At 40.2% G+C, this 68472-nt stretch overlaps 10 protein-coding genes and 1 non-coding gene across 24 annotated transcripts in view; 4 read left to right on the top strand and 7 right to left on the bottom strand.

Moving 5' to 3' along the window:
- Positions 1 to 22086, bottom strand: part of LOC105697841 — a 61289-nt gene extending 39203 nt beyond the window's left edge. The window contains exon 1 of the mRNA XM_012421535.1: positions 21698 to 22086. Coding sequence (XP_012276958.1) covers positions 21698 to 21779 — 82 coding nt within the window. The 5' untranslated portion in view covers positions 21780 to 22086. The remainder of the gene's footprint in view (positions 1 to 21697) is intronic.
- A 5245-nt stretch (positions 22087 to 27331) lies between these two features.
- Positions 27332 to 32272, bottom strand: LOC105697861 (serine/threonine-protein kinase VRK1). Of its 2 annotated transcripts, none has more exons than XM_012421592.2 (10): positions 32019 to 32272; positions 31263 to 31443; positions 31027 to 31152; positions 30753 to 30949; positions 30425 to 30668; positions 30066 to 30266; positions 29780 to 29997; positions 29446 to 29714; positions 28946 to 29094; positions 27332 to 28874 (listed from the first exon to the last, which is right to left on the bottom strand). In XM_012421592.2, exons 2-10 carry the CDS (start codon positions 31426 to 31428, stop codon positions 28789 to 28791), a joined length of 1656 nt encoding a protein of 551 aa, XP_012277015.1. In that variant the 5' UTR covers positions 31429 to 31443; positions 32019 to 32272; the 3' UTR covers positions 27332 to 28788. The 2 variants fall into 2 exon arrangements, with proteins under 2 accessions (XP_012277015.1, XP_012277014.1); XM_012421591.2 differs by having other exon boundaries at positions 32064 to 32271.
- A 324-nt stretch (positions 32273 to 32596) lies between these two features.
- On the top strand, positions 32597 to 34983 carry LOC105697828 (GPN-loop GTPase 2). Of its 3 annotated transcripts, none has more exons than XM_012421509.2 (7): positions 32597 to 32839; positions 33081 to 33188; positions 33249 to 33549; positions 33698 to 33903; positions 33991 to 34105; positions 34188 to 34383; positions 34495 to 34983. In XM_012421509.2, exons 3-7 carry the CDS (start codon positions 33429 to 33431, stop codon positions 34733 to 34735), a joined length of 879 nt encoding a protein of 292 aa, XP_012276932.1. In that variant the 5' UTR covers positions 32597 to 32839; positions 33081 to 33188; positions 33249 to 33428; the 3' UTR covers positions 34736 to 34983. The 3 variants fall into 3 exon arrangements, with proteins under 3 accessions (XP_012276932.1, XP_012276931.1, XP_012276933.1); XM_012421508.2 differs by having other exon boundaries at positions 32597 to 33005; XM_012421510.2 differs by lacking the exon at positions 33081 to 33188.
- Positions 34749 to 37443, bottom strand: LOC105697827 (trafficking protein particle complex subunit 13). The gene is made up of 10 exons (XM_012421507.2): positions 36990 to 37443; positions 36701 to 36869; positions 36475 to 36559; positions 36271 to 36398; positions 36078 to 36201; positions 35739 to 35835; positions 35428 to 35654; positions 35241 to 35341; positions 35021 to 35168; positions 34749 to 34926 (listed from the first exon to the last, which is right to left on the bottom strand). Exons 1-10 carry the CDS (start codon positions 37030 to 37032, stop codon positions 34837 to 34839), a joined length of 1212 nt encoding a protein of 403 aa, XP_012276930.1. The 5' UTR covers positions 37033 to 37443; the 3' UTR covers positions 34749 to 34836.
- Positions 37444 to 38933: 1490 nt separating this feature from the next.
- On the bottom strand, positions 38934 to 50113 carry LOC105697826 (death-associated inhibitor of apoptosis 1). Of its 4 annotated transcripts, none has more exons than XM_012421505.1 (3): positions 49986 to 50113; positions 41231 to 42129; positions 38934 to 41153 (listed from the first exon to the last, which is right to left on the bottom strand). In XM_012421505.1, exons 2-3 carry the CDS (start codon positions 42068 to 42070, stop codon positions 40758 to 40760), a joined length of 1236 nt encoding a protein of 411 aa, XP_012276928.1. In that variant the 5' UTR covers positions 42071 to 42129; positions 49986 to 50113; the 3' UTR covers positions 38934 to 40757. The 4 variants fall into 4 exon arrangements, with proteins under 4 accessions (XP_012276928.1, XP_012276927.1, XP_012276925.1 ...); XM_012421504.2 differs by lacking the exon at positions 49986 to 50113 and adding an exon at positions 48098 to 48395; XM_012421502.2 differs by lacking the exon at positions 49986 to 50113 and adding an exon at positions 44506 to 45746.
- Positions 50114 to 50341: 228 nt separating this feature from the next.
- Positions 50342 to 56106, bottom strand: LOC105697825 (putative inhibitor of apoptosis). Of its 4 annotated transcripts, none has more exons than XM_012421500.1 (9): positions 55344 to 56106; positions 55092 to 55280; positions 54683 to 54803; positions 53837 to 54046; positions 53529 to 53707; positions 53177 to 53317; positions 52738 to 52880; positions 52407 to 52654; positions 50342 to 52247 (listed from the first exon to the last, which is right to left on the bottom strand). In XM_012421500.1, exons 1-9 carry the CDS (start codon positions 55530 to 55532, stop codon positions 52057 to 52059), a joined length of 1611 nt encoding a protein of 536 aa, XP_012276923.1. In that variant the 5' UTR covers positions 55533 to 56106; the 3' UTR covers positions 50342 to 52056. The 4 variants fall into 4 exon arrangements, with proteins under 4 accessions (XP_012276923.1, XP_023287877.1, XP_012276922.1 ...); XM_023432109.1 differs by having other exon boundaries at positions 55092 to 55512; positions 55985 to 56106; XM_012421499.1 differs by having other exon boundaries at positions 55092 to 56106.
- A 188-nt stretch (positions 56107 to 56294) lies between these two features.
- LOC105697818 (LYR motif-containing protein 2) lies at positions 56295 to 58471 on the top strand. Of its 3 annotated transcripts, none has more exons than XM_012421489.2 (4): positions 56295 to 56354; positions 56438 to 56537; positions 56610 to 56750; positions 56955 to 57044. In XM_012421489.2, exons 2-4 carry the CDS (start codon positions 56496 to 56498, stop codon positions 57030 to 57032), a joined length of 261 nt encoding a protein of 86 aa, XP_012276912.1. In that variant the 5' UTR covers positions 56295 to 56354; positions 56438 to 56495; the 3' UTR covers positions 57033 to 57044. The 3 variants fall into 3 exon arrangements, with proteins under 3 accessions (XP_012276912.1, XP_012276915.1, XP_012276914.1); XM_012421491.2 differs by having other exon boundaries at positions 56316 to 56349; XM_012421492.1 differs by lacking the exon at positions 56955 to 57044 and adding an exon at positions 58370 to 58471 and having other exon boundaries at positions 56302 to 56537.
- On the bottom strand, positions 57068 to 59510 carry LOC105697817 (membrane-bound transcription factor site-2 protease). The gene is made up of 6 exons (XM_012421488.1): positions 59337 to 59510; positions 58980 to 59258; positions 58479 to 58829; positions 57959 to 58117; positions 57604 to 57861; positions 57068 to 57522 (listed from the first exon to the last, which is right to left on the bottom strand). Exons 1-6 carry the CDS (start codon positions 59409 to 59411, stop codon positions 57154 to 57156), a joined length of 1491 nt encoding a protein of 496 aa, XP_012276911.1. The 5' UTR covers positions 59412 to 59510; the 3' UTR covers positions 57068 to 57153.
- A 514-nt stretch (positions 59511 to 60024) lies between these two features.
- Positions 60025 to 60096, top strand: Trnae-uuc. The gene has a single exon. It is a non-coding gene; the product is annotated as a tRNA-Glu (tRNA).
- Positions 60097 to 61546: 1450 nt separating this feature from the next.
- LOC105697850 (transmembrane protein 39A) lies at positions 61547 to 65332 on the top strand. Its single transcript, XM_012421560.1, has 8 exons — positions 61547 to 62325; positions 63131 to 63484; positions 63602 to 63741; positions 63812 to 63910; positions 64091 to 64200; positions 64284 to 64536; positions 64668 to 64875; positions 65001 to 65332. The coding sequence occupies exons 1-8, from the start codon at positions 61987 to 61989 to the stop codon at positions 65253 to 65255; spliced, it is 1758 nt and encodes a 585-aa protein (XP_012276983.1). The 5' UTR covers positions 61547 to 61986; the 3' UTR covers positions 65256 to 65332.
- An 82-nt stretch (positions 65333 to 65414) lies between these two features.
- On the bottom strand, positions 65415 to 67820 carry LOC105697851 (8-oxo-dGDP phosphatase NUDT18). Of its 3 annotated transcripts, none has more exons than XM_012421565.1 (5): positions 67751 to 67820; positions 67461 to 67594; positions 66671 to 67214; positions 66424 to 66529; positions 65415 to 66273 (listed from the first exon to the last, which is right to left on the bottom strand). In XM_012421565.1, the coding sequence occupies exons 2-5, from the start codon at positions 67564 to 67566 to the stop codon at positions 66034 to 66036; spliced, it is 996 nt and encodes a 331-aa protein (XP_012276988.1). In that variant the 5' UTR covers positions 67567 to 67594; positions 67751 to 67820; the 3' UTR covers positions 65415 to 66033. The 3 variants fall into 3 exon arrangements, with proteins under 3 accessions (XP_012276988.1, XP_012276989.1, XP_012276987.1); XM_012421566.2 differs by lacking the exon at positions 67751 to 67820 and adding an exon at positions 67697 to 67718; XM_012421564.1 differs by lacking the exon at positions 67751 to 67820 and having other exon boundaries at positions 67461 to 67690.
- Positions 67821 to 68472: the final 652 nt, after the last annotated feature.

The raw sequence follows: 68472 nt of genomic DNA, 5'->3' as shown, positions 1-68472 counted from the left end.
ACCCTTAAAAAAAAGTGTTGTATTCGAATCGACTGATTTGAAGGGAGTTTCACTTCACCTTAAGCTGTACGAGGGTAAGCTTTGGAAAGTTTATTTCAGTTAATTTTAAAAATGGTGTAAGTTCACTTAATAATAAAGTTACGTTAGAAAATTTTTTCAAAAGCTAGGGGACACGTGAAATGTCAGGAGGCCGGGACAAGGGACGGCAGTTAACGAAGCGGACTTTCCAGCGAGTGATTTTATCGGGTAAACTTAAAAGTTGAGACTTAATCTCTAAATTGACCAATCAACGTTTAAGGCCTTTGCCGTTGATTGGACGTACTCCCCGGTACAGGGTTCAATTCCGGGCGTCAATTAGCCGTACTACGTGTACCGACCGTTACTTGTCCTTCCGACTCCACCCTTAATGTTTTTTTCGCTACTCCGCGTTTTGTCGGAGCAACTCAAATCCGCCGAGGGTGAAAAATGTTGAATAAAATATTTGTTATTAAAAAAAGAGTACTCAGCCTCGCTCTGATTCTGACCATTCAAACGTATCGAAAGCTTCATCAATTTTAACCCCCAACTAGTGGAGCGCTCCAGAGGTGAAGCTATCCCCGCAGGACATAAATGGCATTGACAATCTTAAATAGTTATACCTGAAACAATTTAATGTCGAAACTGTTGATGTAGGACACTTCGGTGCGGGGGCCGTGCATTGTGGGCAGCGCATACGATGCTGCCAGCAACGCGTGCAACCGACGTTACCGAACCCGGGTCCCCGTTTCGCAATGCAGCGAGTGAAGGTGATCGCGGATTGATAAGACAGTCCGAGGGACAGAAGGAGAACAGGGTTGCGAACAGTCGTTATTTAAAAAGAAAGGAAAGGAAACGATAATTCCTACCGTTAAATTTTCCCTTGACAATTTTATTCGAATAAAAATTATTCATATTCACTCGAGATTAATATTTTAAACAAGGTCACGATAAACACCCGATCGGTCAGGAAGTGTTTAACCACAATTTGTACCCGTTTTGCCCTGATTGTACGCACGCCTCCAAACTGCCAAATTAATACAATGAACGGAGCCACTCGAGCAAAACGAAACGATCGATCCGGCCAAGACTATTCTTATCAAGATCGACATCGATTACTCGGTCGATAAAAATCCCCTTAATTTCTGGTATCGCCCATCGCCTTAGGACGTGAGTAATTCCAGTGAGACCGGAACTCACGATGCGTTAAACGAGCGATTGACTTTCAGCACTTAGTCACCGAATGGCATTGGCTCGTTCATCGGAGAACATTGGCAATGAATAAATGCAGCCCACGCGCGAAATCCTTGCCCGGCTAGGTGGGTCCTTCCGCGATGATAAATTAGCGCGTTTTACGTTCATCCTAGAATTGCGAAATTTGCATAAAAACTCAGCCCTGGCCGATTCCGCGAACGGTCCACGGAGGTTGGCTTTATCGAAGCTCCGAGGCCCTCGGATTTCATTGTTAAATGGGACTTCAAAGGCCCTGCTGAAATAGGATTCTAGGCAGGAGGGGTTCCACGAATGGCCACGCAATTTGCCCGACATTAGAGCCGAGAAGACGCGTGGTCACGTTTTCGTAGATGCGATTTTCACGGTCCGCCATTGTCGCCCTTTGAGGGTTGCAGGTGCAGCCAAGAGGGTGCAGTTTTACGAGCGCACGTGATTTAAGACACCAGGGCGGGACAGTTTTCGACATTTCGGAGCTCTTTCGGCAACCCAGGTCGTCAAACTAGAAAAAGCCGTGATAACGTTTAACGGTTAAGTCGCGTTACTTAATCTTCAATCGATGCCACGTACGCGCGTAAATGGTTATCGATGTCTCTAAGCGGATGAAGTTTCGAAATGTTAGGGCAGTTTTATCGTACCCCTAAATGTACTTCTTATTATAAAGCACCGACCTATGTCACAACGACTGTATTACCCCACATAGGTAGAGACTACGAACAGGTGGCAGATGGAGCTGCCTTTTACAGCGTTGCATCCCGCGATCGTTTAGGAAATTACGCCTCACCGGGGAAATTGTTTTGATAGTTTTATGGGAAAATGTGGAGCCCGCGAGTGCGAAATTATATGCGAATATCGGCCTTAATGCATGCGCATGCATTTAAATTGTTCAAGATTAATACCTGGAGTAACGCGTGCACGGAGATTGCCGAGGTATTAAGTAATTTTTAATGTATACAGAATTAAGCTTCGCGTGTGCTTTTGTACGTTTTGCATATAATCATTCTTACGCACAATATAATAAGATAATTTCTCAATTCTCTTTTACTTTTTAATTTAATTGCCACGTGTTTTGTGTCTGCCTTGTTAAAAACATTTGTCAATTTTATAGATTTTTAGTATTCAAAGTTATGCCGCAGTTACAAATTTGATCTGACAATTTCAATTAGTACGCGATGTTAGTACATTTATGAACGAACTTCAAAGTTTGTGATACGTTGTCGGGCACTTTTGAAACAGGTTTGTATAATTATAATACCTGTACATTAAATACACAGTTGAGGGTATATTATAAATTTACTGTACCGTGTCCGAATAAAATTACCGAGATACGGTTCTTAAGTTTACTACAGCTTTTTTTTTTATTAACAGCGTGACAGAAGAGGTGAAAGAACTCATCTTGTTTCTCGGACTATTTTGACTGCAGTGTCTGATGTATGTCATGCAACTTCACGGAAGTGCCGTGTATCTTCGGAGCGACTGGTAACTATGAAAATAGCGGCAGATTCAAGGGAAAAGACCAATCGTACTGCATGCGTCATGAACTCTGACAGGCCGTTGGCTCTTTCTCCTGGATTCGCGGTTATTTTCGCCATTCCACTCGCGGGGGAAACACGCGACCCGCGTAAAATTTTCATAATTAACTTAATCTCAGACCCCATAAATATGAGATGGACTTTAAATACCCTTCTCTTCTAAAAATGTCCCACAAAAATACCCGAAGCGGCGTAATTCACGGATTTATGCGTTTAAAAAGTGCGCGACAAGAATGTTCATTAAACACGAGTGCTCACCCAACGTAACGATCTTCCAAACATTCCACCATGGTCGAAAAAAAATATTACGAGATACGTAAATTTTGCAAACATATTTTTCATCGTGAACTTCATCGATCTCTTTCGTTTGGCCCAACAAAAAAGCTCCTTGCCTTCGGCAGGAACGAATTACGTAAATTTTGCAAACATATTTTTCATCGTGAACTTCATCGATCTCTTTCGTTTGGCCCAACAAAAAAGCTCCTTGTCTTCGGCAGGAAAGAGTTGCCGCCAATAACGGAGGATCGCAGCCGATTAGCTCACGCATTTCTGCAACTCGGGCGCATTAATTGCCTGCGTCGGTGCAATTTAAAAATTGCGTACAACGGCGAAAGATGATTTCCACACTCCCGAGCACGCGACGCGACGCGTCGCGCCGCGCCGATTTCGGAGGCGCCTTTAACGCAATAAAATCCGCTTTGAGATCGAGGCCACGCCGCAAAGCGCAACCGAGCTCGATCTTAATATAATTAATGAGCTATGCGCATAATTGATTCCGACTTTATTTTTCATTTACAGCCTTGCGTACTCGGGGACGTCAGGCTGGCGTACAGAAAGCCGCCGCATGCGTAATACACGCATAACGCACCGAGGCCGCGTACGGCGATTCATAAAGTGCGCTCACTACCGCTGAGCCTTGCAGGGTGGGATATTAAACTCGTTAAATAAGCCTGTTTATAGACACCGCGTGGTCGTACACTAGATGGAAAATTTTTCAGTCCCGAGAACCTCGCGGTGCAACGCGAATGCTTTCGGATGGCAACGTACTCGCCGTTTATCGGACGCGCCTCGTCGACGGAAGTTTCATCGAGCGTTGATTAACTTGTATCATGTGCGAGGTAATCGCGCGATTCAACATGGTGTTCATAATATGAACGTGCCTTGACCTATGAGAATCTATTTAACATGGAAATTTTAACACTTAACGTTCACACTTTGGGACTTAGATTTAGTAATCTGCGTTTGCCCTTAGCTTAAAGAAGTGCAACGCTACAGCTTAAAGATGAAGTCTCGAGGATCGAGCAGATTGCAAAGTCACGCCGATGCCGCTTCTCGCTCGAAGGCCACTAAAGTACGTAAGAATATAATATGCATTAAGTAAGAAACTGTTCGGGCACAACTAGCGCGAAGACCTTGGATGGTACAATGCGAATCGGCTCCGTAGGGATGCTGGCATTGAACCGCTTCTTGCGAGTTGCACGTTTACAGTTATACCATTTCATCCTACTACAAATTGCGGCCTTCGGTCGCAATAAAAAATACTCTTGAATGCGCTCTAAGAGTATTAAGATCGTCGGATCTCTCAACGTCTCAAGCGATGCGATCCTATTTCGTTGTTCATCGGATCCTTTTAAGTTACATCTTTTTCCAGTACCATCTATGAATAAATTTGAAAGTATGTTTCATTGAATATAATGTTATTCGAGTATAACATTTTATCGGAATTTATTTAAACGTGCTTGTAAAGTTCTGAAGCACGAGTATTAAATATATCTACGAGTGTCCTACAAATTTAGTATACCGTATCGCAATGAAACCTCCAATAGTTACATGTTTCATGAATTTATTAGACTTCTTTCCAACGGAGCAACACGTTTTCATCCGTCCGCATAATTTTGAACTCCCTCGTTTATGCGCCATTTCAGTCAGTCATTATCACGAAGAAAGTAGGATTTTCATTCGGCCGGCGATTAGTGTCGGAACGACGCGAGTTTGCACTTATCGAGAGATTTGCAATTAGGGGGGTCCATCCATAAAGAAACGAGGCCGCAAAGGCTTTCGATGACTTTCGCGGATTAAATTGCTCTCGGACTTGGGTGACGTTAAGCGATACTCGGAATGTTAAACTTCGTAAATAAACCCCAGTGGACGCGGATTAATCGGCACCGATCGCTCTTCGGTTCGTGATAGGATATCACCAATCCCTGGATTCAGAGAGGCTCGCGCGGCAACGGGAAATCGCTCGGACTTCACTTAATCCACACGAGCGCGAATCCATTAAACATTATTCCGAAATTAGAACTCCGACCGTGTAACCCAACATTAATAATCTGCCGATAAAACCCGTAACGCGTCCACGTTCCAAACTCCGCATTAAAAATAAAAAAAAGAACGCCCACGAGCGACGATCAAAAGTATAAGAAATTAACTTCCCATATGAACACATTTACCAACACGTCACTCTTCGATCACCTCGAGACAGCCCCGGATACCGTCTCCCACGCGCCAGCTTTCTTCCACTTTATTTTGACAGGGAAATCAAAGGATTATAGGTACATTAAGGAAGTCGATGCAGATAAAGGCAAGTACTTAATGACCGCGCCACCGATACGGAACCACGTATATCCATACCACGTGCAGCAAATCCATCACCTTCATTTCCATGAGCACGTTCTCCCTTCTCTCCCCGGCCAGCCCACCTAACCGCTCGTAGGACGGAATAAAGAAGGCTTTGAAAAAATGCAAACACCTCCTTACCTACATATCGGGTTACCTGAAATATAAAAGAAAGATACGGTACCGATGGTTTCCGGGGTCGCGAGCCTCGCATCCTCGATAAGGGGAGGCACAATCGCGGAGGGGGTCGAAAAAAGCTTCACGGGCACGAAACCCGGTGGCCGCCAACTTGACCATTCGCTCGAATCCAGCATGGCCGCGATAAACCGGATCTCATGAGAGAGTGCCGTGGCCGGGAGCACCGGGAGCAAGGGGGCCAATGCCTAGTGTCGTTACTCGTTACGTTTCCCTTATACGTAACGCCGCGTGCCCTCGTGTCCGGGGGGGATCGCGATAAAGGTTCGTTTACACTTCTTCGTGCCGAGCCCGCGAGGGCAATGTTAGGGCCACCGCGACACTAGGATCCTGCGATTTCGCTAATGAGAGAAGAGAATCCCGATCGGGGAGAGCCCCAAGGTCCTCCCCTTTCCCTCTTTGTCGCTCCCTCGCAATCGCGCGAGTCGCGATATCCCACCGCGAATGATAAGCCCGATAAGGGTTCACAGGCGCGAGAAGACGCGGGGGAACCTTTTCCTTTTTGAGGGGGAGCAAGATTATCTCGAGGCGATGCGTGCCTCCGACGAGTTTCCTCCCCTCGCCCCCGAGGGGAGGGAAATAATAAGCCGTTGCACCGACGGGCGCGGGGATAAGAGCAAGTGGCGGGACGTCGCGATGATGGGTTTTACAAAAACAAAACGGTTCGTTTAAGCGGACAACTTTCTTGCAAGTTTAGGTAATAAGGACATCGCGCCGAGCGCTCTCGATGCACCTGCCCCCGATGCAAGCCGAATTCGGCATTGTCCGCCCCCGCTTCTGGGAACAAATCGGCCCCCCCCAGTGGGGATATCACTCCCCCAGGAGCAGCCGGAACAATCCCGGCACACACAATGCCGAACTCGTTGACGGAGTGCACGTAGGGCGTGGGCGCGGGAGTGCACTCGCGACAGCCGGGACGACACATGTAAAAATCGAATACGTATGCGTGCACGGGAGAGAACAAAGGCCGCCAGCTCGCCAGGGGGAGCGAGCGGTGTCCCGCCAGGACACAAGATAGCGGGAGGAGAAGGATGAGACTCGATTCTTTCCGATCCCTATCGCGGTGATACGATGACTTCGGCGCTCGAGCGGAATAATACAGTTCGTAGACCGTAATTAACATAAAACCCAAAGACGGACGTCCCCGTGACTCGCTGGTGCGCTCCCCGAGGGTGCGTCCTTTTATTTCGTACTCTCCGTCCGCGGCTTTAACTTTATTTACTCTCCCCTTTTATTTCGTCCCCTTCGTTCTCGTTTTTAATTTTATTTACTCTCCCCGAGCAAGTGCGCGCGGTTTCCACGTCAGGGCATTCCTTGGGACCGCGACTCGGCTTACGGCCAACGTCTGCAGATTTTTCATTCCCGAGTCTTCGATCGCGCGTACATACGCTCGGCCGTGCAAAGTGCGTGCATTCGGCATTCCTTGCGAAATCCGAGTGACCCCCGAGTATTATTGCCTTCGTCGACGAAACCGAGGCGATACGTGACGACGTTTCCAAACCGACCCGCGGCGCTGCTCGAGTCGAAATGTTTCGTCTGTACCGGGTCCTGAGTTCTCGATACTAGATAATTTTCCGATTGCACGTTTTTTGGAAGGACAAACAAAGATATTAAGTACCGAGGCAGGAGGAATTAACATCGACTTTAACCGATCCGATTCGTCCACCCTATAGGACTCTTATCAACCGTTCCAGCTATTCCCAAAATTTTGTATCCTACTTAGAAACCCTGCTTCTAGGCTTTAACCGTGTTCACAGTTAATACAAAGAACGGTCATGTCTCTAGAACCGAGGTCCTATTTTAGACCTTAAAATGGCAGTTATCTCCATTTTTTCTACTTGCAGGCCTAAAGTAGAAATTAATTCATGTTAAATGTGGCAAGATCGAAACTAGGATTTTAATGATGAAATAGGACCGAAAGAAATCTTACTTAAGTGGCGCAGGTCCAAAGCAGTTTTAGAATTCAGCTCGGGTCGTTTCTGGATTAAGTCGCTCAATGGCCTGCTATCGACGCCCAATTAAATCCCAATTAAAACCTAATTAAATCCCAATTAAATCGATATGCTTTCGTAGCCACGACCGTCCTTTTTTCCGCGAATAGAAAGACCTCCCTCGTTACCATTCAGCCCCTGGTCCCGGTGCTCGGAACGGCAGTCGTGGGTACCCCGTCGAGGTGCTCCGCGAATCCTTTTAAGCATTCCGCGGTTGCCGACCTACGTGACGATGCGCCTTGGGTACCGTGGGTACGATCTCTTTGGAATTGGTACACATGCCCGTGCCGCCGAGGAGGGAAATCAAGTTCAATGGCGATTCGCCTGGGAATGGACGTTTCCCGGGTCGGACGAGTCGACGTCCCGACGGCACGTTTTCTCCTATTCATGATTACGGCCAGTAAACTATCCAGAATTTGACACGACTTCTCACATTGTGCACCGTTAAAAAAAGTGTCCGTAAATTTCTTGCATTTCTCATATACCCCACAAATTTTTCCGTGGCTATTATATAGATTAGTATGCAACATTTCTAGGCATACTCGCGAGTTTCGAATTCTACATTTCACCCGGAACCTTTAAACCAGCTTGTGAATATTATACAGCCTTTAAATTCAATGAACCTTTTTGTTTCTTTTATAGAGTGGAATATAAAAATGAAGTAGATAGCGGAGAACACGATGCAAGTTACACGCGTTACCTTCGTGAAAATTATCACAAATTTGAAATTATATCCGAAATTTACCCATTGTATGGGTTTTAAAGTCTGAGGAAAATAATTTCCTTTCGCGATTCACCTCTTTTGAGTACCCGAGTTATCACTTCACGGGAAAGCGGCGGCTGTTCTTCGGGGGTGGATTTTCACCCGAGCGACGAAGAAACACGGGACGGAGAAGGCACGTGCTTGATATATTTTGACCCGCTTTACAAATTGCAGAGTCCCGTCAAAATCGACGACGTACGCGAGTTGGTTTCCTTCTGACGAGCCAACCTGCCTCGCGCGACCGCTTTCACGTCGCGAGTCTCTTCTGCCAAGACGCGACGCGCATGCCGTCAAGGATACGCGCCCACGAAGTCGCTGAAACGACGAGACACGCAATGCGTACCGAGAGTCGCGAGTAATGGTTCCGCTTACGGGGTGAGAACGAAAGGGGAACCCCAAAGTGCACGAGGGATGCTCGTTCCCATAAGTTCGTCCGATTTAAATCTTAAAAAAATATATATATATCATTTTTCTCAAGGGAGGAATCGAAGAACTGCCCGAGCCTTAAGGCGAACTCACGAACGAAGAATATATTAGTACTTAAGATTGTTAAATTTTACAACTTTCGATGCATTTTTTCAATCTAAAAGAACGGCACGAATTTATGGGACAACCCAATAAATGCATGTATACGGATGGGTGGAGTCGACACGAACGAATCTACCGTCCACTGCCCAACCGATTCAACAAAAACGAAGTACCCTCGGTCGAAATGCGAATTCACTTATCAAAACGAGGTACCGCTGTCCGCGAGGCCGCCAATTTATCGCGGGTCGCATTTCCCTTTTTTATCAACAGAAAAAATGGTTCCATTAAATTTTGCGGCAGTCGGCATTTATTCCAATTAATTATTTCATCCAATAACATTCCACGTTTGGCTGTATATACGTCCACGTGGTGTTAAATCTCTTCGTTTATAATCGTTAACCCCAATTCCCGTGCACTTGCCACGACTGAGACGAGTTCCGATGGCCCAAAAAACTCGTTCCGAATATATAAATAATATCGATATGTATGTATTACTCGACCGGAAGTCCCTAGTGATAAGCACCGTTGCTACATTTTCCGATATCTCTCGGAGTCTCCGCGTGAAATATCATCATCCGAGGCGCCTGCTCGGCCGGAGAAAGGCGCCGCTCGCGATAACGATATATTAATATTACCAGCGCGGCGGCGAGATATTAATAAGTGGAGAAGTAGCGGTAAAAAACGATAACTAGCCAGGGGGAACATGTAGGTGTGACGTGGGTCGACGGTGTATACGGTGTTTCCCTGTGAACGGTGGCACAGAGGTATGCAGAGCAGTGTTTCCATTTCGTAGGATGGAAGTAAGTAGTGCAACACGAAATGCACCGGAGAACCCTTTTATCAAGACGGTACAATGTAGTCCCACGCACCCTTCCGTTGCCTAGAGTGACATGTTATCGAATTGTGCAAGATACACCGTTAAAACAAAATTATGTACCGAGATATCTCAATCAAATACGGTATACTAAATTTACAACGCACTCTTAGTTGTACTTAACATACATGCTCTATAATTTTACAAGCCAGTTTAAAGGATTCCCACAGAATGTCTAAAAATTCCACATCTGTACGCTTACATACATCGCAGGATAATTCTCAAGTGTAATATTAAATTAACAAATTTGGTATAATTTTATATACTAAGAAAGTATGATTTATGAACAAAAGCTTTCAACGGTTAATACGGAACAGAATTTCCTTTCATAGGACGGAGGTACGTGGTGCAACGAGTAATGCACCGGCGAGCGCTTTTCCCGTGACGGTGCAGGGTGGTTTTATGCATCTCTCTGTCATCCGAATTGACACGTTATCGCGCCTGAGAGCGCCCGTTGCATCCGAATGATGGCTAATCACGAGCGAGTAAACGTTTGATTTACAAAGCCGGCGAACCCGAGAATGGATCCCGCCGGTGAATCCGGGTGAGAAAGTGAAATTTCCATGAAGGATGTACGAAAGAACCGGTTCCCTCGACAAAGGCGGAATGCACCTAGCGGTAATACGTTGTTGGGGGGGGGGAGCGTTTTCTCCAAAAATTTCATGCATTTACGCAAAGTTCGAGACCGAGACGCCCATTACGCGCGAGTACCTTCCTCGCATGTACGATCGGCGACAAGGTGCAACGTGATGTCCGGTTTCGAAACGGGTCACCCAGGAGCCGACTGATCTCCATTCGTCTCTTCCCGTTCATCGTATTGTTTCTCTTCACCCAATTCAGGTGGTTACGCGTCCGCCGTAAACCCCTCGTCTTCGCATAATTACGGGTCTTAAATCCCCACCATCCGCCAAACGCGTTTTCGGGGACACAAATTAAACCAAAAAATACGGCTGTGTGAACCTGAAACCCAGTTTGAGGCACAAGCAAAGTTAACAGGCTTATTGGAATGTTTCTGTGATGTAGACGTTTGTGCCTTTTTTTTTTACAAAAACCAGAGCTCTTAAAAAAATAAACAAATTCGGAAAATTACAATTTTAACGTTTTCGAGGTTTTGGGAGGCTCTGAATTTTGGTAACATCGGAAAACCCATTAGTGTACAAAAATCCAAATTTCCACGACTTCGGAATTTGTTTATCTTTTTGATCAGCTCTGGTTTTTGTAAAAAAAAAAAGAAAAATGCCACAAACAAAACAACATGACACAAACGTCTACATCACAGAAACATTCCAATAATCCTGTTAATTTTGATTGTGCCTCAAATTGGATTCCAGGTTCACACGGCCAAAACATACTGAGCAATTAAGACGTAAAAACAAAAAGAAAAAAAAAATGCTGAAGTTACTCGCTCGTTTATACCGCGGAAGTACCTAAACCTATTTGAAGCGTATATTCCCCGACGCCGAGAGGATTAGGGAAATTAAGGCGCGCATGTTACCCCGATATCGCGTTTTACACCGACTTTCTCCATATCGAGGATAAAGTACCTCCCCGTCCTAATCAAACTAATACCCATCGATATTAACGTAGATTTCTAATCTAACGCACGAAAGCGCGCGCCTTCGAGGATCGCGTAGAATTAAAGGATTTAACGTAAATTCAGACATAGATACCGCGAGGAAACCGAGATACCAAATCGGAAGATCCTCGGTAAAATGACTTTACACGGACCCTTGAGTAAGACACACAAATTTATGCATTACTTAATACCTATCGAGATTCTCGATTCTCGGCTTTACCGATTCTATCGTTTCGATTCCCTACCGATCAACGAAGTGCAGTCCAATGCGGCGGAATCTCCTTTCTCGAATTTTTTATATCATCGATTCGAAATGTCCTAATGCTCTTTTTATATTAAAAATGTTCACGTCACGTGGAAACAATGAAAACTCAAGTGTTTCACGTTATTCCTAATTCACGGTCGTGTCGTTTGAACGAGACGTTCTCGCTACTTGGCCTACCTACTTGGAATTTCGACGACTCGTTGGTGCAGGACGCGTGCAGCGCGTACTCCGAAGTGCAACTATAGAGTCCTCAGAGGGCTCGACGATTTTCGGGCGTGCACACCCTCCGATGCCCTCTCGCGTGCACGCATGCGCCCGCGCGCCCGAGTTCCCGCAAGCAGTCGCGCGTCCACCCGCGCGCGCGCACGAATGGCCGAAAGACGCACCCGGGCCTCTCTACGGTACATCCGGCAAGGCGCCTGTTTTTTGCGCCCGACGCGGTGCATCCTTGAGTTCTGCACTTGCCTCGAACGGTGCAGCGAGTGGAAGACTGGAAGACCGCGAAGGGCTTCCGTTCCTCGAATACGGGGACCCTCGGCAGTCCTCGTCGTTCGAAGATATTCTTTATCCGTAGATATATAAAAGATGCATTTACACGTACACATGAGTAAATATTTATGCACGTATGCGTACACATTGGACGATCATCCGCGGCTCGTGCATCTCCAGGGACGCGTTAAGAGGCGTGTCGAGTACACGTTCGGCGCATGGAGGACCATTTTCCACGAGTCCTCAAATGCATTTTACATGCGGCAGGGCGCGGAATACAAGATGTCGATTTTTTATGCATTTCAATGGCACTTTCATGAATCATCCCCAAGATCGAGCCCTCGGGATGGTTTTCGAGAAAGAGATTCGCGTTCGAATGTTAATCGAGCGCATTCGTCTCTTCCGGCAAACCATGGTAACCATTGGAAGGATCTCATCCGAAGGACGAGTATTTTGTGATTTATTCTAATCGCAGAACCGAGAGGCTATAAACCGATCATGGGTTCTCTAGCGAGGTTATAAAGATAAGATAAAGTTACGAGTAAGTCGAAGATAAAGTAAAATAATAATTGAATAAAGTGAAGCGTGAGCAGGGGAGAAAGTGGGATAAATAGAAATAAATGATAGCGAGTCGATGGAAACGAACCGCTGGCCTTTAACGTGTCAATTATCAAATTTGCGGCTAAGTACCCGAATCCTCGTGGACGGCCCCTGAACATAAAGTAGCATCAAGCTATGCTAAATTTGAAGTAACTCGGTGCCATATGGCACCGTCACGCGGCAAGCGACGCGCTATGTCAGCTCTCTCCTCCTTGATGAAGAAAACTGACAAATATTCATCGCTCGAGCCGCTCGAGCCCCTCGAGCCTCGCTTACGCCAGAAGCGACGGATTGCTAATCCAAGTTTCTGGCCCATCAAGACCCAGTCGTCGAGACGAGAGCCGCAGATGCTGTCGGATCTCTCTCAGCTACTCGCGCCGATCTTTCGCGCCTTGGAGGACCGGAAATTGATACGCACCCCCACTTTTAAACGAATCGACTCTTAATTACAGCCCATGCCTTACCATTGAAAGGAAATTTTTAATACAATGTAAATTTAGCGCGACGATGCGAAAACGACGTGGATACAAAGATGGGAACGCACCTCGTAAATGTGCAACTCTACGAATAAAAAAGAATGTATCTAATATTTTGACCCCCTTTATAATGCATATAAATTTCGTTGCCATTGGCAAGGGACAAATCCGAGTGGTTTCCTTCGCATCGGTTATTCAGGATGCGAAATCCCATTGAAGTGAGGGTTATCTTACATCTTTGCCTCTTTTGGCCGATGCGTATCGATAGGCTTATCAACCCTTTACCTCGCGACTGCACCCCATGGGGGGTTTTGTGCACCGCCAAGTCGAGAAGTGCCATGTTAGCTTTATCCCTGGAGCAAACGATCCCGCGCGTTAATTTCGATCTAATCGAAGACCCGGCATCTTTCCTCTATACCCGGTATCGATCGAATGGGTAATTGGACTCGGATTTCTTTTCGAAGTTACTTGCGCAACCTGGCAGAAACTCCCGTTAACGAGGTAGCCGCAATGATTGCAAGTCGTGAGAATAAAACAAAAGAGAGTGAAAAAGTCTCTCACGAAGTTTAAGAGAAAATCTCAACGAGGAGCTCCCACTTTCGTTATCGGTTGCTCAGGATTTTTCTGGATCCTTTAACCCTTTCTTTACCTTGGACGAGATATTTCGCGACCCAATACTGGCAGATTAACGCTTTTGACGAGATATCTCGCGACTCAGTAGCAGCCGATCAACGCTTTTGACGAGATATCTCGTGACCCGGTAGTAGCCGATCAACGCTTTTGACGAGATATCTCGCGATCTGGTAGTAGCTGTATTTATTTCTTCCTTTTAGCTATACGAATAGAATTAGTTATAAAATATATTCATCTAGAATGTCAAAATATTGGTGCTAGAAAGCTAGATTATCGTCAAAAGCGTTAATCCGCTACTACCGGATCGCGAGATATCTCGTCAAAAGCGTTAATCGGACAGTATTGGGTCGCGAGATATCTCGTCCAAGGTAACGAAAGGGTTAAGCAGAAATTCAGGTAAAACCGACGACAAGTGGGAGTCAAAAAAGTCTGAATGACGGTCCTGCATTGTTTAATTATTGACATTATCAAAATTTCGCGCATAGATTTTGTCGTACCACTCTCTTTCCATTCGAGTGTACTCAGTGAATCTCGTCACGAAATATTTCGAGCTGTACGGAATAGCAAATTTCCTGTGAACCGTGTAGGAATACCCAGATCCAAAAAGATTCAGAAGAAAAAAAAAGAGAGAAGAGAAGTTACTTCGCGAAACGTTCCAACTTACGGCTAAGTGGAATTTAAATGATAAAAGTAAGTTGGCCCAAGCAAGGTGCGACGAGTTTCAAGAAGAGATCCCTCGTTTCGTCGTCATTGTTGCACCGCTACAAAGCGTTTCCATTGAATTAAGTAGGGAAATTGTGGATAAATGAGGAGACTAAAAATGAGGTCTAGGAACATTTATGGTCCAATAACACGCCCGATCGTCCCTTCCTAGCCACAAATTATTGAACCCCTGTCCAAGAATAAATCAAATTAACCCTTTCGTTACCTTGGACGAGATATCTCGCGACCCAGTACTGGCCGATTAACCCTTTCGTTACCTTGGACGAGATATCTCGCGACCCAATACTAGCCGATTAACGCTTTTGACGAGATATCTCGCGACCCGATACTGGCCGATCAACGCTTTTGACGAGATATCTCGCGGCCCGATACTGGCCGATTAACGCTTTTGACGAGATATCTCGCGACCCGATACTGGCCGGCCGATCAACGCTTTTGACGAGATATCTCGCGACCCGATAGTAGCCGATCAACGCTTTTGACGAGATATCTCGTGATCCGGTAGTAGCGGATTAACTCTTTTGACGATAATCTAGCTTTCTAGCACCAATATTTTGACATTCTAAATGAATATATTTTATAACTAATTCTATTCGTATAGCTAAAAGGAAGAAATAAATACAGCTACTACCGGATCGCGAGATATCTCGTCAAAAGCGTTGATCGGCTACTACCGGGTCTCGAGATATCTCGTCAAAAGCGTTGATCGGCCAGTATCGAGTCGCGAGATATCTCGTCAAAAGCGTTAATCGGCCAGTATTGGGTCGCGAGATATCTCGTCCAAGGTAACGAAAGGGTTAATCGGCCAGTACTGGGTCGCGAGATATCTCGTCCAAGGTAACGAAAGGGTTAATACGTACTCCAATTCAACACATAATTCCTTGTACCGCAAACAGTTCAAACCTTACAACACTACGAAAATATCCACCAGATTATAATTACCCGTAAAACCGATGCTTAGATCTTACGTAAACGTTTAGGAGGCACTTAACTGGCCCTTCGATCATTAACTCGAATATCAATTTTTGTCAAACCATTCCCTGCTCGAGCTCGTTATCCCGTCTGATTAATACCGGCGCCTCTTCCCTGACAAGCCGCGAATAATCGTACGGATAATTAGGATCACGTCGTCGAATGAAGTTAAATACGCCGATCGATAAGAGGCCAGTCGTTAACCCGTTAAGTGCCTAGCTATAAAAGATAAAGGAGATACGAGGGCGTCTCCTTCCTTCGACGCGAAGGCGAGTTTTTAATGCTCATCGCGGCGATGTCATCGGCGTCGGATTTAAGGACCGATAAGAGCGATATCCTTCCCTCATTTCGCGCTGCCGATTCGATTGTCGAGGTCGAGTAAAAGTAAGCCCCCTCCCCCCGAGGACCCATCAATGGAATACCGACGACGCGTACCGCGTATCGCGTGCGAGAGGCGCGACTTATCGTCCTTCCGATCTTCGTATCGGAGAGGAACGAGTACCTTACGGGCGCGAGTCGCATTCACACCCGGCCGATTTACGTCGGTGTTTTCGGCTGTTTACGATATTTATATCGAGCCCATCGACCCTGTCGGATAAGACGGAGCATGCCTCCCGCGCTATTCACGAACGTGTCTTATTACCGAAGTAGAATGTTCGACCCTCGACGAATGATCGACCTCTACGAGAAAGTAATATACCAAAGAGGGCTGTAAAAGATAGGCACTCGTGGATAGAGAACAAGGTTTAAACAAGTTGATAGTGGAGCCGTTATGATCCCGTTATTATAAAAATAAACCGGTAATTTAATCAGGCGCCAGGTCATTAAATTGTTGGTATTCAAAAAGGAACAAGTGCGTCCCTCTTTTCGCGCACCCTCTCAATTGCATTCCGCGCGTGACTTCTTTTTTCTACGACGAATACGTAGCGATACGCCGTAGAGATAATTGCTGAATTGACTTATCACCCAGAATGAGTAAAAAAGGAATCAATTAAAACGAGTGCATCTCAATGAACTGCAACGATGCGCCGTCGTGACATAAGGGGCATGGGCCAATTTTTTATCGCCCTCATATCGCCTCGTTCGGATTTTATTAGGGGCTATGAAATTAATCGTTTCCCCTCCGCGCCATTCATTTATTTGTTAAACTCGAATTAAACTAAGCCACTTGATAGCCGATCGATCGGCGACAACGCGCCACAGGATACCGTTACACCGGATGTAATGGTCAACGTGGACCGCTTTATACCGCATCCATTCAAACGTAATCGATTTTCCTTCATTTTCCGACTCATCGACCTCCTCGTTTAATTTGAATTAGATCAAATCGTTTGAAATCGACTATTGTAATGCAACAACCATTATGACGCTCGCCCTAGCGATTTATCATTCACGAAAAAATGGCAATTTCCCGTGGGTCTCGTTACACCAAACTAACCCAAAGTTTGCTTCAAAGCAGCCACAAAATTTCTCATTGCACCGTTAAAATCTCTACCAAAACAACATAGGTCACAGTCTCCCAATTTCTAAACCAACTACGTAATGCAGTTCCTATTAACATAAGAATTTTTGCAATTTTATAAACCCCGATTATCATATACATCCATTCTACGTTACGAAACCTTCGCCGGTTCGCGTAATCCCGAAGTGGCAATTTTGAAGCGCTATCAGCTGACGCGGTCGGATTTAAGACAAACACGATATCGAGAAAAACTGCCGATTCGTCCAAGCGAAGCAGTTAACCGACCATAGTCGCGAGTCGCGGATTGCAAATTGCAAGTTGCACGCAATACCGCGCCACGATTGGTTACGCGTCGCGCTAAATAAATGCATTTGCAGTCGGCCATTCCGCGATGCATCTCGTAAAAAAGACGATAGCGTCGGTAATGTTTAGGCGCGCAATGTCGGCAGGATATCTCTAAATCTGCTATCAGGGCGGTCTTTAGCTTTGCCGGGGCCCCGAGGCCGCCGACTCCGATTTGAGCGCTCAGCTGCGTATACACGAACGGTCTCTCCCTTTTTTATTTTCCCCCTTTCCACGTGAACCAGAGGCCACGAGTCTGCGAATTTACGAGTGCAAATTTATTATTATCCGTGACTCCCGGAGATATCCCGGGCCTGGGCCTTACGGGCCCCTCGGGATACTCCGGAACCCGTCATCATGCATATCGGGAGATTAGGGTCGGATGCAGGGCCTCGGCTCAAACTTCGCGATTAAGTCGGGATCTCGCTTCGAATTCCCGTAGGGGCTCTTCCGTGTCTATTAATAACGCACGGTCGGATAAGCCAAATTGAATCCCGAAGTCTCAAACGACCAACGGCAGTCTGACGGATGCGTCAAGGAAGCTGGCTGAATTATGGATTAGCTTTTTACCGATACCACCCGGTGCGGTGACCTATCACTTTTATACAGATTATACGTGAACTGGGAACATATGGATATAACGAATAAAAGTAGAAAAATCGGTGGTAAATAATTTATGAACGAATTTCATCGCGATTTGACAAACTGAGGGAATTTGGGGTAAATTCTCGATTTTATCTAAATATCTGCATTCTGTGTGGTAATGACAATCTCGGGGGAATTTCTCAAACGAGTATTGCGAAAAATCGATGTCCTGACGATTTTACCACCTAAACGAGCCTGACCAAGTAGCAGTAAATTCCTTTTCACCGCCAAAAGCTGTTCGCCATTCGCGTCGTTACCCCAGGGATAATGTTCTTCTCATCGTTGCAAGTAACGTTAACAACCCTTCCTCCCTGGTGTAAGCAGTGCACCGTCGTTTCGCTTTACCACTCGCCGACGTTAAACGCAAATATTGCTATCCCTAACGTGCTGCCAATGAACTCTTAACTGGCCTTCGCGGTACTCCGACGTCTCGTTGAAAAAGACGAGCCCCGATGTTCCCTTTAACATCCTGGTCCGTCAGACCATCGAATTAAATCCTTACAAGTGCACCGCGCACTTTATACGGTTTTACAAATTAGTTCCCGGCACGAGTCAATTTTATCATTAGTCCGGCCACCTCGATTGAAGAAAAACTCACAAATTGTCGGAATTTCATCGGGCCCACAGTGTTACATTTCCCGACGAAGTTTTATCATCCGACCTGCGGATAGTACGACTAAATATTATCATTAAAATTGTTATTACTTTCCGGAACAATTTTCAAGACACTTTTCGACTGGATAAAATGTTGCTAACAGTAGGATCCTGTTACCTCTCAACCTGATTTTCTCTAACAGAATGGGGCATCTCGGGTCGCATCGCGTAAATCGGTAAAAGCGCTTTCCTGGGCGCTTAGGAACTGATTCTCATGGCTACTGGCCAATTTATGCTCTCTAGTTACTCGCGATTGTCTTGCCACAATGTGATTTCCCGGGGCATACAATTGCACGTCGATTCATTATAAAGGCCGGATCTATCCTTCATACAGACGCGACATACAGATGCCAGTCATGATCGAGCACCATTTGAGTAACATCATCGGTAAAAATGGAAAAAAAAAAGTGTTAAAAAGATCATAGACTATTAATGCCTGCCTTGCGGACACACATTTGTGGTATCTTACCACTCCTTCCTTTCCCAACATTTTCACGTATCGATTGTCGATCAATTTGGCAGCGCTATATTTTAACAACATTTTAGCATTTATTTTCCTCGTAATCGTATATAACATGTATATATTAGGGTGGTTCAAACGTTTTTTTCGTCCTTCTTTTTTAATTTTAGTAATAAAAAAAAATCATCTCTTGGGATATTCAGTACGGTACTAAAAAAAGAATGAAAATGCAGTCCCGCCCACAAAGAAAGGGGACTTTGGAAAAAAAGTGCCAAAGTTTTGTTGTACCGCGTGGGCCCTTGTCCTTGAAGTATGCGAAGATCTGTCTTACAAGGAACTCGCATTCCAGGGACTTGATTCACCGAATAATAGTTTGCAGATACCGAATGTGTGATTCAAGGCTGAAAGCCGTCACTTTCGTTATCTCCATGAAGTACGAGCGGCTAATGATCGCGATTTCTAATTTTTTCCCAGATTACGCCAGCGAGACGTGATTTCAAGTTATCAGCACATGCGACAAAAGGAACACGACCAACCTCGGCACAAGAGTCATTATTCTCGAGTCGACAAACTTCTCACGTAGAACGAAACTCGCCGATTTATTTTCCCGCAATACGCAATGTACCATTTTTCGGAATACCTTAAGAAATGACTCAAGGATGCACGAGTAAATCAAATTGAAGCGAATCTGACATTAATAGCGACGTCAATAGACGAAAAACGACGAAACCACGCACAGTAGTAAGCAAGTTTCCTCTGAAGCGTGAAATGTCATTAGCACCGTGAAATAACGATTTTCTGCATGACGGCACACGTGTTAACATATTGGCTAATGTTGAATACGAAGTAGAGTATATCACCTCATTGTAAAACGCCAAAAGTTGTCGCACGGGTAATTATTCAATCGAGATAAGAATCAATCATCAGAGATCATTCTATAAATGCATATCGGCCTTAGAATTGAACATTTTTATTAATTCACGTCACGCACTTCACATAACCCGTTCCTTGTTCTGTTAACCTTGTAAACAACTAAAATGCCGTGTGCATTGCAACCACTAAGTATATCCCGGTTAGGGCAAAAATGGGTTAAAGTGCGTCGTAACGACCGGTTAGAAGTTCGCAAACGAGGCGAGCTTCGACGAAAAAATGATTTTTGCATCTTCCACGACTTTAAGACCGGAGTAGTAAAAAATTAAGCGGCAGTAGCTTCACCTCTTAAAACCCATTTACCGCGTTAAAAAAACGGGATTTTACGTACACCCGACCTGCCCTAATACCAGGGGAGGTTCGTTAAAATCGCATTTTTAGCGTTAGAAGACATGCATCATCGGCAACATAAATCTTCGGTCGACCGTATAACGACATTTTTCTTGAATCGGCCGAGGTCCTAGGTGTAACATTCTCGTGCAATCAAAGAGCACAAGTAAACGCGCTATAATGGAGAATCCATTTTCGGAATTACAGGCGCTTATACGAGGGGTTTGAACGTAGGAGGCTATTAACCCCGAAATAACCAAACCGCGGAATAGGCGATGGTCGTCTGTGACCCTGAACCAGAACCAACCGAACCTTTGCAAGAAATCCTTGGACCGAAAATTTGAGAGCTAACTAAGAGAAATGTCGTTTCAAACCATACTACAAATTATTAAATAAAAAGAGACAATATAAATCTAAATAACCGAAATGGTACCATTTCGTCCAATTTATCAAGTATCCACCGGAATTAAATGTAATTTACTTGATCGCAATAAAAAATGTAAAGTTAACACGGTAAGCCCTTTTTAAAACGAAGCATTATTGGTGGGATAGGTTTATTCATTAAATCAAGTATCACTGTATTATATGGTTTAAATTAGAATTCTATCTCGCCCCGTTTTTATGGAAGTACTCACTTACGGAACAACCCATGGACAGAGGGAGAGAGAAAAAAAATGAAAACATTTCCCTCCGTATGAGCGGCAATGGGCCAAAGGAGTGTCCGATACGATCTTCCAGAACTTATGTTTGAATTCCTAAATCATTTCCCCCAGACGTTAATTCCCAAACCTGGCAACAATTCGTTCATTCATAAATTCGAATGCATCCTCGCCCACCCGCGTTCCATGAAAAGTGCAGTTAACCAGCGACGCGCTCTTTCGGAATACAGTTGAATACGGAATGATATACCTATATATAGAGTCGTTAAGTCACCGTTTCCGAAACTCATAAATTCGGACTTTGTGAGGCGTCTCTGTTTCCAACGAGCCTTCCGTATGAGCATCGTAAGCAGGTCCGGCGACTTAGGCGTTTCCGAGGTACGAAGATTTACAGACCCTAATGCCAACCTAACCTCACCCGAAGATCCTCGACTCGAGCATCCGAATAATTTCCGAGCTTTCCACTCGCATAAACCCAATTAACCGATCACGTTTCGATAGAGCAATAGTGATTATTTAAACTCGATTCCGAAGACACCGAAACCCTCGTCGAAGGACAGAAATTTCGTCTTAAAACGCAACGCGCTTTCGAAAGACCTTCCCGGGTTCTGGCCCGAGGAAACCGGCACGACGCCAAGAATATCGGTGTCGCATCCCGCGCGCCTACGTCGGTCGTCGATCTCTCGGTGAATTACAAACCAGATGCATAGATAGTGGAGAAAGACGTGACCACTCACCGAAGAAGTCTTCCCAGCTGACGGAGCCGTCGGAGTCGACGGGGCTGGTCCCGGCGGCCTCGGCGTCCGCCTCGCTGCCCATTGCGCCGGCCTTCTGCCCGAGCGTGTCCTCTCACGCGGCGTCCTCCGCGGCGGCTTCCGCGTGCTCTGGATTCACCCTGCGCCCCGCGAGCATCGCCGCCGCCGGCCGGATCCCTCGCGAGGAACGACCGGATCGAGAACCACCGTAGCCGCGACGGAACGTGGGGACGTGCCCCGGAAAAGCGAAAATCGCGAAATTTCGCGTTGATCGCAAAGACACGGGAGAAAGGGAGGAAGAGAGAGATGGCAATCGAGGCGGCGCGTGGCTGCGCGATCCCGACGCTACCCGGCACCCCTCGCGCCGTGAGGTCGCGAGACCGACTGAGGCCGCCGGCCGCCGCGCGGCGAGCTTCTCTCCGCGCGCCGTGCTCCCTCGAAACTCGGGCGCGCGGGGTCCGAGAGCCCTGACCGGACCGCTCCGACCCCTGAAACCTTCTGCGAGCGCGCGCGTGCGCGCTCACCCAACGGTACCCCCTGCGAACCGATTCGCGTCGACACTCCCGCCGGATTAATCGTTTCCTCGAATCCCCTCGCTCTTTTGTTCTCGACATATGGCCCGCGAAGCGTCCAAAGACTAGACGAAAAATCGACGTGACCGATCGTCGCGTTCGAGGTTCCAGGTTAAAAAGAATTATTGGATATTATTAGTCATTTTTATTATTCTTAATCGTTCACAAAATTCCATTACCTGTTCGGGACTACAGTGTTAATTTTAATTTTTATTTGCATCGTTCTTTTTTAACTTTAAAGGTGAATAATTGTTTGAAAAACCAACGCTGGGAAAATGTTTATACAAATTGTATTAATACTGAAACACATAGATGAATGTAAATAGTAGTTAACTGTAAAAGAACATTTTATTCTCTGAAACGGGCTTCTTTTATGGCATCCGAACTTACGCGTATTATAGTATTTGAAAGTTCACTTCAAAAATTAAACTACGCGACGCAGATATGTAGATTAAAAATTGACCGGAGATGGTTCCGTGGGAGAGGAACTGATAGGAAATTCTATGGAGTTTTTTTAGAAATTGATTGGCGATAAATTCAATATCAAGAGCGATTGACGAGGATTGAAAACGGTCGTCACCCCTTGTAAATTGATTCAATACTTTCGCCGAAGTGATCGTTTCCCCGAACTCCAATGTAATGATTTGTATATGATTTGTAAGTTGGTTCTTGACCTCGAAATAAAACTTTATTCACTCCCTTGTAAAGTGGGTGTTAAGAAAAATGAGTTATAGGGTGCAAAATCTTTGTTGTCCCATTCCCGTCTATGAAGAACTAAACGAGTAGACGGTTGAGAAATTCGTCTGCTAACGGCTTGTGATAAAATGTAATATTTAATGATCAGCAATAAACAGGTCCCGCAAAATAGTTTGTTATACGATATTTGGTGAGTTATTTAATTTCTGATTATAAGGCTCGTGAACAGGAAAATGTGTTATTTTGGATTGTCAAGGCTACGCTGGATGAGCCGCTGCCATCTTTCCCATTCATTTTTCAAGCCGTCGCGTAGGTCGGACGTTTAGTTTAAACAATTTACGAGATCCGGGTGCCAACAAAATCAACTCAATTATAGAAGAACGCCTCGCTTTTGGCTGGCGTCGAGTGTCGCAGGACGAATGCTGTCCGTCGCGCCGTTGTGGCACTTTCAAGATTTATTTGACAGCAACGCGAAAGGGAGATATTCGTGGAATAGCAGAACCCCTAGTAGTTTTGTACCTCTTACTAACGCTTCCTAGCGAAGAAACGAAAAATGAATTTCGGAGGATAACCAGTCCGATCCCGGTCTCCTCTTACGAGACATTCGAAAATATCATTTTAAAAATGATTTTCCCTTTATCACTTATAAGTACGTAAAACGATTTTTGGCATCTTCACTCTTCTGACGACATATATATCTAAACGAATGGTTTGTTCGGACCGATTCGTGGAAGCTCCAAGGTACGCAAAAGACACAAGGACATACTTCCACGAGTGCGCTAGGAAGAGGTGGAGCTTCCGTTTACATCATTCATGCTAATTAGATTCGGCGACTTTTATTTGCTCCTCGAAAGTAAGAAAGTCGCTTTGAATCCCAGAGAAAAAGCCGAACGGGGTTCGCCGTAGATGTCATTAGAGGAATGGTTTCAGGAGAATCTGGAAAGAGATCGGTGCCCCACTATAGGTGAACACGATCGGATAAATGTTAACGAACCGAGTGATTTCAGGTGCTCTGTCTGAGAAACATACCGAATATACGAGAAGCCGTAAGCGACAAATATAGTTGCTAACAGTTTTAACAATTTTATGCGTATGCACAGGTGCCCATAATTTAAGATGTTAATATCTAGGATCAATAAAGGGCTGATAACGTGTTTGGTAAAATTACTCTGTGTTTGGACCCTAGAAATAATACTCAAATGGTGTTAAATGCAGGAAATAAAAAAAAGAGTTAATTGTAAATATACGAAAAGCTATTTTTATGTGACTCAACTTTCCGTCGGACGTTATCACCGTAAACTGCTTCACCAAAATTTAAACGGACTCGTAGATTCCCAGATACCTTCGTCAGTAAAGCTAGCTAACCACGTAACAAATTTATCAACTGTCAGACCGCATCTACAAGAAGCATTGGACCTGGGCCCTAATAAATGCACTCTAGAACTTCTCAGCTGTTAGTCCGACAGAAGTCAATGAACCGAGTGTCCTCGAATTCGTTATCTGTGTTCGGAAGCAAAGGAGTGCATCCGTGACGCATTTTAGCATGAAACGTGAACGTCCTTACCAGGTCGCAACGATTCAACTGGTGTGAACGGGACCTACACTTTTCTCTCGACTTCCCGAGAGACGTTTATTTAACTCACCTGTCGGTGCCTAACAATGATTTCAAGTGCCGATGGGCTGATCTAATTAGAAATTTCTTGGCCAACCACGGCACTAATTTACTACCTCTTCTTTATTTCACCAAGCTCCAAAAAAATTGCATTGCACGATTCGACATAATTCATTGGGTACCTCCATACGTAGAGGTTCACGAGAAAATAGGATTATTATACTTCTACAATTTTCATTGAAATTGCCCTCGAAAACCGGATTTATATAATAAACCATTACATTGGTTTGGAACGATTCCTTGGATCCGTGCTCTGGCATACTTCACTGCAGTCCGACAGAAGTCGACGAACCGGACGTTCCCAAACATGCTATTTGCACTCTAAAATATAGCGACAAATATATATATATATACATATATGTGTATATATATGTATATAATGTGTATATATATATACACACACATAATTTGATATATCATTTTCTAGTAATAATTTAAGAGACAGTTTTAATTAAAAATAATTTTGAAAAGCTAGCTCCCGAAACAGCATATTTAAAATAAAAAAAGTATGACTGCCGATTTAGTAGGCAGCTTCCATTAAAAATGAGTTTCAAACGTTGGTTTATGATTTGAAACGGATCCTGAAAGTGTGTGCTCTGGCATCCGACAGAAGTCAATGAACCGGGCGTTCCCAAACATGCTATTTGCACTCTAAAATATAACGACAAAAAAATATAATTTTCTAGTAATAATTTGATGCACAATTTTAATTAAAAGTAATTTAAGAAAGCTAGTTTCCGAAGACGCGTATTTAAAATAAGAAAGTATGACTTTCGATTTAGTAGACAGCTTCCATTGAAAATGAATTTGAAAAGTTGGCTTGCGAAACAAACGAATGATTTCGAACGGATTTTTAAAAGCATTCTGGTATCCGACGGAAGTCGACGAACCGGACGTTCTCAAATGTGCTGTCTGCCTTCCGAAACTCAACGCATTTTGGATCTCGCACCCTCCCGATCCGTGCCGATAGAAGTTTAGCGTGAACCTGCTTAATGCTCTCCTTTCGACCCCTCGAGCGAAATGTATTTTTTTTTCGACCCGTTTGTAGGGAACACGCAAGGATGGCCGCGTATTAGGCAGCCCGCACACCGAAGCGAGGCGAAGCGCCCGTGCCCCGACGGAATCGCCTCGCTATTATTAGACGGCTGCACCCAACCTCGGGGCTCGGGATGAATGGAGCATGTTTTCTCTTTCCGAACATCGGGACGTTGCCCGCGCTTACCATTTATTTACCGATCCGAGCCGGCGACAGGTCATCCGCTAAACGTGAGATCATTGTTGTCCCAGGGTGCAACGTTAAATTGAATTTACGCACGCACAACTACGTTTTGTAAAGCGCGTACGTGGGGCGCGGTTATCTCGTAAGCGTATCAAGGACTACTCGGCGAGAAACAAAGGAACCCACCTTCAATAACAATACTTACAATTAGTATGTTCAAATTCAAAGAGTTGCTCGTGAACATTGACTATGAACATTGACGAGGTCATGAACGTTGATCGAAGTAAATTGGAGCAAAAACGTGCGGGCTAAGTTACGTACTCGAAATAACATTATCTGTAAGTTTTAAAAAGTGAATGTTTCCTGTGTCAGTATATTAGAAATGTAAATATGGTTATATCAGTGAGACTTCGGAGTAAGCGTTATTGCTGGTTAAAATAACATTGAAAATACGTGCAGATCACATAGTTAATTGCAAACGAATTTTGTTTACTGAATTCGTTCGCGCAATTTGTTAGCGAGATGGAATTGATTTGTTCTTTTACTATGCCCCAGTTCCTGTAGCATGAAACTTATGAGGAGTAAAATGAACAAAATGTATAATACCCAAAAAATGAAAATAACGTCTGATGAAATATTTAGTGACAACACCTTAAGAGCGCACATCTTTTTGATCGTTTTTGAACATATCTTCTGAACGCATCCCTAAATTTTCGCAAAGTTCGTGGTATATTAATAGACCGTTTGTGCTGTTAGAGAAGGTGGTGCGTATTAAGTACACATGCTCAGTTACCCAGAGGAAGGAAGACATAATAACGGCTAACGCAACATCGCCTCGATTAATATCATATGTATGTATTGGGACCGTAATTCAAAGAATTACTGAACACACATATGTACTTTCTTAGTCATATCTGTTGAAGAATTTAAAAGTTCTTCAAGGTAAACATTGTTTTCTCAAAAGTATAAGCAATTATTATCAGGAACAATATACATTAAATGAATATGTAATAACGAGTGGAAATATTAAAAGGATCAGAAGGAAACCGTTTTCATGAAATATTTACCGTATCTCGCAAACTCGTTTAATTACGTGTTTTTATTACATCTTTATTGGGAGTGCAATAATGGACTATTGTGAATCCGGTCTTAAACGAGCAGCGTCCGCTGCTCCAGCGAACATAGGATGAATGGAATGATTTCCTTTTTCTTTTGGAATATTAAGTCGGCGCCCACGCTTACCATTTATTCGACAATTCTGACGAGCAACTGATGGAGCTTTAGTCCGAGAATTCATGCAAATTTTAGAACAACCGCAAAACTTTATTTACTTAAAGTAAGGCACTTTAAAGTTAATGATGCCTTATAAATGAATTAGATGTTCATATTCATGGGAAAATAACATAATTCAAATAATTTGTAGAATTTTCTATTTTCTCTTTATACTTAATAAACAACAATGTACAAAATAATTATTACGGCGATGGATATAAGAGCGCGCAACTTAAATTCATTATACAATTTTCCTGTGTCTGTGTTATCCCTATGTCGGAGTTCCCCTTCTATGATATCACAATGAAAATAAAGAATGGTAATAAATTGATGTTTTCGCCGTATACGGTTATATGAAGTCTTATGTGGCACAGGTACGCGTAAAATATAGAATAGTACAAATAAATTATCACAAATGTATAAGGAAGAAGGCGCCGTCCATTAAACGATTGCTCTGTGGCTCCACGTATGTACAATGTTCTATAGTCGACAACTCATCAATATCTACACTATGTCAATTTAGTGAATACCATGATATTCAAAATAAACTTAAGATGTAGGGTGCCAAAGTAAAATTGCACCAATAAATTAAAGTAAGCCAATTACTGCTACTGTACAGAAGCGCTAAATCTGGAGTTTGTTCTGAGCGTGGTTCTTCAGATAGTGCATTAAATGTTCCATTTTGTTAAATAGAAACGTGAAACAACCTATCAGTTCGTTAAGGATATAACAGAAAATTTTAGCACGACTCGTCACATCTACCTTATGATACTGCAAAGTTTCAAAGCCTAACTAGAAATAGCAGAAAAACAAATAGTTCTACTATGATTAGCAGGTGTTATACCGAGGCCATAATGTTTACATTTACAGATTTCAACATCATCAAGAGGCATGTCTTTCTCGGTATTCCTTGACTATGTTAATTGTTATGCTTCTATAGCATTCAAATGCGTAGTCATGTTGCTTCTGCGTTTATATGAACTACTTAATCTTCAATGATCAAATTATTACCCATATTTTATTCATTTAATTAATCTAATTCTTTTGAACAATGATAGAACTTATTCATTAGAATCCATAAGAGATGCCATGATTCAGATCATTTCAGTTGCGTCTATTACGTTTTTACTTGTATGCTAGAGATAATTCTTCGTACATTTATTTAAAGTTACAAGTTTTTCGAGAGCATAACGCCTGTGTTATGATCTTATTTAAATTCAGTCAATTCTGTCATTAATTTTAATGTAAATGTGTGCAGATTTACTGAATGGAAAAAAATGGCGTATCGGCTATAGGGAAACTTACTTTACAAGTGGAAGAAGTATCTTTGCATCATTAAATTTAGTAACTAATTATTCGAACAATTAAACCTCATTCATAGTTACGTTTTATCGAAGAACGAACTGTGATGGTAAAGCAGTCTTAACAGGTTTGCGAGACAGTGGTCGCAATGATTCCTTACGTTTACATGCGAAGTTTTGTCCTTATTACAGGAACGTCAGATACTCTTTGCTTAAGCTTAATGAAACTATGTATGTAATACTTAATTAGAGGACCAATATTCGAATGACTGATGATATTGACATGTCTAGTAAATGATCGGAGGCGCGGTTCAATTAAAAATGAAAGAACTCAATGCGGTTTAACTAAATGATGTTTTCCTTTTCTTCTGGCCGGTTTTGTTCGCATTTTGTACCCTCTGAACTGAACTTTTTCCATTTGCAATACCTACAAAAAGACCAATTAATATCAGAGATCAAATTGATAAAGTAATTGTTTATAAGAACAGCAATATTTACGTTTTAAATGCGCCACTCTAGACCGCGTAAGAGGTTGAGCATTACTAGAGGTAGGAGTTGAAGATTCTGCTGGTACTTGTGACACCTTCTTCATTAACTGAGCAACTTCCTCCATCGCTGGAGTCATCCACTTTGCTTTTAATTCGTTGCTAAAATTATTATTTTGCTATAATATACTACTCTATTCATGTAAATTATTCCTCCAGCTATTTAGTATTCATTTCATTTTAAGATTGAATGAGGTGAAAGGCGTTTGTCACAATTTTTTTTGCAGGGACTTTTGTCATTGCAATGTTCGCTCAAACGGTATTCATAATGAATTTATGATATTGTTTATTAATTATATTATCCGGAAATATTATTCATCTCTCACTATATTACTTGGAAATTCCATGCGATTCCCTCAGTTCTGATTTCAAAACTCAAGAGAGTTCGTTTGACTTTCCTGAACTCTTCAGTGAGCCTACCACTACTATAATTATTTACTGTTTACTACTTACTCAGACGATTTAGATACTGGCTTATGTCTAAAACTGCTTGATTGTCTGTCTTTCATTTTTTGGAGTACTTGCAACATTGCGTAAGTTGGCACGGACGGTGGCGGTGGTGATGGTGGTGGAGTTAGAGGAGAGGATGGGGGAGTAAGGGAAGGAGGCGGTTGAGTACTAATTTTTGCAAGTTTATCAGGATGCCTTGCAAGTACTGCTTCCCAGCTGAAGAAGTCAGAACGTTTTTCCATTGCAGCCTGCATGTTTCTTGTTGTCCGAGTCTTAAAAAAAAATTAATGTTAATATATTACTATAGGAACATACAAACCTGCATGACAATGTTTACCTGTGAATTCATAGGTCTGCATGGTTTTCTTTCTCGTAAATATGGTCTTTTAAAAGATTTAAAACATAATATATTTTCATTAGTAGATTGGTCATCGAATATAGAAGTATACGGGTCAAAATTGGTATTGTGCTCAAATAGACTTCTCAGATAGGAATAATTTGGCCTTGTTTCAAATCCTAATCCAGCAATATATTTCATGTATTCAGTAATGTTAGCTATAAAAGAAACAAAATTATATATCTTCATTTTGTAGATGTACTACGCTTAATATCAATGTACTTACTAGGTGGTTTCTTTTTATGACGAAAACATTTATGCATAAAAATTGGTATATCAGAAAATAAAATTTCTTTCTGTGCATGAATGTCTTCTGGATTGGCACTTGCTGGAACTCCACCATCTTCTTTCTCCCAAGGTAACTTTCCACAAAGCCACTGAAGTATATTGTATCCTAATGTTTCCAGGTCCCCCCTTCGTGAATGAGCTATAATAAATTAAATCAATGAAGAAAATAACCTTTATCCGTTAGGCTAATTCTTTGTCCGAAGCCACCAACATTGGTAGTAACAAATGTAGTAATAACTACCGACACTTAAATTAAAATTTGTAATAATGGATTCATGAGTTCTTAAATTTACATACTTCCATGATGGGCATCCCTCGATGTAAATTCTAGTGTACCTTCATGAGCTCGTCGCTCATCATGGACAAATGGTTTATGAGAACCTGCTCTCGTTCGAAAACGATATGCTAAACCATAATCTACTAAGTATGCTTGTGGATTTTGTGTAATCGATCCATGTCCATTCGATGCTAATAAAATGTTGGATCCTTTTACATCTGCATGTGCATAGCCACGACTGTGAATATACTCCAATGCATCCAACTAAAAAGAAAGATTTTATGGAACTTCAACCTAATCACATGTTACCAATTACTATGTTATCTATATTTTTTATATTTTGCTTACCATTTGCACTGCTAAACTATGAACAAGCTTAGTAGGTAACTTTCTCCCATGTGAGAGAAATAGTTTCCCCACGTCAATACCATATCGCGGTATTACTAAAAATCTGTAGCGTTGTCCTTGATAATAATGGGATCCTGAACCATTATACGTTGGTATACCAATTCTTCGTCTCCCTTGTGATTTACACCAACTATTAACTGAAAAACAATTATAATTATATTACATTATGGTGACACTTCTTTTAAATTTTCTCACAATAAAACATTTGACTTACCCATTTCTTTACGGGCAGCTCGAATGTAGAAGTTCATTTCAACAAACAATGGCCCATTATTGTGTGGTTCGATTTTAATAACATACTTTGCATCGTCTCCGACTGGTTTAGATACATCATTTGATGCTGTGTAAACAAAACTGATCTTTAGGTTATGTATATTATAATTCTGTTGAAAAACTATATTAAATGTAATATTTATTTTGCAACAACCCATTTATTAGTAATGAACTTACCAAGGTAAATGTCTCCAAAACCCCCACAACCAATAGGTTCTCCTAATCTCCAATCGGAATTTGTAATATCCGTTAATATTTCCCCTGATGGTAATCGACTTGGTAATCGACAGCCCGATGCCGCTACTCTTTTTAAAGGGATTTCTTCTGGCCGACGAGGTGCCATTTTCACTCTTTAACCCTTCACGAACATAAAATTGAATCTAATTTACAATATTAATGATAAAAATACATTCTAAAAAGAATTTATACAGTTGGAATCACATTTCGAACTACTGAGTCGATATATTTAGGAATAACTCATATTACAACTGTTTTAATAGTTAACCCAGTTATTCCAAATTTAGAACATTTCTGATCCATGGTATAAATTAAAAAAACAGAAAATGGTCACTAAAGTTTAAATTTACTCGTGAACATAATTTTCAACAAAAATACCGACAAGTTACAACGCAAACATATTTTGGAAATAGTAATCACTTAGCAAAATCAAATAATCTGTACATACTACTCATTTAAGACAAAAATGTTTATGTCAATATGATTAAATTATTTTTAGGTTACTTAAAAACAGTAATGTTACATCACTTATCCCACCCATAATACAGTTGTTTATTATTTCAAGGACTTATTTAGCCTGTTTAACAATTAAAGAACTATTCCAAATATATTCAATTGTCAGTGGTATGAGTAATTAGACTAAATAGTTGTACATATATTAAGACAGATGAACTGAAAATGAAAACAGATTTATACCATAATTATATGATACAGTGCAAGTACGTAGTCGGCAAAATATACCTTTACGCAGGCATAACAGAATTTCACATGACCGATTGCAACTACTATCCACAATTTAACAACTGAAACAATTCATAATTCGCAGTCGTAATCTACAGAAACAAATTTTCAGAGACTTTTCTCGACCCGTACTGCCATTTTCCGAAGCGAAAATGGAGTGCCGATCAGTTGGACATGCGTTCGGAAACTCACACGTCCGTGACAGTTGACGGGCACGTTAAAATGGTAAACATGTTAAATCAATTGTAAGGAAGTTAACAATAAAATCAGTTGTTTAAATTTATTCGTTCTACTTTGTTTTAACACTGCCTGTTCTCCCAAATTGTGATTAGTCGTAAAACAGAAATTCAATTGTCCATTTCTTTCGACATAGTTCGAAAATTATCTTAGATCAAGCTTGGAATCAACCAATCAGTGACGAGTATGTCAAAGATGAGATATATATATATAGTTTGAATCGAAGAAAACTGCAGACCCTAAATTCCTGTAATTTAAATTTTCTGACCAATTAACGCAAAGAAATGCATAGACAACTACGTTTTCTGTTCGACGATTTTGTTTCGTAATAATCTGCGGTGAGGAAACAAAAACGAACTTACTTACTTCACTAGCGCAGCCATGTCAACTCAAACGAACAGACCCATTATGTTCCTAAACTGCACCAATCCTCTTCATTTTTACTCTAGTGAAAGTTAGGTTATGTGATTGTTTGTGAAACTTGAAGTACAGATACATTATTTTAATTCAAATCTGGTAGTGAATAATGATGAACCCATGTAAGATTACGACAAACAATATTACAATGTATCTATCAGAACACTAAAAAGCGTTACAATTTTTGTACTTAATTTTCATACATATTTTTGATTATATCATGCCTAATCATTCTTGTGGGTTGCTTATTAATGGTCACCATACTGACATTGTATTGAATGTTTATAGGTATATTATTCATACTTTTTGTACACTTTGTATTTAATGTTTCATCGGGAAATTATTAACTGTAATTGTTTTCAGTAATCGTATCTTCCTGATTGTAAGCCAATTTAAAAAGTTTGGGTCTTTTATTACGGTTAATCGACAAGCTAGTGTCCCTCAGTTTAATACTGACATTTATACAATTAAGTGAGTACTTTGGGCATGACAATAAAATTGACTGTTTTTATGTAACATGTAATGTCATAGGTCTTTACTTGGAAAAGATGACGTCGATGAACATGTAGCTGCAAGATATATTGCAGAACATATTGAAATTGATAGACCTCTGCTACTTTCTATATGTTTGAAAAATTATGACATAGAAGTATTACAAAGTATTGTAAAGGTTCTAAATAAGTTCAAAACTTGGTAAATGGAAACAGAATAATGAGTATAATATTCGGTCAACTAGTTATTGGTCCTCCTGGGAGTGGGAAGACCACATATTGTAATGCAATGTACAAATTCTTAGAAAAAGTTGGTAGAAAAGTGGCTGTCATAAATATAGGTAAGCATCACTCATTTTCTTTCAGTGAATTTTTTAAATTATTTTTATAAGTACAAAGAAAATTATTCAACATAAACTTGAATTAGGATATCATTTGCATTTATTAATTTCAATTTAAAATGACTTTAGCATTATGTTAATATTGTAGATCCAGCAAATGAGAATATGGGATATAAACCAACCGTGGATATTTCTCACTTAATTAAACATGATGAAGTCATGACAGAATATGGACTTGGGCCTAATGGAGCTCTTGTGTATTGTATGGAATTTCTGGAAAAAAACATTGACTGGCTAATTGCAAAAATTCTTAACTTAAAGGATTATTATTTAATATTTGATTGTCCTGGCCAAGTAGGTTTTTTTAGTACTGTTTTAGATCATTGCTTTAGCATTAAATAATTGTTGAATCATATAAATTGATTTATTTTTTAAATATAGGTTGAGTTATACACTCATCATAAATCACTTGCTACTATATCAGAGAAACTAGGACAGAACTTGGTGAGATTATGTTGTGTACATTTAATAGACTCACACCACTGCAGTGATCCTGGTAAGGACAAAAAACATTTTTTAGGAATTCGAATTAAGCATTATTTACCATAAATTACTACTTTTCAATAATATATTTACAGGAAAGTATCTATCATCTTTAATTGTCTGTACAAGTACAATGCTTCATATGGCCTTGCCACATGTAAATGTAATGACAAAAGTAGACGAAATGAAAAAATTCAGTGATAAGCTGGCCTTTAATATAAACTTTTATATGGAAGTTCTTGACCTGAATTATCTTCTAGAAAAATTGGATGAAGATCCTTTTACATCAAAGTAAATATCAATATAAATCACTTAAAAAAGATCATAGTTTTCCAATTAATTGCACATAGTATAAATTCTTAATGTGTTCATGCAACAATAATTGATGGAATGTTTTTACAGATACAAGAAATTAAATGCTGCATTGGTTTCATTAATTGAAGATTACAGTTTGGTGACCTTCCTACCATTAGACGTCTCTAATGATGCACTGTTACTTCAAGTAAAAAATGCTGTTGATAAGGCAAATGGTTACATATTTGGAGGAAATGAACCACGAGATGTTCAGTCTTTGCTTGCTTGTGCAGTTGGAGCAATCAGTGAATCTGAGAAAATGTCCAGTATCGATAGTTACATGGACTAATAATATAACCATGATTTCTTTCATGTTTATTTAGATCTAAAAACAAAGTGGATAGAATAAAAATATTTGTACAGCTTCCAACAATGTGTTTAATAATACTATCATGCCAGGTTGACAAAGATCTGAGCTGCATCATCGTACTCATATGTTCTCCTTAAAAAGGTATCGATCAACTTTAATCCAGATATAGTCTGTAAATGAATTGAAGATGTAAATACATTGAAATATAGAAAGATTTCTCCCATCGATTTTAGTTTAACAATGTTTCATTTGTTAATTACTTACAATTAGTCCGGTATCTAGGGGAACCACGCACAATGGAACATCAGTAGATTTTCCAGGCTTCAAGGTCCCTAATATTTTTTCAGATACTCCACACCATGCTATTAAATTACTAGATTCTAGACTCAGTATTATGTCCATGTTCCTTTCCCTATAACATGTTTCATAACATCAATGATACTTCATTACTGACAAATAAAGTTTAGAAAATAACTGTACTTACGACATGTTTACTATATGACACTGGAAGTTAACTGGTTTTTCTAATGCTACTTCAGAAGGAATCGATTTCATTGTAACTCGTAGATCTCCATGATCAGGAGCCTAGAGAAAGGAAATTACACAAAATATATTGATTCATTAACAAATTCTATTAAACTATAAAACTGTACAAATATGAAACAATTTACCAATCTTTGCAATTGGCTAGTTTGAAGTCGTCCTCTTTCGCCCATATTACTTCGCCACACGATATCAATTTTACCAATATTAGTAACATTATATATCATTTTGGGGCATTCAGTTACATTTGGTTGAGGCTTTAAACAATAAAGATATTGTCGACTACAACCTGAATCTAAAAGATTTATTGGGCCATAAATAGATTCCCCCTTTTCATTCGTATTGAGAGTCATTACTGAAAATTGTTTTGGAATATTAACTCACGCAATGGCAATATGACGCTTATATGCATTGTGTAATTTTAAATAAAAATTTTTACCACTAAATAAAGGAGATGATTCCACATCAACTTTTTCTAAGCATATTGGTCCAGCTGTAAGATTTTCAATTTCAGCCTCAAGATATATCTCATCCGACTGTAAAAGAATAACACATTTAACGCCATAAATCACGTGTAAATAATCATAATTTTTCTAAGTATTGACATTCATATCACTAACATGCATATTGCGGTCTCAACCCTCTCTCATGATATCAAATGTACCAAAATTACCCAAAAAAGTACATTTGCTTTGTTTTACTTATATAGAACATAAATACTTACATTTATTATTTAATTACTCTGTTAGAGCTATACCTGCCATCATTTCAATCTTACCTCTGCATTATAAAATTTAGTTTTAACATCTAGGGGTTTCAAAACTTGAAATTTGAAAAATTTCTTAAAAGATTGCGTTGGTGCTATAGGATTTGTTGGTGTATATGATACTTCGCATATTAATCTAAAAAATAGAGTTACATTTAAACTAGTCAATTCTGGGAAATAAAGGAACAATTTAAATTTGACATACATATGGGTTCCAGTCTCCTTAACTTCATGATAAATGACTTCATCTATGGTACTATCGGGTTCCAACTCTTTGCTTTTCTCACTATGTCCAGATAGAGGAATCTTCTGAGTACTTGTTTGCAAGTCTGTCTGTAATCATTAGCGACTATCACAACTTCAAATTCCTTAAGACAAAGAATTTTTCTCTTCCAAAAAATAGGTTTACCTTTATAACTACATCTTGAACAACTTGGTTACTGCCATTATGTACACACAAGTAACTAGAAAATATCTCCCCAAGATAAATATTCCTGAAATAATGAAACAAGGTAATGCTTTATATCTAATTTTACAGAATTAAAAGAAACATAAATATTATGACAACTACATTGATTACAGCAAACTGGTAAGGTAATATATTACATAAAATAGCTATATTATGTATGTCGTACCCAAAACTTTGTGGCAACACCATAAAATATCCTAAAGCAAGAGTCTCCATTCCAGGTAAAGCGGTGCAATCAATTTTCAAATCATCATTCAACGTATTGCCAGGTAAATCCGTTGGTTCACATGTAACCACAGTAGGACTAGCAAGAGTTGGACGAGTTAATCTCATAACTAAAAAGAAACAATATAACTTACATATATGTTATACTTCCATAGCAAGTGAAAGAAATGTATTCAATCAATGAGCATAAAGTTATTTAGAAAGGGACAATATTTGAAGCTATAACATACCTTTTAAGGATAATAAATGTTCACTTTTCTGTTTTGCTTCCATTTTTAGAAATTCGACTATTTTACTAATGACTAACAATTATCTGTTAATACTTAAACATAATTCAAAGCACAAAAGTCGTACTTAACACCAACAAAATTTCCCGTGATCAGCTGCAATCATGCAATCAGCTGTGATCAGCTGTCAAAATTAAAGGATGCCACTTGTACCAACTGCTACTCCTTGACAAGGTTAGGTAACTAATATACCCTAGGTAATTTTCAACGTTTTTTTTACAGTAAATTACTAGGTATTTTACGTTACGAGTTTTATACGCGACTACATCAGTACTTACAGAGATGGCTCATCTCTGGTACTTACTAGAGATGAGCGGATCCGCTCATCTCTGTATTAAATAAAAATAATTCATTTCCTTCATATTTTTTTTATAGAAAAGAGAAAATTAAAGTGATAAAAAATGACTGGTCAGCAACAATCCTGCTTATTAGCTCCTCTCTGTTAGTATTAATATGTAATATACGTAAAAAAAACCTTAAAAAACGCGGAATTCTTCACACCTGGCTTTGCATATCAAAGCTACGTGAGCGCCTTTCTGCTGCGGACGTTTGAGGTACTCAAAATATTATTTTAGTCATCCTAGATAGTCTACGTTACCTACTGTTGATTCACTTCATCATGCTCAAATTTTGTACTTTCCTATTTATGGCACACTATCCGTAGGTAATGGAAAAATTAATTTTGCTATATATTTTGAATACTGCCTAGTCAATATCAAAATGACATACATTAGTCCCTCCTTAGCATTCTTTAAATATTTCTGACTTTTCATACAGCCTGATCTTATTTTTCCTACTTACGATGTTTTAAAAAAACTTTCTTTTCCAAGATCTGATGCCTAAATATCATCTTAAAAATGCAAATGCAATGAGATGTGGCAGTCAACCGAATTAATTCATATTCATCTGCGGGGATATAATTAAATGAATGAAATGTCATAAAAGTACAATTTTCATTGAAATTCACATACCTGACTAGTAAGATTACACATCTGGCATATACTTATTTACATTGGAGAAATTAATGCATCATTCTTATTTATCAGTTACATAGGAGTCAATTCTAGTTGTGATAAATCGAGGTTTCAGGTGCAAGGAATAAAGTCATTTCAAATTGATTTAATGCCTTACGCTTTCTTCCGATTTTAGTTTCATAAAATATCCTCACACGCATTTCCTTGGACAATGCTGGCATGGCGGAAATGAACGCGTCATTGCTGTATAACTACTGTATTTCAACCACTTCCTAAGCAAGCCATGGTTGAGCCATGAATGAATCGTCTGTGCACTATAGGGGATCAGAGACCGCTTCTACTCGACTGTGGAATGCAGTTAAGGGCTAACCAAACGAGTTTCAAGCACGTCACACCGGTTCAGCGAGTTGCGTTTCTCTCTTGCAAAAAAAACTACGGAATGCCAAGGCTCCTTAAAGGCACGAAATAAGGTACGATGGACGAAGTACCTAACCAAGACAAGATCTATAATAGATAGGAGTACTTAAGCAGTTCGTTTAGGATACTTACATTATCATTCGATTTTAAATATTTTCACTCGGCGGTAATATCGTGATTAAAATGTATTAATCAATATGAGGCTATGTAGCAATACCGTCAATAAATCGACTTTTTCATACATGGAACACCAGTATAATTATTTAAACGGTCATTTTGAAATCGCGAAAAACTCGTTTTTCCATTCCATATAAAAATACAATTTTCGAAACCCTCCGATCAGGACCTGATTAATATTCGTTCTTTTTAGAATATTGTCTTTAATTCCATTATGCACGTTTCTCAAAAACGTGTTCGTCTTATTTCGTATGTCTTAACTGATTATCCCAATTACTAGTGAACTTTTGCAAACTTATGCTGAAAAAAGACCCAGCGATCTTCATTACTCTAACCTTTTTATTATACATACCATTAATCACAAGAATTATACACAATTAGATGATCTCCGATTTGTACAGAATGTCGCCGTAACAATTCTTTATACTGTCAACTTTCTAAATATCATAGAACTATGCTCCACCTTCGATAACGGAAGTATTCTTGTAGAATTATGCTGTAATTCGGTTCATTTGCCAAATTTTTTGCTTACTCTTTTGAATTTGTTTGTATCGAAATTCGATATTCAGACTCTGCCAGAATCTCGGTATTCGAACTTATTTGGAAGTTATTGACAGTTGTGTAATTTCTGTACTAAGGTATTACTCCACCAGCTTACTCTTTCTGTTAAAATAAAGGCGTAAAAGTTCTGCCACTGCAATATTTCTGAAATGCTCAGTCTGTTCCCAATGCGACTCGGTTGATGTTTACAATTAAACTCTGCATCGCTTATAAGATATTTGTCTTCGCAAATGTACACATATATTTATATTCCACCAATTTCGTGAAACATTTGGCCCAGACAAATTATCACATTTTGTTAAAGTATTTTGCGAACCACGTTTCACTGGCTTCAGTGTTTTGAATTTGATGACTTTATCAAAAGAAATTATTCGTTTCAAAACCGAGTCAACGAAAAATGGTACTTCGAAATTTGATGGCAAGCTTACAAAGAAGAAAGTTAACCCTTCACTGGTGACATACGCTAAGCAATTTTACAAGTTACATTTATTCTTGCTGGTTGCACAAAACCATTTCGGATTTCTTTTGGCTTATTGAGCACACAAAAAATAATTAATGAGCAAAATATTTTTTGTTTACGACAAAAAAATGTTACAAACGATACACGTAGATGGTAGTTTAACTATTTTTTCTATACTCGACCGAAAAAGATCCGAAAATATATATTTTACATTTCGACAGGCTTGTACAGTAAAGGGTCAATGTTGATCCTTATTGCAGGCCATCGGAGCGACAGTAACGCAGCAATTAGTAATAGTTTCGTAGCGCGAAATGTACGCAACGTTATTTTTTAAAAATATGTATATACCTTTCTAGCTCTAGACTTATCGATAACAATTAATAATGACGTCGGCCCTTAGGGGATGATGATGGGATTAATGCTAAACGCGTTAACATTCGATTTTAGTAAGGTGCATTCGTTTTTTATACAGAGAGGTTGCAGTTAGGCAACGGAATTGTATTATTTGCGTAATTATCATATGTTCTGTAAGTATTCACAATAATTCACCAGACAGACTAACGAATCGTTTTAATACTGTTTGGATTAGGAGAGCCAGATATTAATGCAGCAAACCTATGAAAAAGAAATTTTCTTTTAGAATTACTTATAAAAGACAGTCAAAAGGGACTCTTTAAATATGTTAAAAATACAATTCGATCAGCGTATTTCCAATGCATCAGCTTATTCCTTTTGATGTTCAATTCGGTGCAACATCAAAGCCGTAACAAATTTTCCACATGCCGAGGCACATCGCTGTTTCTCGTTTAAGAGAAGGAATGCAGTTTCATTCTGCAATTATGAGCCAACAATTGGGATAGAACATATGCTACTGCATGGGATTTCGGGGCAACTGAAATTAAAATCTTGCAATTTGTTTATTCTAGGTGTCTAAAGTTTATCTCCTTACTACCCGAGGCGTATGTGATAAACGCATCTTCACCGAATAGCTATATCTTCCTCGCTACCAGTCGTTACGGCGTGAAGTACGAAGTACTAGAAGAGAAATGCTCGCAGTATCATAGTAAGCGCCCCATAGCGCGTTCTCGGGCTAAGCGATTGTACATCACGAAATATGAAATACTATGAGAAGAAAGCCCGGACCGTCATGCTGACGGGTTCTCTGCACACGGCACAAGTCGTCATACCGGGTGCACACTTTACGCAAGCAACCATATGTCCACAAGGTAAAAACACTACGCCCAACTCTTCGTTGTAGCAGATCTTGCATATCCTCGCGTCATCGATAGGCTTACTATTAGTCGGCTTTACATTGGATAAGTCTTCTAGACTGCTATTTTTCGAGGACCCTAAATTCTCGATACCACTGTCTTGAGATCCGATACCGCTATCTTGGGATCTGCTCAACACCGTGCTTGGCCCAGGATTGCTCTCGACATTGGGTTTCGTTTCCGTCTCTACAGCTGCAGAATGCTCGACCTTCTTAATATAACTAGGTAGATTCATCTGCATGGCTTCCTAGAAACGAATGTACCATTTAAGAAAAATCCTGTAATTGATATTAGCGAGTTGACTTCCATAGAATGTTCCCTTACTTCTTTTGAAGGAGGCGATACGCGCTGGCCCGTTACCCCACTAACGAACTCCTGACCTTTTACCAAAAGAAGGTAATAACATTTTGAGAACCATTTGGCATGTTGTTCCCATGGATCATCCTCGGGTTCCCAGTCTTTTAAACCACCACCACAATGATAGCACAATGTCTGATCACCCTTCCCCGTGTAAAAGAAACCGGCATCTGCCAATTGTTCTTTGGTCTGTGGCATCGATTTTGGCCAAGATTCGAACGTTCGTAATCTTGCGTCATAACTTGCATACTCCGGATGACACGGGCCTTTAGGTCGACCAAGCCCTAAGCATCCTAGTTTTGCATTGCTTGGTAGTTGTAGGTCTTTTGTGAACGAATGGTTGTCCGGTCCCGAAGTAGGTCGATATTCCACTCCATATGGTCCACATACATCTCGACTTCGGGGCAGCGGCGGAGGTACCGTTTGAGGATCCACCCCAATCGGTACGTTGCCACAAGGCTGTTTACGTATAAACCTACATCTGCCTGACCATCGCTGATGATCTACCATCGGATTGTCACCTTCTATCCATTGACATATTTCCACCTGACATTCAAAACATCTAACTTTGTCTCCTTCTCCGGTATAGTAAAAACCAGCTGCTGCAAGTTTTGCAGGGTCCATGAATGGTATGGGCCAGTTTCTGAAACTCTCTAACCTTGCATCTTCGAAACGATAGTCGATATTGTCTACTTCATCGACATGTGTGAGTAACGGTAATGTTGGCGGTGGAATATGTGGATGATCGGCTGATTTGAATGGTGATAAACTATCTCTTAGGTCTCGATGTTCAACAATTCCTGTCATCTTGTTGCGATTTTTTTGTTTTAGCTTTCTGACTTTACTCGGCCAGTGTAACCCAAATCCTGTAAATAAATAAATAGATATTACTACATACGATACGACACGCTGCTTAAGAGCATATTTTATATGATTACATATACAATTCCAAAAATAAAAAAGGGGCAACCGATTACAATTATTAAAAATGATTTGAAAAATGCATAAATTACAGATCGACAACCAGAGTTCAGCAAGCATTTCTTTAAGTGACCATTCATTGCTGGCTGTTTGCCCAAATATTAATACAATTATTTGAACGGTGTTCTGAATTATCGAACCATAAATATTTAAACAACCACACAAAGCACAGCCAAAATAAAATACTCAGCAACTAGTGGCACAATAGTAAATTCACCGTGGAAATTCACAAGGGTAAGAAATATCTTTTAAATTTTCAGGGTAAGCGACACGACAAAGGTCGTCAACCTTTTCGTCTATAAGTGCGTGTACATCATATGGAAGTATTAAGCGCAGAAATATTATTTCAAGACTATCGCTGAGAGGATGACTTAGCAACAAAAGGTTTACACAACTCGCGATAATATAACCTCAACGCGACCAAAACGTAACGAATCGAAAGCGCAAAGCCCAGGCCAAGCCCTTGTGCGCACTGTCCGTTACACGATACAAAGGAACAAGGGACCAGGGGGAAAATGAGGAACAAGGACTAAAATTCAACGAAAGAATCTAACAACATAAGTACAAGGTTGGTACGAGGAATAAAATGTTAAATAAAAAAAATCCTATCTTAACGTATAACTTTAACTTCTAATGTCTAATCAATAGGACGCAATCACATGACATCCAACGTACTGTTGACAATTTCAAAACGACTTTAACAATCTAGTAACCGTTCAAAAACGGTCACAATTATACCGCTCGAAATAAAACAGAATTTAATAACATCTAACCAAATTGAAGTCTTTCCCGAAAGTGTGAATATTTTTGACCTAAGATAGTACACACGATATTCAGATCGGAAATTACATCAGAGACACATTGCTACAGAAAAATTAAGGTAACATGACAATTCAGAGAAAATAAGTAAATAAGTTTTTTTCTTTCTTCATGTTTATTAAATTAAAACACGGGACATGGTCATGAAATTAATGTCCCACCCTGTACATATGAAACGAAGAAGGTTGGTTATAACCGGATAATGTTTTGGGTTGCTGTAGCCCCACTCTACGTTCCCTCCTACATTATTTTCTACATCACACTGTATATATATACACCCCGTTCCCAATAACTTGGGAAGCGATATAAACAAACGTTTTTGGATGACTCAAACGAGTTGGTCAGAAGCACGAGGTGGGAGAGGTTCGCTTCCTTTTTGGTTCACCATTCAGCGCATAAAGAAATCCTTCTTGCTTTCTTTCAGTTAACCTTTTGCAGCGTTTTCAAAACCCCATTGTTAAAATTGAGTATGACGATTTCCCACAACAACTTGCGTCAAAAAGAGCAAATATAGGCCAAAAGTGCATTGCAATTGACACATCGTTGCCGTGTGTCAAAGGTAGCACCGGAATGATTTTTTTTTTCTTCCGACAAAACTTTCCTACCCAAAGTACCAACCTTGAGTACTGGAATAAGAGAGAAAGGGAGCCGACGAGGAAAAGAGAGAGGAACTCGAAGCACGTATGAACCACCAGGCAGGCTCACTCCGGACATCGAGCAGTGATTTGCAACCGAGGTATCTATCGACAATGACGATCCACTTTTTACAACGTCGCACGAATGCCACGCGTGCTGCTAATGAAAGAAAAGCCTCGAGTGATGCCGTGGAAGTGGCTGGCCCGACAAGAATTGTATTTCAACGCGCGATTGCGTACCAACACGGATACCGAAGCTACGACGTCGCGACCTTGTATCATCCGGCAAAAGAAAAACAAAGTTCATAGAGCACTCTCGTGGGACGAATTTATCTCTAGAACCGTGATTGCAGTCACCGCCGTTTAATCACCCCATAAAGAGAACAAAAAATCCCCGCATACAACCTTTGAACATTCAAGGAACGAAGAGATCATATCGCACGTTTCCTTAATTCGCGTTTAATCCATGAAAGATTCAAAGTAATACAGCTTTTACTCCAATTTAGAATCCGATCGCCTCTTGCACTTGGTCGTCTTTACGTAAACAAGGCGAAAAGTTCCTTGGACGCGAACCACGCTTACACCAGACGGGTCCTATTACAAAATCAATAACGCCGCCCAAAATGACGCGGAGTCTCGCCGGCTAGTACGGCACGCATCCGCGGTCGGATTCAAGGAATGGCATTTTTCCAGACGAGTCGGGCCCGCCGTGCGCGTTCCAGAGGCGACCGCGACGAGCACGGGAGACACAACGGACACAACGGGCGCACCACGCATGAGGGGCCCACCCAGGGAGAGCGGACTTACGAGAAGTGCTGCACTTGCACTTGGAATTTGACTGGGTCCGGCATACGATCAGCGGTACACGTTTTGACATAGCAGAGGAAACTCTGGCTGGCGGTAGCTCGCGCGCTCGATTCGCTCGAGCCTTTTCCAGAATCGTTCCCCCGATCGGTCCGCGAGCAGAGCCGACTCCGGACGTGCCGTACGGCACGCCAACTGCACACAGCGACGCGAAGCCGCGCGCACACGAAAGCGCGAGCCCGCGCACGGGACGGCGCAAGGCTGCACACACAACAACGCGCGACCCACACACTACGCCGCGCCGCGGTCACATCGATGCGCGGAGAAACGATGGCGCACAGCTGTACACAGCGTGGCACTCAGGGCCGCAGCGCCAATACTGCCAGTTTCCTCTTTACTGCTCGATTGTATACATTCCCCCCCACCGCTCCGACGCGCTGCACGCGCTGAGGCGGTGACCAATATATGAATGGCTATTCCAAGAATATTGCATGCCGAAGTGTACACAAATTTCGATTTCTTTTCCTCGTTATCGTAATAAACTAGAAACGAGTTAACAAGAGGATTTGTCACCAATGGGTAGATTTCAGGGTATATCGTTTCTTGGAATTGTTTACCGATTTTTTGGATAAGTTGGAATTAGATACTTCGTTATGAATGTGATATCTTTCAGTAAATGGAAACGTCTTTGGTATAATGATATCGCTTGACATCGATCGTCGAGATTTTGTAAAAATTTTGAGCTAATTCTAGGCCGTGTAAAATAACATTTTTATATGTTCTCGAAGCAGGCTTAATCTTCGTTATTTCCCCACTATTTTGTACCACCCTGGTACACGTGTACGACGGTGACTGGGGAGTTATTCTCGTCTTCTTATAGACCACTCGGTGAGTCTTAGAAAGAACCAGAATAACCATCCTTAACGCGAATGGTCAGTCGCGAAAAGGGTTGGAAGCGCTATATCGTTTCTTAATTTTCCATTGAGCGCTAATAGATCTGTGATAAAATACGTTACCGAATTACCACTATTCCTTTCACGAATATCGCGACCGTGAATCAATGAACGCGTTTCTCTCGTTTCACGTTTAATCCCTAAAATTTAATCCAAAACCCATTTATTGCGCATTCGGATTTTATTCTTCGTATTTCTTAATTTTCCTGCGGTTTCAGAAATTTCCACGCATCTAGCTCCTTTTTCCCATTGGAATTAATTCGTGGGGTAGCTGCGGCCCTGCACTCAGCTGCGCACACTACAGAGCGCGGCGCACACAGCGAAACAGCTGTGACGCCGCGCACCGTGGACGCGCAGCCGGCGTTAGCAACGTGCGCGCGCACTCGCGGCGCTACTCCGTTCCTTCGGCGCGACGTTGCCACGTCGCGACCTCCATTCCGCGCTCTCTCGCCGTTCGTGTCGCTCCGTGCCGCTCCGCGCGGCCCGCGCGACGCAGCCGAGCCCGTGGGAATGAACGCGCCTCGGCTCGGCCAGCGCGGAGCGAATTCCATTCCTTCCCTTTCCGGAATGCGCACTTTTATGACCTCGTGAATCGTTAAGAAACGCCACCGAACGATCCCTCAAGGCGGTCCTTATTACGAGCTCTAGAATGATACGCGCGCGGTACTTTTTAAAAGGCCACTGCGCTTGCCGCGCAGGACTAGATAAAAGTAGTTCGGATGAAATTTGTTTGATGAAGCCATTTGCGAGATCCAGGCTAGGTTACGTAAGGTCGGTAGGCTGGTAAGCTGGACGACGTAAGGTCGTATTCAATTATACGTCGGCCCGATACGCAGAATGAACTTTTTAACCCGGAAAAATGATTGACATGTTGCATAGCAACCGACCGCACGGAATCGTTTGAAAATCAATCCCTATAAATATTTTTTTCTCGACGCCTCGGGCGTAGAATATATTTAGACATCCGAGAATCTCTGGGTGCGGCTATGGTATTTTGTTTATATACAATCAGAGTATCGGTGATTCGGTTACAAGTGTTGGATTTCTCGTTTTGAATGTTACACTTATACTTCCTCTTTTATAACGCTTTCACGAACATTGCTTATCCGTCTGGAGTTTCCGCCAGATGGAAAACAAAAGTCCGCTGATAGAGGTTTTAGGTCGCCTGGACACCGCCCAAAGTCAAAGATAAGCAAAGACAATGTTTGGTGCGCGACTTTTAGGGTGGAGCCGGTACGTGACTGTTTTGTCGTATTTTAATGTGGTTTTAATCGTTGACGTGACTCATCACTTCCGCTCGGCGCCCATTAATGCAGGGTTCTAGTTCTTTATGAAATCATCCCATATGAATGAAGCCTGATTAAACTTCTTGGAATAGTCCCCTGAAAAAATATTATCATGGGTACAGGGTACAGTACAGTCAAAAGGTTGTTGGACCTTAACCTCCCTCGTGCCTTGGCTTTGAAATAAAAAGAATAGTGATTCAATTATTAATAGAAGTATCTTTTTCCTGGTTGCTGAATAGTTTTCCCCTGGCAATAGAAGAATATATTATTATACCGTACCGAAAGTCAATTACTAAATACGAAGTAATAACCCGCTGCGGAACTAAACCTTCACTTATAAACTCGCTATCAATTAAGACCTGTTTACGGGCAACAGCTGACATTTTGATTCGAATTTAAATCGGCGAATTAGATTTAAAGTGCCGATACGTTTGACGAGGCGATTAGCCTATCAGCGAAAGGCTTCGGCCAGCGATATTAAAACAGCACCGTCGAGTACAGGTAGTCCGACTTCCAATTATCAAATGTCAATGTCGAACGATTGACTCCACAAAGAGCCGTTGAGTTTTTCCCCTCGCTTTGTCGAGGGGAAAACTCAACGGTTAACGTTAGTAATTCCCGCAATTTCCAAGGAAAGAGACTTTGCCAATCTTTTCCTGAACTTTCACATCTGTTTCTTTTGCCCCGAGAGAGCCCGATCCGGCAACAGCGCGCGGCCGAAGCGCGAGCGAGAGGGCGAGAGGCAGGCGCGCCACGGCAGAAATGCGGGAGCGAGCGAGACGGCGAGAAATGAATGTCCGTACAAAGCCCGTTCTTTGTACGGGAGGTGGGGCAGGAAGCTACCCGGGTGGCGGTCCCCGATGATTTCAGCCTGTTTATTCTATGACACGCTCTCGTAAACAAAAATCGAGATCGCAGAAAGGACCGCCGCGATACAGCATATATATGTATAGGTTACATATCGGCAAGAGATAAGTCGGCGCTTAGCGCGGCTCGATATGGCCTGGCTGTTATTCCCGGGGCGAGAGAGAAAGAGAGATCGGATAAACTGGCGGGTATTGATCGGCGGATAAAGAAAAGCCGGACGATAACGCCTCGATAAGATCCGCGATACTCAGCGGCCAGGTTTCGCGAGAACCTTCTCGTGTCCCGTTAAACGCTTCCAAGCGGCGATTCTTCGTTCCGGCGCGGCATGCCAACGGAATGACACCGAGTTCCACGTAGCGCGCCCAGCCCGCACCCAGGTCCGCTCGATTTTCTCCGTTAATTCTCCGCCCTTAACCTTTCCAGACGCGGAGTCGACCTATCGGGACTGGATTGTGCTCGGGTCAAGGATTTCTGCGCAGTTGGGCGTACCTGGAGGGTCCTTTATCGACGGTCCGTTAAGCGGCGCAGAATGCCAGGGAGACTCAGCGACGCGCCATATGCACCGACTCGAGTTGCTCGGCGATCGCTCCTTAACAAATCGACGACCGAACCGATTCTCTATTGTAATTCCGTTATGTATCAGAAGAGTTACCGACGAGCGCCGCGTTTCCGAACATATCACCGCGATACGGGGCTGCGAGTGAAATAGCCACACGGCCAGCAATGGCGCTCGTCCCCCCTCGAGCGGAGCGTGGTAACTGCTCGAGAAGGCCACGGAAAAGGCCGCGAGCCAGCCTGGCCAAGTGCGCCTATCGTGCTCAAGGGGATTCCGGCCTTATGCGCCCCGTCGGCTCGTCGGGGTTCTCGCTTTTCGGGTTTTGGCCCTACCGAGACCCTCGGCCACGTTCATCTCGCCGTGGTCGTGGGTCCGACTCTTCTCTGCGCGATTAATGCGACCGCCAGGGATCTATGTACCGGATCCTCGCCTTCCGGGCGTTGGGTTTCGCCCCCGTTGCTGCAAACATTTAGACTCGCATTTAATCATGGGCTCCAGTTAACGCTTCAAGGACTAATCTCGAGATTTCTCGTTACTCGTTTTAGAGTTAAGCCGCGGAAAATGGTCCGCGATCGTTTGGACGTCTTAATGTTTAACGAAGGGAGAGTGTTGATGCGTTTTCAGCGCAAATGAGTAGCATTTGATACGACATTTCTGATCCGGATTTTCGTTTCACAACAGCGACTCGATGTACGGTAAAACGCTTTGACGATATCATTTGTCGGAGGATCGCCATTTCCTAGAATTAACGTTCATTGGCGATCCGGTGGAATTTTTTATGACGCGTGGGATGCAGATATATGCGTATGCCAATGTTTCTTTTTGCAAGGAACGTTAAGGATGCGTCATCCTCCGATTATGCCATTCTTTAATATGTACTAGATGATGCACTTCTTAAGTAAAGGACCTTAATTCGCTTTCTTCGACTGAACGTATGTTTACCGTAAAATAGCAAGTCAAAGTGGAATGCAATTTACAGACAATTGTTATATACAATTTTACAGAATTAATGACAATTAAATATGCTACCGTAATGACCGATTCGATTTTTATCGAGTATTAAGCATCATAACGTACTTATGTTTTTTTTCCACTTGAACGGTATCGTCTAGCGACATAGTTTTTTATCTGATAACAAATGAACAGGTTAAAGTTTGATTGTGTTGTAATTCACCTTTGCGACTACTGAGAGGTTTTGATAACGCTTGTTCTATAACGCGGTATCGATATAAATCGGTAGAGCTGAATGTATACAAATTGTAATATGGTAGGGCGTGTATGCATTTTTATGCTTGCACGCACAAGTTGCGGGAATAAAGACAGGAGTGAACATGTTTATAATTCCTGCACTATCGAAGTTTAACGGAAACTTATGGGCATGACACCAGAGAGCCGTTGGTCTTATTCATGCAATTGTTTATCTGTGGACCAATTGAGTCATTGCAGGGAACTCCTGGAAGGCGTCTTTACAAAGTTCGAGGTCCAGTTTTAATCACTATTGTGTAGTCGAGCGACTTGCCAATTTTTATGTTGAAGGTAATATCAGCGCGGTACCGTCACTTGTAGCTGAATTTAAATACCAAAGAATATTCTTCAGGAAATAAGTTCAGTAATTAAGTGTTCCTTGATTCTCAAATAAAACTGACAGTCTTCGATGCAGCGAACTAAAGAAATCTGTATCGTTCCAAAGGAAAAACAATGAAGATATGTTTTCGTTATACTTGTGTTTTAACAATAATACGACGGCCTCGTGTGATACTAATTTCTAAGTTACCACAATATTGTTAATCACACGTAGTAACGCATTATCGTATTTCTTACCTGAAGCGGAAGCTTTTTAGTTTCGTTTCTCCATGATTAAGTGTAATGGAACTATACCCAAAGCTGACTTAACTAGTACAACTGGCAAAGTAACGCTTGCGACATTGCAGATGTTATTATCGATTGCAGATTGAGTACGATAGATATTTTATCGTAGGATGGTGGGGCTGTGTTATCTTATTTCAACGTATTAGCGACGATTCGCTGTACTCTTTTTTTCAACGTACTTTAGCACGTTGACTTAATTAAAACGCACCCTGCCTAATCTATATCCTGCACGTTCCGGGAAACATTGTTTTGACCATTTTGAGAATATTTATTTCTGGAAGCTACTTTAAAAATAACCCAACAACTAATTCACCAAAAAAGGAATGTATTGTTTTTTTTCCACGAATACATTCTTTTACGCAACGTTCCGACAGTAATCACACGAAATATGCTGTTATGTATATCGTAAATGTTTTATATATTTTCTACTTCCAACTCTCTCTTTCTGTACATACGCGTTTATTCATTACCTACGAAACAGACTCACATTCGAGGTCACTGAATGATATACGAAACTCACATGTCTGCTTAGAACTTATTATTTTACATTTTAATCGAAATAGAGCGTCAACATTATATAGTATATCTATTCAACAGAATAAGTTAGTTTATACTCGCGAAAAATAAATAAGGCTTGTTAGGGTTTACATTATGCTGTAACATTTGAACAAGTTTCCTTAAAACTACAGAACAGATTTAAATATTTATAAATTTACTATGTAAATCCGGACTTTATAGGATTACATAAAACACCTAAGCTCTGTATGATTCCCTAACATATATTCCTCAATCTTTATTCTTACTAACTTAGCACATTGTCATTACACGTAACAAACCTTTCTTTTAATATCTCTGTACTTCTAGGCTATATCGTTTTGATACCCATAGTTTCCATGACCTCTAGAATGTGCACATCAATTTAGGTGCACCGATTATTTAAACTTAAGTATAAATTGCAGCAAATGTAATTAAGCCTTCTTATATTTATGTCTAATATTCGAAAGAAACTATTTTTTACATTTTCTTATATTACAGCTGTTAAATATTATATGCACTAACGTCCTACCCAAGCAATTAATCAATTTAATGATATGCAGTCTGATAAAATGGAATCAAAGTATTAATTTAATCGACTTTAATTTAGTAATGAAACACTGTTTATATTAAATCCTTTCATTTTATATAATCATTTATGATCATCTATAATTGGATCTTGTTCAAGAACGAAAACAATTAATATAAACATAAATGTATGATTTCATACTTCTATGTAATTTAATAATGACTTAAGCACATCTTTCATCTGAACCAAAAGAAAGCTATTTCATACGTTTTAAGGCTCGCACACATTATGCCGGGACGGATCGCAGCGCATCGCTTTGCAAAAATCGCACGGGATTCGATTACATAGATTTTATATCGCATATAATAGACCGAATGTTGCAATGCGCTGCGGTTCGCCCTGGTTATAATGTGCGCGAGCCTTTAGTAAGCATAAAACAGTATGAATGTTCATTCAATCTATTACAATCATTATATTCAGTGCAGTGATTAAATCTATTGGTGTAACTAGACTAATTCAATTTAAACAAATGTTTGAAAAACCAATTGTGAATTATAAATCCTTATCAGTATAGAATTCACTTTTGTGACTTCACTCTTTACTCTTGTCATGCTTCTATTACCTTATTTGAAACGTTTTAAAATTTGTAAATGTTTTGTTAAAAATCAAAGCCTAATGATTTACATATTTTGTGAACTCAAATACAATAATGAATGATCTGATTAAAAGAATTAAGACACTCCTGTAGAACAAAAAATTAAATGATGTCGTCTTTTACAAAAGATAATATTTTCTTTCAAGAGGTAACGTTTACATACGATATTTGTGTTTTTAAATCCTATAACCTTCATTTTGCTTCGGAATTTTGCACTATTCTTTACAAAATGACACTAATCAATGTACATACTGAATCTGTTTCAAAACTTCAACGAATTTAAATTAATAAGTATTCAAGTTAATCTAAGCTAGGAAAGTACGAACCGTTGCACGAATTTCTTGTCGACACATGGGACAATGCGTAAGTGATGGAGCACAGTGTACACAGGTAGCTAAGTGTCCACATGGTAAGAAAACTACTGCAACCTCCCGGTCCATGCAAATTTTGCACAGACGCGCTTCTTTCAGTCTTCTATTTTCTTCTTCCAAGGATACTGTTATTATTAAAACAAATTATTATGTTTAAATGTGAAATGCTAGGCCAAAAGAAAATATTGTTACAGTTACATCAAACGTATTGTATAAGTTACTACCTACTTATTTTCATTATCTAAGTTCAGGTATGGAACATGATTGCAAGAGGATAAACTCACCAGTTTCACTTGTTTTCTCAGGACTCTTATTTTCAGCTGCTTTCTCTTCGAGCACTTTTGGTTTGTCATTATTTAATATAGGTGCGTTCTCAGTGTCATTATTTCTGCGGTAATCCAAAGATATACTATTACTACGTGAGCGATTAATTCGTTGCCTTCTTGAACTATTTGATGACTGTAAATTTATGATTTGAGCTAACAAATTAGTCAGTTCAGATGATGGGGAATCCGGCGTGTGATTATCGAGTCTGAAGAATGAAAATTAAATTAGGAAGACATTAGAAATGAGTGTGCTTTAAATAATCAGTAAAAAGAAAAATTGTTGTATTACCTGCTGTCATCTTCTCTAAATTGGACATGGAGAACATCCCCTATGAGCTGATCAGCATTTGTATATGGAATTCCTGTTTCTTCCATTCGTCGTTTGAATGCCATTTTTATCCGGCCCACATGTAACCCAATTTCCAGTGCAGCCTAGTGATAAATTCATATGCATTATTTATAACGAAACCAAAAATTTTGTATTGTAGTTATAATTAAAAATATATTAAAAGCAGATTAGGGACAGTTGTGTTTTTTTCATTTAAAGAAAATTCATTAAACACTTTTTTTTTTAAAGTTCTAAGTTATACAATTTTTAGAAATCTGAACAAACTACCGATTAATACTTTAAGAATACGTAATTGTGTTAATAATACTTTGCATCATGCATGAGATTTTTCATACATCGTAATTACTACATTACAACAAATACAGAAGAGATTGCTCACTCTTGCAGGGGCTGTACTAAGTAGATCTTCCAATTCAGCATCCGTTACTTCCCGGGGTTGGGGTGAAGTTACTGCAGGAATCGAAGGTGGTGGAGTCTCTGTAACATCTGTTCCCTCATCTTCCGATACCCCTCCAAGTATCTAATTTCGAAGCAGTAATTAATATGTATGTTTCAATGACATGAATTTAAACCATTTTGCAAATAATATTCAATACATCATTTACAGCTACTTATTGAAAATTGTAACAATCCAATACAAATGTATTATGTTAAAATTGTCATATTTTATTAATATATGGAAGAGGGCTTTTATTCGTATTCAAATGACAATTATGATAACTGTCACTTACCGCAGGGTCTAATGGAGGCCTGGTATCAACACAATGTTTAATGAATTCTTGTCCACGCACAAGAGATACATAACCACATCGCGGGAACCATCTTGCATGTTCCGTCCATGCATCATCCGTTGCTTCCCAGTCACGTAAACCACCATCGCAATGAAAACATCTGACACGATCTCCTATACCTATTTAATGTAAATATTGAGTTTAAGTTTAAACGAATGATGGATAATAATATATACGGTATATACATTATTATAGAAATGTAAAATAAACTAATTTTATCAGGATCTTTTTATATAATATTGTCTTACCAAAATAGTAAAATCCAGCATTTGCTAACATTTCTGGGGTTTGTCTAAGATTTTCTGGCCAACCTTCAAATGTTCGTAGTCTTCCTTCATATGTAGCATGTTTCGGTTGCCTTGGTGCACTGTGTGTTTGAATACCTAACTCTTTTAAATCTGAACTGGTACCAGGCAATAACCTTACATTGCCAAGTTCAACCTTCTCTGTAGACATTACTGCGACATTTAACAAATGTTAGTATGAATTTTGTAAGAACTTTTAAACGAACAAGTAAAGGAACTCTGTTTTGTAATGTTCAAATTTTGATTACAGAAAATATCTTGATAAACCCATCAGGTAATTGTGAATTAACGTCGCAATTAGTCGTACGTAACAAAGGGTTTTGTGTTGAATTAGAATTTTAAATAGTTACTTTGAATACTACATAATTTACCTGATCCCATTTAGAATTCACTACACTAAATAACCTTGTAGACAAAAAAGATTTTATTCAAGAGCACTGTTTCCTGCATAAATCTACAATAATTGCTGGCACTGCTTAGTGACATTGGCAACAATACTATATTTAACTCTGCCATAGTCACATGATGTGAAGCACTATTTATATATTCAATCGTTACATGTTATAAGTTTTTAATCGGAGTACATTGAACTTAATATATACTGAATGTAGTTTTTAATTTTTTTACTTTATATATCCATAAACAAATAAAAACTTTGTGCAATTCAGAGCCCATTTGAGATTATATCGACATTCTTCTGAATATTCATACATTATCTTTTATTAAATCGATAATTTTCTAATATATATATATAATGTAAGATTTATTCATAGGAAAAAATATATATACCTTCATCAACATCTTGATGCATATAAAAATCACAATTAGGAAAATGAATTCTGTGCTCTCTATCAGGGTCGTCACCAGGTTCCCATTTCATCACAAGGCCTCGACAAAATGCACATTCAACCTATTATTAAAAAATATAAACATAACCCATACAATTTTTCAGGAGTTGGTTTAATCTACTTATTTGTTTAAATATAAGTAAACATTAAGGGCCATTTTAAAAATAAGAAATGTCAATATAATGAAATCCACAGTGTATATAAATAATTAATCCATTCTTATTACAAGATGTTCATTTAACCATTATTTCAACAATCATTATTCACTCCCTATGCTATAGTAATAATGCCACACATAAAAATAATAAGAATTCCTATTGGAATATTATTTACTTTATTAAGTATATTACCATATCAGCTTCTTGTAAATAATAAAATCCAGATTCAGCAAGTCTTTCAGGTGGCACGATCGATGATATAGGCCAATTCTCAAAGGACCTCAACCTTTGTTCTTTGGTTCTGTATTCAATTTGAGGATTTTCGCTTCGAACAACTCTAGAGGTAGTCGAAGTAGAAGTTCTTGGGGGTTGCTGTGATACCTGAACGAGTGGTACATTACATGTATTCGATGGTTGTAAGACAAATGGACAATTTGGTTGCACCTGTCGATGTCTTGCCATAGCTTGGTCCCCATAATTCCACTCGGAAATCCTTGCTCCACAAGCGAAACACTGCACTTCTTGTGCCAATCCCGTGTAATAAAAACCAGCCTTTGCTATTCGAGCACAGTCAACGGCAGCATTCACCGGCCAATCCGAAAATGTTCTTAACCTGTTTTCCTCGACATTCATTTTATGTGTATTAACGTTTAGCAGCAAATCGGATGATGTCAAAATTTATAAATTCCAAAGTACTCGCGTGTTTGTTAGCTTTGCGTCAAAGTTTTATACAACAACACCCAGACATCTTGCAGAGCTTTCTTATGCTCGGACTTGTTACAATTACCTTCGATCTGTCGTTACAGTTGCAGAGTAACTAGGTACAATTTATTTTGAGGTTAGGTTTTTTAATAGCCTTTCTTCGTTGTTGTATCATTGATTGTTTTATGCAAACAAATTTCGCGATTAATCTATTTTGAGTGAAGATGCCTGTCTGACTTGAACGTTCATTCAAACAGCAAATAAAAGATAATCATTTTGCGCATGAGCCAAACTTTAAATGCGCGTTACTACGTCGTTTAAACAAACTGGTTGGTAGCAGGTGTCAGAAAGCGACAAGCGTAATTTGAAGTAAATATTCTTACGGGCATATAAATATCAAAGTTCCCAATTGTTACTACAATTCGTAGCTTTGAACCGGACTTTCTGCATGTTGTCACCGCCTATCGTACTTCGTAAATTACATTTAATACTCCTATCTCTTCTTCCTTACCCAAGTGCACCCAAGTGTCAAAAACGTCTTACAGATGGAGTTGGGAGGTTGCTCATGGACAGGATCGAGCAATCACGTACTGTGCTGCTCTCGGTGGAGAATGCAGGCGGCTAACGCACTTGCCTCCAACGGCTGCCCAACTCAGAGGTCCAACTCATCTCCGGCACTACTCGCGTGCTCGCGTGGGTTTGCGTGGGATCACGTGGGATGTTTATACTGGTTTATACATTTTGCTTAGTATGGTTATGTACAATTTTCATTTCATAAATAACAGAATATATTTATAATTATATATAAAAATAAAATTAGTTATGAACATTTTTAGAATATTAATTGGTGTTTGAGTACGTTATAATTAGAAGAAAAAGGGTTCTTAAGGAAAAATGTCCTGCAAGGTACCACCATCGACGATGACTCTGAAACAGGTGTTACTTTAATAATAAGCATAAAATATTGTACACAAAATATGGATTACTTTTATCTGATAAATATTGTAGTTCATGGTCCATCAAGAAGTCTTGAAATTGTATCGGAACATTATGAAAACAATTCGTAAAGTACCAAATGAAGCAGATAGGAAATACTTAACAGACTGGGCCAAAGCAGATTTCAGAGCTAACAAAAGTGTTACCGATGAAGTAAGTTTAATATTCGTAAATTATGATCATCATAAGTATAAATTAATTTGGTAAAACTACGTTGAAAACTCATACCAATTGTATTCCTTGTTATCGATGATTTAGGTTGTCACATGTTGTATTACTGCTCTTAATAATTTTTAATTTAGAAAGTAGGATTCACTTTTCCAGATATAAAAGCATTCAGATTTCTAACTGTTACAGTTCGCTATTAAGTCCTTAATAGTGCACGGGGAGACTTCATTGAGGGAGCTTAAAAGAAATTTATCCTTGTCAGAGTGACATAAGTCGTATTATCTTTATCTACAAGATTCCTTGATTCATTTATGTATATAAATATATGTATATACATATATATTATTAGAGAAAATATAATAAAATAGAGATTACATTTATGAATAACCTATATAACTTTATTAATAAACATATGTACAGCATTGATGCCAAATAAGATACTACCCATGCATGTTATTGTCAATGCTATAGCATGACGAAGACTTTTATGACGTATGACAGATTTAAGTAAATAATGTGTTAAAGTATTTGTAATGTATTCACTATCGAAACAGAAACAAGGTACAGCATTGATAATAGCCAAACCTGCTGAAAATGCAATAATGTATTTGCAGAAAAGTGCCAACGTTTCTGGAACTTCTGAGTGTAAGATATTGTATTTGGGAATCCAGTCAGAAACATCCACAGTACGATAAATATCACCAGGGTATCCAAAAAAAAGCACATCTTTTCCTTCCTGTCTTTTGATTTGTACCACCTATAATTCCCCCCGAATTTAGTTAATGACAACACATACATTAAACTATGTTTACTGTTACTATTGTATTAATTTACTCACTTTAGTGACATTATCCAAGGAAGGTCTCATACAGTATGTACCTAGTGAAGAACAATGCTGACTTGACTGACAGAATTTCTGTGATTGGTCAGCAATAATTCTAGCAGGAAGACAAGAATGTAATGGCAACTGTAAAGGAGCAACTTGTGTACCTTCCACATATTCGAAACACAAACTGCCATTTATTTCACTGTCAGCACTGCAACAATTTACTGCTCCATTAGACATGTGTTTAGCTGGAACTGACTCATCATACTCCTGCAAAAATGATTTATCTACAGATCGATATCTTATTAAAATAAAAATTCTTGATTAAGCTATTTGCAATAATTTTCTGTATTTAACATTGAGTTACCTGAAAAATCTTTTGAGCGATGCAGTATCCAGAAGTGGGTTGCCGCACTGCATTTAGAATGCACTGATACCAGTCATCCTTGTCTTTTACCACACAATCGTTTACTTTGTATATTACATCTTGAACCAGAAGACCAGATGGTCCCAATAGCGGTGAATTCTGTTAATATAGATGCATGGTTCAATGTCCCACAAAAACAACTAAAGAAGAGGTGTTGCATAAAAGTCAATGATGCCTCATCGATGCATACATTCACGAATCCATACAATTTAACTATTTATGTGTAAAAAAAGGAATTCCATCATGTAGTCATTGTGCCTTTCAACTTTTGAATTCCCAGAGAGGATTTCACGTTACAAAATACCAAAGTAGTAATGTATGAGAAATCATTATGATTCTTTTAAATTACAGCTTTAACTTAAGATATTAGCAAGAAACAAAGATGTCACAAGCTAAATTGACCAGAAGGATGCAAATCCCATAAACACATACAATATTAAAAATCTCGGTTAACTCTTACATGGGTAATGGCTTTGACCGATATTCCAGATCCTATAGTGTAAAATGGAGTCCACATCCAAGTTGTTACAATAAGAACTATGGTAACTACCAAAGCAAGGAAAACATTGTGCCAGATACCAGCACAAATTACACGTAATTTGTTACACACTGGCAGGGCAGCTAACTGTTCCTTGTTTATATCAGTATAAGCCATTGGAACGATGTAAATCAAACCTATTCCCATTCCATATACTTGTACATCTTCTCTAGCTGCAGCTAGTGCATGTCCTAATTCGTGCACTACAATGCATACAGCAAGTGTCAGTGTATAATATCCGATGTCATTAAATGGCATGTTTACACCTGGCAACTGTAACATTGGAAATATAAACAAAAATAACAAATATATAAAACTTAAGAACAGTATACGTGTTAAACCATATTTAATTTGAACACTTCCCACCAACATGAATCACTAGAGTTTATAAAATATGTATGAATAAAAGGCAACACATCTTACCATTGGTTCTAATATTATTACTGAATTCTTGTCACCCTGGGCAGATCCACCAAATAATAAATCAAATGACATTTTCATGACCATCAAAAATGAAACAGGAACCAGAATAATGCTTATAATAACTCCAATGTTAAACCACGCTGACCAAAATTTTAAACGGTCCATTACCCATTTAACGATCATTCTGTTAAAAGCAGTGGTATACCATTTAATTTGCAATACTTGAATGTCCAAACCCGTATTTTGTAGGAAGTAAAGGTAGGGATAGTGCGAACATGACTGAAATAAAAAAATTAGAAATTCTTACATCATGTACACATACACAATTAAACAATTTAATATTCTTAAAGAACTTACTCTGAAGAGGACATTGAAGAAGAATAAACAACAATGAATAAGACCTACTCCAATTAAAAAGCTTACGGCGTCCATCTGTGCGAGTTACTTATCCAAAAAGTAAATATTTCATTTTATTAAACGTTTATCGGTCGACATGGGAAAATTGTGCAAGGTTACGCGTTACGCCGACTAGAAAATATAAACAAATTTCATTGCACCAATCACGTCATACCATTGAACCGGTGGAGCTTGGAAAAAAGTCAGCGCTATCTATCGATTTTATTTCGAAAACATTATATATCAATGCATTCAGTCAGTAAAACAGATAAACACTGTTACCATGCTATAAACAGAGAGCTACAAAGTATGCGGAACAGATTAAGCTTCATATATTTCATATATTTTACGCATTCTTATTAACACAACTTTATACCTTCTCAACGTTAAATGCGATTGAAGAGTCAATAAACATTTATATTCCTGCGCATAAATGGTACATCGACTGTCGATACAATAGATATTTGCCTATTCGGCGAAATTGGTACAAAGGAAAATTTGAACACTGACATTTACTTAGAGAGCATACAAAAATATATTCTACAAAATATGTATATTTCCATGGGTATTAAAAAAATTATTAATATTTTACTAAAAATTATCTTTGATTTGTAAGACAAAGGACAATATCTGAAATGATCAAATATAATCCCATGTAGTCTAGTGGCTAGGATAGCTGGCTTTCACCCAGCAGGCCCGGGTTCGATTCCCGGCATGGGAAAATACTTTTTTTTTTCGCTCAGCATCTCATTCCTACGTGTAAATCAAAGTCAATATTTTTTAGATTTACATTAACACGTTCACGCCGGCGCGTACCACCGGTGGCTCGCGCTTGATTGCGCCATCGGGCGGCGCGTACCACCGGTGGCTCGCGCTTGATTGTGCCATCGGGCGGCGTGTACCACCGGTGGCTCGCGCTAGACGCATCATCGGGCGGCGTGTACTACCTGTGTTTCGCATTCGATTGTGCTATTAGACACTGATAATTTAACGTACATACATAAAAACGTGTATTTTGAATAAAAATTATAATTAATAACGTATTATGAACATAAATTTTGCTTAATAACACACACATAAAAATTCAGTATTATGAATGTAACTTCAACACTCAAATCTTCCCCCGAGGAACATTTCATAACGTTGCTGTTTACGTTAACAAAATCTTCGCCTGAAGAGGAAGAAAGTATTCGTAATCTTGATGCGTTTCTCCTGCCTCTATTTACACATTCATGAGACGAATCACTTATTTCCATATCCATGTTATGGGCAAAATTAAACAAATATTTTTAAGGGCAAAATTAAAAAAAATATTCTAACCACCTTTTAGTTATTTTTACTAACAGAAATCTGTGGTTAGGATATAAAAAACGGCACGAGTCACATAATTTGCAAAGTAAGCGCTCAATGTAATACTGAAGAAACAAGAAGCGCGTGCAAGTCTGAACACGCGAGAAATGCGCGCCGCCAGATGAAGCGCGACATAGATTTGTGTGCCGCCGTTGGGGGAAACAAATGAAAATTGGCGCCGGCGGGAACGTGTTAAATAAGAACCATGTAGAAGTAAACAACAGGTTTTGTTTAAATCTCAAAGGAAATAAGCAAATACGTAAAGTTATGTAGGAGGTGAAATTACCGAAGGCGAATCTACTATTGACAAGTCTATATTTTCCGTAGATTCACAGGTATAGTTATTTGACTTATTGTTAAAGAAAACGTATATAAAATTGATTCAAGCGTTCCGTTCTGCGATCCTCGACCAAGTGCCGTCCCGTCCACTGTTCGCAGGGACCGTCTTGGTCTAGCCGTATCAATTGTTTAGGCCATGCTCATATCTTCTAAACATGCTCGCCTTTCCTCGCCCATTATTCTGGGAATAGGTCCGCCCATGGACCTTCGATCATTTTGCCTTGCCTCTTCGAAATATTTCCTTCAGTTAAGAGCACGTAATATGTCTAATACAGTAATATTTATATTTGACCTTATTGTCCTTTCAGTGTATACATTTATTCTAACATTTCGAAAACGTATGCATTTATACCAGCAACATTTAAAAAACAATTTGGAGTTGAAGTACCGCAATTCGATACCGAGTTTTGAATCGTGGAGCGAAGAGTAGATAGCGATTCGCGGAAAATACGGTTTGCGATTCGCGTCGGGTTGTGTTGCGCGTTCCAGTCGCACGGGGGAAGGAGGACGCGAGGATCTCAAGCCTCGGCGGGACCACCGTCTGCCGAGCGTCACGAGTCGGTCTGTAACTCTCGGCAGTGCCATACAGTGCCCCGTGATCCTTGTTCCCCGAGTTCCATCGCGTAACCTCGTACCCTTCCTGTGGATCTCGCGCGAGTGCGCCTTGGCCGGTCCGTGAACTGCCGTGAACCCTGCAGCCTCCTGCATCCGTGTAGGAATTCCTGGCGTGCGCATGCGCGCACGCGTTCGCCTCTGGCGGAATCGGACGAGATGGCCACGGGTTGGGCGATTCGCGTGCGGCCGCGTTCGCTGAGGTCACCGCGCCGGTTCGAGCGAAATTCGAGACTCTGAAACGGAAAGAGAAAGGCAAGAGCGGGAGCTAGGTTAGGTTAGGTTAGGTTAGGTACGGCGGTGGGACCCGATGTCGACGGCCTCGCTCCTCGAGATGCACCCGTGGCACCGGCCGGTGCACGAGGGCGGCGCCGAGGACGACTCGGGGGGCTCTCTACTCCTACTGCTACCCGTCGCCATGGGGTTCGCGACCATCTGGAGCGTCAACCGGCGCATGTGGTGGGTCAACGCTGTGCAGCACCATCCAGGAGTTCCCGTAAGCACCGCCGTCAGCAGGCGGCGCCGGTGGCGCCCCGTCGCTTACCCCAGGAGGCCACCGACCTTGACTTGCCTCGACCAGCGGTGCCATCGATGTCTCGCCGACTCGCGAGAACGACGTACAGACTGCGAACCTTTCGCTTTGGAAAAGGTACGCGTGAAGAGCCTTATCTGTACCCTCAAAATGTATGAATTTTCCAGCAGAAATCTGGAGAAACGACCATTTTGTCCTTAATAGATTGTGGAAACACTTACCGAGCTCCGAGAGATTTTTTAATTTTTAGCTTTTCAATATAAAGGTATATTATAGAATCTAAAGCTACGCGCTGTTCTTTTTTTTTTTTCGAAAGTACACGGGTGAAGGGTGAAGTAACCGGAGTAGATAATTCTATTTATAGGAACTTGTAGTTCGCGGGCTTTTAAGATAAACATTCAAAATGGCGGACCGGCTGTTGGCGGACCTGGAGATGTCGGTGGAATCTAGGGATTTTTTTTCGGGATACTGCTCGTGATATTTCAAGAGCAGACGAAATATTGACGCGGGGATTCTGCTTGTCGTGTTTATTGTGTTTTTGCCGATTGATACCTCTTAAATTGTCAACTGTTCTGATTTGCACCAGAAGGAAACATTCAGGGATTCCAGGTATAAAAGCACGGAGAAATACATAACCTTTAATTTACCTTATCGATTGTACGCGCGTAACCTTCAACCGCTTTCAAAATGACAATTTTATCAATACATCGCAAGTATATGTTTACTTTTACGACCAGAGACGTAGTATTGGTCACTAGTACATAAGCTATACGTTATTTTTTTTTATTAACGTACATTAATCTTCAGTTAATAATAACAGGTTTAGTTTCAGTGACTAAGTGATTATGCAATACGTCTGAGGTACGGAAATTCTCTTCAGGGAAAGCTGTAAATGATGTGTTTCTACGTTTATATGTCATAGGATACCAGCTTATCAGATGTTAGAGAAAGTAATATGACTGGAGGACGTCGGAATCTTGGTGGACGCAATGGCGTTGGTAATCGGATGCATATTAGTTCGAATAGTAATGCTGCTACCTTGACCTGTTCTAACAATGGACTTGGAGGTTGCAATGAAGACAAAAAACCTATGGATACTGTAAGTGGGCGGCCACTCGCTCCGAAACATGTTCCTGTACCTGTTGTACCTGTGGATGGGCAACTGATGTTCGAAGCTCTATCCCTGGGTGTATCAACCATTGCTGCATGTCTGCAACTATTAAATTTGTACAGAAGCGTGTGGTGGCTCCCTCAGTCTTACAATCAGAATAGTATGGTATGTGTTCGATAAAGTAAATGGGTAAATTAAAATGATATTTATTTTGTGGAACCAAAAAGTAGTGAAAAGTTACGAATTTATACCTTTAAAATTTTAATGAGAAAATTATTTCAGAACTTCTATCTGATAGACCCATACTTGCTCATATTTATCGCTATAATGTTAATGCGGCGATTCGTTTATGCACTTCTAAGAAGGTTAATTGATGTTGTCTCACCATCACGCTGGTTACCAGCAGCTCAAAAGATTATGAGGTATTCTAATTTATATTACTAAATTATGATTATTTGTGAAGAACCTTCAGTGCGTATTTAACTTTTTCAGGATTATCCTGTTGACAGTTGTCATGGGAATATTGTCATGGTGCTTATACTATATGAGTGAGAGACACAACTCAATGAAGGTCTTCTATCTTTGCTATCCGTTGGTATTTTTTGCTTTAACTGTTTGATTATTGTCTTTGAGAATTATATTGTTTATAAATAGAACGATAAATAGAACGTAATTAATGTGTACAATTAAATATAAAAATATAATTGTTTGAAACATAGTAGAATCATTTTTATGTAAATATTGAACTTTTACTTACTTTTATACTTTTAGGAGCATATCTGTGTACTTTCTGATGTTTGGCATGAGTGTGGGACCATTCTTTGACATTTCTACAGCTCCTCTCTATATTAAGGAAGAACGAAAGACAAAGTTCTTACTTGGTAAGTATAATAGAATTAAAATTAATATTTTTTACACGTTTATTTGGTGAAATATCATTCATAATTCTTTCAATTTGGAATAGATAAACCATTGCACAATTGTTCTTTAAGTGCAACGGCTATAAGGGCAGAAGTGTCTAGCTTGAAATCAGATTTCAACTGGCGGTTAAAGCGTGCCCTGTTTGCATCATCTGGAAGTGCATACGTATGTGGCATTGCGCCTGTCATATTTGTACCATCGCACTTACATTTCAACGTTACCTGGGTTGTACAGCATGTTGTCTTATTTTGGCTTGGAAGGTTAAGCGCACATTTTGCACAAGCGTACCCTGTCAGGTCAGTCCTATATCGATATTTTTTTGCATTTATCGTATATTAAAAATCTCTTACCTCATAGAGAAAATTTCATTATTAAATTAAAAATTGAGAAGCGAATAATTTGTTATAATCATAATTTATGTTTACAGATATTGCGACATCTTGCACAGAGCTGCACTTCATCTTGGAAGATGGACTAAAATCGAGGGCCGTAACAATCACGTTCCCATACAAATATGGAATGACTCCATACTGTGGCCTCATGGATCTTTAGTCAAACATAACAAGGAAATTTATCGTTCAGAAGGCCTTTGTACAGCCGCAGAACCGGGAAATACGAGCCATTACAGATTTCACGTAAGTACAAACACTGCTTCCTACTTATGAAGCTGTTGGAAAATTTGATTTGATTGCAGATACATGCAAAATTATTGGGTAAAAATATGAAATGTTTTCTTAAAGAATTATAATTTAATGAACAGGTACTCTTCAGTAATCCAACGATACTTCTCTGCCTGCTGTTAGGCCTCCAGTTAACGCTCGTAGCGGTGCAATTGATTATTCTTTTACGTACAATCGAGTGGTATCAAGTACTGTCAATGACACTGCTCCTGGTAACGAACTATTACACATTGTTCAAACTTGCCAGAGACTATCTTGTATGCTGGAAAGTGTACCGTGCCGAGCAGATAGTTCAAGAAAAAGCACAGGCTGCAATAAGTGGCACGAGCCAATAGACTGTTACGCTAGACGAGTGTTCGAATGTCCCTTGTGATCTTTTTATACTGTGAGAATAAATTATTTGCTATAAAAATGCTGCTTTCTCCTTACATTTCATTTCTTTTGCACTTTTATTTTGAAACGTGGATTATAAAAATATATTAACAACAATAAGATAAGTCTAATAATAATATATATTACTTCGGAATGTTGATTAGATTGAGTTAGTATCACTAGTTAACATCAATTGCTTGATAATTAAATATGCTAGCCATGTGATAAATACTGGAAAACCCTTTGAAAGGTTGTGCACAGTTTGCTAGATAATTAAATAACTAGTGAAATAATTAAAACCATTAACCATGTACCTGACATGTTAATTAAAAATGTATAATCTCTCGTGTAAAGATTTTAAAGTGTGACTACTATAAACATAGTATTGTGATTTGATATAAAAGAAATTGTAAATAACTTCTAAACTCTAGTGTCATGTTTCTAACTACATCAATTGCATGCCATAGTAGTGATTAGTGATAAAAAAATATTAATTACAACGGTACTGAGTCCGAATCTACACGCGTTTATGTTTGTGCAATACTGACAAACAATGAACATTCTTGTAGCGTACATGATTCTAGCAATGGGCTAATTGTACTATGGTTTCTTAAAGTGCAGAGGATCATGTCCCTCATTTTCATCCTTTTTTGGTATAATTTAATTTAGCGGAACGAATTCGAGTTCCTTCTTTGATTACTACCAGCTTTTAATACCCGTCCTGAAGGATGCAATGTAATTTCAGCGGATAACATTTAGTGGCACTGTCATGTTTCGTGGCAAGCGTGCAGTCAGTGATTCTGCCAAACTTTGGGCAAGCTCGTGCCAAATGTATTTTCCAAAGATTGGGACCTCTTCTAATGGAGGTTTAAAAGAAACTAATAAAGTGAGACATACACCATCTCCACTCTGACCACCACTGAATTCAACGGAGAGTAATCCATGTGGCCTGTGTTGTGGTACACTGTCTCCAAATATATCCTGTTTAGAAAAGAATAACAAAAAATTAATAAAAAGTAAAAAATTGTAATCCAAGAATTGATATTGAGTTTGAACATACCATGAAATATGTCTATTTAAAATTATCAATAATCTGGTAGAATATTTTGCCATACAATTGATATTACTTACCACCATGAATCTGTGCAGTGTCGAATGCACATTGCGACCAGGATTGATCTCAGCAATTGGTAAGTGAAGGGCAGATTTCTCTGATATCAGAACGTGCAATCTATTCCTATTAACATAAAAAATAAATAAAATACCATATTTCCCATAAAATAGATGACGGTTTTGATGCATTTGCTGTGTTAAAGTGATATTTAAATTTTCTCTTAGAATATTAAATAAGAATGATGACCTCATTCGAAGGACTTACGTTGCCTTTTTCTTGATGCAAACAATTAATCTCAAGTAAAGCTTGGCTCGAGACTGTACCATTGGCAGAACACTTGGATGCCATGGAATACCCTTGCTTTTAGTGTATTCCCTCGCCTTTTGAATTAAAGGCAGGATGTCTTTAGCTCTTAGAGACAGATCTTCTACCTTTTGCACCCAGCTAGCTTGCAGAGCTTCTTCATTGGCCTGTTCTGGAGTCTTTATTGTTCCTCCCAATATCTCCCCGGTCATTACAAAACGAAACCAAGACCCACTTACACATTCAACCATTAATAACGTCTTTGGTTCCATAATTAGGCCAGTCTCTTCTAACACTTCTCGCTTTACAGCTTCCACCAAAGTTTCATTCTTTTCTACTCGTCCCGCAGGAAGATACCATTCCCCAGCACAGGAAGGCTTTGCTTCCTGCATCATAAGTACCTCATCCTGGTCATTAACGATTACAGCTGCAACAATGTATGTCACTGTCTTCTGACAAATCGGTGTATAATCGGAGCTTGACATTGGTTGAATCCCTTTCACCTCTAAACCGAACAAAATTTCAATATTAGCTTAAACCAAACTTAAACTTCCAGATTCATAAACCATTGTTATATGATAACAGAGAAAATTAATTGAGATTCTGTAAAGTAGTGGACGAATTCAGGTAAGAAACATGCATACATTGCGCAATGCGCATTGCACAATTAAAATTCCAACGATAGGTGCTCCAACCTAGAGTCCTTTTCAGTCAGGTTACTTGCTACAACTATACATATGCCTCCTCTTACCCAGTGCTTCATTTTGCTGCTCCAGGGAAAAATCGCAGAAGTCATCGTCATTCAGGTTTTGCCCGGCGAGCACCAATCGAATTTTATCTTCAATTACGTCCGGCATTTTCAATAATTAGAGTCGATTAAAGTAACTGCAAAAATACGAAATCATTAACACGTTAACCTTACAGTACAGTTACGGGACATAGCCCTGATCATAAGTGTCCCGTTGCAGGCGTTCCGCGGTACTTCACCGACGTCAGCTAAGCACGTCGTTTTTTTCCCTCTGCATGCGTCAAAATATTCACCGTGCGTGTCGATAGCCTTTTCCTGCATTCCAGGCCATGCGTCTATGACCAATCAACGAACCGGTTCTCGCCACGAACTTAGAAAATTCTAAGTCTTATATCTGTAGTAAGTTATAGATAGCGATTTACCGACAGCTATCTGATTTACCGACAGCTATCTGATTTACCGACAGCTATATGATTTACCGACAGCGCATGTTTTCACATCTTAATACTGTGTGATTGATTTATAACGCCGTTGGGTGTCCCACAGAGCGCGATGTCAATACGTTGTTTTGAGAAGCCAATCAGAATGGCACCTAACTCCCATGTGTCATTTTCGTCACAGTTCTGATTGGTTTTTCATTACCGCGTTGGTGCCGCATTGGCGCACTATGCTCTGTGTGACACCTCCATTGCAGAGTGCACCGTTTCTACTGGCGGCTATCAGCTGGCACCATTATCGTCGAGTGCACCTGCTATCCGCATTCTCCGTCGAGGGTAGCACAGGACGTCATCTGTTTTTGCCAATGTGGCTATTTCGAGTTACACGTGATGTTTAACTTTTTCGAGAGTTGATTCAGTTGATAGAACAAGTATTATTCTGATCGACTTTTTTCTAATATTCTCATTTCTCTGGTCGTATTTAATTTCAAACGCAAATCGATTCAAAGTCTATTTAAAATTTGAAATCCATAACAGTTTATTGTTCTTATTTCAAATACGAAATGGAAATGGGGTTT

The sequence above is a fragment of the Orussus abietinus genome, unplaced genomic scaffold (genome assembly GCF_000612105.2).
Source record: "Orussus abietinus isolate OABI.00-Male unplaced genomic scaffold, Oabi_2.0 scaffold235, whole genome shotgun sequence".
Taxonomy (NCBI): Eukaryota; Metazoa; Arthropoda; class Insecta; order Hymenoptera; family Orussidae; genus Orussus; species Orussus abietinus.
Note: the sequence above shows the minus strand (reverse complement) of the source record. Positions and strands in the feature narration are given on the sequence as shown.

Coding starts and splice junctions, on each gene's coding strand:
- LOC105697861 (XM_012421592.2), bottom strand. CDS start 31,428: ATGGCACCTCGTCGGCCAGAAGAAATCCCTTTAAAAAGAGTAGCGGCA. Junction 31,153..31,262: donor TTTTGGAGACATTTACCTTG/GTAAGTTCATTA, acceptor TTGTTTACACAG/CATCAAATGATGTATCTAAA. Junction 29,095..29,445: donor CCAGTATCTAAATCGTCTGA/GTAAGTAGTAAA, acceptor TAATAATTTTAG/CAACGAATTAAAAGCAAAGT.
- LOC105697828 (XM_012421510.2), top strand. CDS start 33,429: ATGAGTATAATATTCGGTCAACTAGTTATTGGTCCTCCTGGGAGTGGG. Junction 34,106..34,187: donor ACACCACTGCAGTGATCCTG/GTAAGGACAAAA, acceptor ATATATTTACAG/GAAAGTATCTATCATCTTTA. Junction 34,384..34,494: donor GAAGATCCTTTTACATCAAA/GTAAATATCAAT, acceptor ATGTTTTTACAG/ATACAAGAAATTAAATGCTG.
- LOC105697827 (XM_012421507.2), bottom strand. CDS start 37,032: ATGGAAGCAAAACAGAAAAGTGAACATTTATTATCCTTAAAAG. Junction 35,342..35,427: donor CTAGCCAATTGCAAAGATTG/GTAAATTGTTTC, acceptor TCCTTTCTCTAG/GCTCCTGATCATGGAGATCT. Junction 34,927..35,020: donor CCCTAGATACCGGACTAATT/GTAAGTAATTAA, acceptor ATTCATTTACAG/ACTATATCTGGATTAAAGTT.
- LOC105697826 (XM_012421502.2), bottom strand. CDS start 44,575: ATGTCAAAACGTGTACCGCTGATCGTATGCCGGACCCAGTCAAATTCC. Junction 42,130..44,505: donor GTGCAAGTGCAGCACTTCTC/GTAAGTCCGCTC, acceptor ATTTATTTACAG/GATTTGGGTTACACTGGCCG. Junction 41,154..41,230: donor TATCGCCTCCTTCAAAAGAA/GTAAGGGAACAT, acceptor ATTCGTTTCTAG/GAAGCCATGCAGATGAATCT.
- LOC105697825 (XM_012421499.1), bottom strand. CDS start 55,532: ATGAATGTCGAGGAAAACAGGTTAAGAACATTTTCGGATTGGCCGGTG. Junction 54,047..54,682: donor GCATCAAGATGTTGATGAAG/GTATATATATTT, acceptor TAAATGTCGCAG/TAATGTCTACAGAGAAGGTT. Junction 53,708..53,836: donor TGCTGGATTTTACTATTTTG/GTAAGACAATAT, acceptor TACATTAAATAG/GTATAGGAGATCGTGTCAGA.
- LOC105697818 (XM_012421489.2), top strand. CDS start 56,496: ATGTCCTGCAAGGTACCACCATCGACGATGACTCTGAAACAG. Junction 56,538..56,609: donor CGACGATGACTCTGAAACAG/GTGTTACTTTAA, acceptor TAAATATTGTAG/TTCATGGTCCATCAAGAAGT. Junction 56,751..56,954: donor ACAAAAGTGTTACCGATGAA/GTAAGTTTAATA, acceptor TAACTGTTACAG/TTCGCTATTAAGTCCTTAAT.
- LOC105697817 (XM_012421488.1), bottom strand. CDS start 59,411: ATGGACGCCGTAAGCTTTTTAATTGGAGTAGGTCTTATTCATTGTTGT. Junction 58,118..58,478: donor CGGTCAAAGCCATTACCCAT/GTAAGAGTTAAC, acceptor CTATATTAACAG/AATTCACCGCTATTGGGACC. Junction 57,523..57,603: donor CCTTGGATAATGTCACTAAA/GTGAGTAAATTA, acceptor GGGGAATTATAG/GTGGTACAAATCAAAAGACA.
- LOC105697850 (XM_012421560.1), top strand. CDS start 61,987: ATGTCGACGGCCTCGCTCCTCGAGATGCACCCGTGGCACCGGCCGGTG. Junction 62,326..63,130: donor AACCTTTCGCTTTGGAAAAG/GTACGCGTGAAG, acceptor TATATGTCATAG/GATACCAGCTTATCAGATGT. Junction 64,201..64,283: donor AAAGACAAAGTTCTTACTTG/GTAAGTATAATA, acceptor AATTTGGAATAG/ATAAACCATTGCACAATTGT.
- LOC105697851 (XM_012421565.1), bottom strand. CDS start 67,566: ATGCCGGACGTAATTGAAGATAAAATTCGATTGGTGCTCGCCGGGCAA. Junction 67,215..67,460: donor GCAGCAAAATGAAGCACTGG/GTAAGAGGAGGC, acceptor TGTTCGGTTTAG/AGGTGAAAGGGATTCAACCA. Junction 66,274..66,423: donor CACTGCACAGATTCATGGTG/GTAAGTAATATC, acceptor TTTTCTAAACAG/GATATATTTGGAGACAGTGT.